Source organism: Archocentrus centrarchus, chromosome 13, assembly GCF_007364275.1.
Source record: "Archocentrus centrarchus isolate MPI-CPG fArcCen1 chromosome 13, fArcCen1, whole genome shotgun sequence".
In the NCBI taxonomy this organism is placed as follows: domain Eukaryota; kingdom Metazoa; phylum Chordata; class Actinopteri; order Cichliformes; family Cichlidae; genus Archocentrus; species Archocentrus centrarchus.
The window spans coordinates 35,602,706-35,666,798 of record NC_044358.1 but is presented as its reverse complement, the minus strand read 5'-3'; the positions used below and the strand labels follow the sequence as shown (position 1 = coordinate 35,666,798).

The 64,093-nt window shown below is 40.1% G+C and overlaps 2 protein-coding genes across 2 annotated transcripts; one reads left to right on the top strand and one right to left on the bottom strand.

The window, feature by feature from the left end:
* Positions 1-22,506: 22,506 nt before the first annotated feature.
* On the bottom strand, positions 22,507-50,808 carry kcnj5 (potassium inwardly rectifying channel subfamily J member 5). Its single transcript, XM_030744982.1, has 4 exons — positions 50,668-50,808; positions 40,494-40,573; positions 37,639-38,512; positions 22,507-24,079 (listed from the first exon to the last, which is right to left on the bottom strand). The coding sequence occupies exons 2-4, from the start codon at positions 40,554-40,556 to the stop codon at positions 23,694-23,696; spliced, it is 1,323 nt and encodes a 440-aa protein (XP_030600842.1). The 5' UTR covers positions 40,557-40,573; positions 50,668-50,808; the 3' UTR covers positions 22,507-23,693.
* An 8,319-nt stretch (positions 50,809-59,127) lies between these two features.
* kcnj1a.1 (potassium inwardly rectifying channel subfamily J member 1a, tandem duplicate 1) lies at positions 59,128-62,265 on the top strand. Its single transcript, XM_030744937.1, has 2 exons — positions 59,128-59,229; positions 60,925-62,265. The coding sequence occupies exon 2, from the start codon at positions 60,965-60,967 to the stop codon at positions 62,102-62,104; it is 1,140 nt and encodes a 379-aa protein (XP_030600797.1). The 5' UTR covers positions 59,128-59,229; positions 60,925-60,964; the 3' UTR covers positions 62,105-62,265.
* The last annotated feature ends 1,828 nt before the right edge of the window (positions 62,266-64,093 follow it).

Genomic DNA, 64,093 nt, shown 5'->3' with positions numbered 1-64,093 from the left:
AGTAAAAGTTTAACATCACAGCCACTTGGAGAACATCTGACACATTGTCACCTCGCTTCAAAAAAAGAAAGATAGAGCAAGAGAGTGATGGATGCACAGTTTGATTTGCACTCATAATTAATCTATCATATCTAGTTGAATACAGTACCTCATTACAGCTCATCAGATTTGACAGCAGAACAGCTATTTTAAAAGAGCTGAGAGTTTTTAGGGATTATCCACCTTCCTTCACCCCATTCCCTAATGTATTATTTTACTACTGAATACCTCTGTAATATAATTGCATGCAAAATTATTACGTTTTAAATGCGATGATAATAGCAGGATAAGCGGAGACAATTATTTATGCTTTTGTGTTCCTTTATGCCACACTAAGAGTATTTGTTATTGAATAAAATTGTTTGCGGACACATGGAAGCATTTCCCTCATCAGTTCTTGTTGACTGTAAATCAAGACGAATGGCTGCTCATGAGATCTGTCACGGAGCGTCTGATCTTACTGTTATTGTTATATACAGATAAATAAAAGTCTGCATATGTACAAATATTGTTTTCTTGAGGAAAACATTTTTTTTTTTTAACTTTTCTGTCTCCATGTTTAACTAGAGTCAGAGCTGCTATTTATAATTGCACCGCCAGTTGCGCTTTTACGGGGAAATATTTTTTTTTTGTCTTGTAATATGCTCTTACATAAGAATGTAATGTCGCTTTTTCAATATTCAACAGACTTTTTTGGAGTAAGCTGAAGCCTTTTTGTGCCTGTCAACCACCTCTCGGTGGCGGTAATGCCCACCCACGATATCAAGAGGTCATTCTCTCTTTCTCCTCTCCGTGTCTGTTTGAATAATGACCAATGTAAAAATACTACCAGAAGTGGAGGTGTTTCATAATGCCTCAAATTATCCCCCCCCCCCCCCCCCCCCCCCCCCCCCCCCCCCCCCCCCCCCGTCTAAATGATATTCATAAGCAAATACACTGATTGCCTTAAAAGAGGTATTTTGCAGAAGCCACTCGTCTGTTACAGTCATGGGTGTGGGTCTATTTTTTAAATGGGTTTTCCGCTGTTTTGAAGTGCAAATGGAAAATCTCACAAGAAGACTTTTCCTGTGCTTATTTTAACTGATGTGACATTAAAAAGGAGTAATCACGGGAGTCCTCAGGATGCATGTATTGAATCATTTGTAATACCAACATACGGTAAGCTTTCCACTTTTGAGCAACCAAGATTTCATTAATTTTCCATATTCCTGTCTCTTTTTTTTTTGCCCTATATACACATAAGAACAAGACTCTGACTGTACAGTGAGCCCAGTTTCTGCCATCTGGGGCTAACTTGAGAGGGATTCAAGCCTTTTTCCTCCACGAGCTTTCAAATGACAGTGACAAATGATTCTGTCAATAGAAGCTGTGGAGCTCATCTACTGACCCTATTTGCTGATTTCTGTTAACCCCTTTTTCACCCTGCTCATAAAAGGTGTAATAATTTGTAAAAAAAAAAAACTGCTCCAGCTTTCTTTTGTTTTATTGCAACACAGCATCACAATCTGAATTTATGTTTATTTTATAAAAAAACAACAAAATCACAGGAGGTGTTGAAGTTCTTAGCCTCTTAGCTAGACATAAAATAAGAGTAAGGGTAACAACCAAGTAGGTAACAACCAAGCTGCAAACCACAGGACTGAGATAATGAAGCCACGCAGAAGCCACAGGCTGACTACAAAAGCGAGTAAATTTCCATAGAAACCCATATTAAAATGCCCAACTTTACAGCAAAAATAAATATGTGTACAGCACGGTACAAGGGTTGGTGGGTAAACAGAACTCTCTGATTTCACTGCATTTAAGGTGCCGCTTGACTTGAAAATAAAATCAAAACAAGATGTTTGTTTAAAATGCAAACCCAGAATCCTGTGGATGGTGTCATGATGGCTATGTCCAAGCATGCTGGTTATCCTCAGCATGCTCGAAAGAGTGAGAGCCACAGACATTAAGCTTAACAAGCAATTCTTTGCGTTTTAAGTACCTCATTTTACTTTTGTACATACTATTAATAGGGAGATCATATCTGACACACCTCATTTTATTTAATCCTGTTCACTGCAGAGAGAAAGTACCGTGCTAAGCAGAGGAGACGAACTTTGAGTAGCTGGCTCTATGCTAAAAGTTGCTCACAGCTTTCAAAAGGACCCCCCCCCCCCCCCCCCCCCCCCCCCCCCACACACACACACACACACACACACACACATATACACACACCACTACTGATTTTTTTAATTGGAAGCTACCTACATGAGAGGGAGAGGAAGCGCAGCAAACTGAGGGATCTATATATTTTATATTAAGGCAGCAAATAGCAAATTGAATGATTTTTTATGCCGGTGGGCTTCTAACAGAAACCTCACTAAGTTAATAAGATCTGAAAGCTCTCTTATGCAATGCCGTGTCTCGCGTTACTGCAAATGGAAGCAAGGAAACAACAAATCATGGTGTGTTTACTGACTAAATATCTTTTGCTTACAGTGTGTTTCTGGGTCATGTCATGATGCACACAAGGGATGACTTTCTCTCGTCAGTGGACGCGTCTTTGTGTTTTGACCTAACACTCAACTGTGTTGTTCTAGACGGGTCTAAATAAATATTTTACAGTTTGGGGAATTAATAAAACATTGATAGCCTGTCTCAATTTCCATGTCTTTCCCTCTTAATAGTTCAGACATACACGAGAGTGTATAACAACAGTGGGTGTCGTTGCATTGTCATATATTTCTTCCTCCTGAATGAGAAAGAAAATGATAAACTGAGATTGTGCAGACTTGCATGTTTAACCACTTTAAAGGCAAGAAAACACACTCGCCTGGACTGAATTAAGTTTATGTCCAATTGCCAGAAAATGGCTTCAGGTGTCATCTGCTAGCCCAGCCATGATCACTGTAATATCAGTTTCAAATGACATTTTCAAAGCAACAAAACAGTGGCCCAAATTTTAAAGAGTCTCTGTGCAGGAAGTGGGTTTATGCAAATTACAGTGTGTGTGGCAGCTGTAGGTATTTATCCGTTTTCTGAAATAGATTTCAATATATAAATATATAAAAATATAAAACTTTCAAACAATACTTGATGTATCCTGTGAGCACCTTGCAACAGAAGACAAGGAAGTGGAGGGATCTGGAGTAGAGAGAAGAAAAAGTTTTTCAGTCGTAAGCTTTTACATATCAGGACATAATAAGAAACCATCTGGTCCTCTGGTCATCTGGCAAATTCACCCCAAGTTCAGACTGTGCAACGCTCAGAGCAACTGCAGAAAATCCAAGAGCTACATCTCAGATTCTGCGAGCCTCAGTTAGCATGTTAAATGTTAAGGTTCATGACAATACAATTAGAAAAAGACTGAACAAGTATGGCTTGTTTGGAAGTGTTGCAAAGAGAAAGCGTCTTGTTTATAAAAAGCAGATGGCAGCACAGCTTAGGTTTGCAAAGTTGCATCTGAACAAACCCCAAAATGTCTGGAACAATGTCCTCTGGACAGATGAGACTAAAGAGGTGATGTTTGGCCATAATACATGGCACCACATTTGGAGAAAACCCAACACAGCATATCAGCACACACATGTCATACCAACTGTCAAACACGGTGTTAGATGGGTGATGATTTGGACTTGGGCCCGGGCACCTTGCAGTCAGTGAGTTGACCATGAACTCCTCTGTATACCAAAATATTCTAGGGTTAGATGTGAGGCCATCTGAATGACAGCTGAAGCTCGGCCAAAACTGGATCATGCAGCGGTACAAGAAGGTCTGCTTAAGAAACCACAAAAGATTAGAAAAAATGTATTAACCAGTCTGCCAGAAAACATCTCTAAGTCTGATCTGCAGTGTAATATAAAGTATTTAGAGAATTACAGTTTCATAACAAAGTGATGTGCCATTCTGTACATCCCACAATCTCAGTAACACAAACAAGGAAGAACAGGCACACTTTTTTTTTTTTTAATTAAACGACAATAACAGCAACAAAAACTGTGACCCTCTTTAAGTTAATGAGATCTGAAACATTTCTATGCGTGTATGTATTTCTGTGTATCAACACTTTATACCGTGTTTTCTGCTACCATGACTGGAAGGAAGGAAACAATAAATCATGGTGTGTTTGTCAACAAAATAGCTTTTGCTTACAGTGTGATTCTGGGTCACGTCATGATGCACACGAAGGGTGACTTTCTCTTGTCATTGGACATGTCTTTGTATTTTGACCTAACATCCTAGATGGGTCTACATAAATATTTTACAATTTGGGGGCTTCATAGCCTGCCTCAAAAAGATGCTTTTCTCAATTACGCTATCAAATATTTTTTTTTGATTAATCGTCGCGCTCTATCTGCGTTACCGTTTTCCCTCACAGTTTTGACTTAAATGCAAAACCTTATGCATCAATCATTTGAAAGCCAAATCCAGAGCGCCTCGTGTCAGATATCTGTCGGAGGAGGTTTCTGTGTGAGAACTGTCAGTTTTACAGTTCAGCTGTCAGCAGTCAGTAAAAAATGTTCGCACAAAAGTGTCAGGCCTGCCACTGTTAACGTCAGTTGTAAAGTTATCATCAGTGTCAGAGCTGACAGTTTTACAGTTCTTTTACCACAAGGTCCTGTGTCCTGTCTGTGCATTCGAAATCAGCAGAAAAGAAGCTCAGCTTCAGCATGCTGCTATAAACCTGAGCCGGGCCATTTACTTCATGATAAACACAGGTTGCTTTAGCTTTTAGTTTTGCAGTTGCAATAGCAGTAATTTGGATGCCACTTCTTGCATTGTACTTTTTTTTGCATGCTTAAATATAAAGATATATTTTTGTGGTCCATGTGGTTAGTGGTAAAGTTTAATGCAGCTTGGCAGCTGATTAGATAGTGGCCCTGAGGGCTCAGTGCAGTCTAATGTAGAAAAAAAAAATGCTGCAAAATAAGAAAACACAACATACTCAATGTGCATTTATTGATTTGTTCAAGACAAGATGTGTATTCATGTCTGGTTCTGTGTTACTGTCTCTTGTGACACTAATAAAACCCTGATGTTACTGTTTAAAATAAGATTCATCATGTCATATTATCCATATAAGCGCTCTGTCACATTTTTTTCTGCATACTTTGATATAAATATTCTGTTGAATTAATGCAAAAGCAGGCACCACGATGACACCATAGTGGTTTCTTTTGTTTTCACATGGGGGAGAAAGAAGGCACGCATAAAGTGCATTTTTACCTCACTGTCTTATTTCTGTTGACAATAATCAAATAAAACAACCAAGCAAGGAATCTGTTACAGTCTTTTTGACTGCCATCATTTGCAGGTAGTTAGTAGTTTATAAGGTTTACAAGAGGCTCTGAAGTGAAAGTGACTTGATCCCTGTGCAAATCAGGTGTGCAAGAACAGAGTAGCACATATTGTGTACTAACTATGTCACCACAGTAGAACTTCAAGTGCTGTTTTACAGAAGATTGTCCAGTGGCAAATTCTCTTTTAAACTCTCATCTAGGCTCCACCAAACTCCTCTTGATTTCTTCTTATGTCTGCTTTCCTCTGGCACTTTCTTTTTTTCTCACATAAGATCTTGTGTGAGTGTGACTAGTGTGTGCATGTGTATGTACTGCTCTCAAAGGAGTGAGTCAGCCCAGGGGCACCGAGGTGGTGAGGAGCAGCTGGAGATACTCTCTCCCTTGGTCCCTGCCCCAATTAATTAGCATGGATTTAGATGTATTCACACACAGGTATGTGGGGGTATAACAGCATACTTTATGTTCTGACTCCAGGAATACAGCTTAAGTTGCAACCTTGGACTGTCTGATAAAAGATAGATTTTATTTGTCGTTTCCCATTTTCAATCACTAGCTACTTTGGCTGTAGCTATTTGATTTATTTCAAGCCAGATGTTATTATAGCTTCTTCTTTTTTTTGGCTGCTCCCTTTAGGGCGTCACTACAACGGATCATCTGCCTCCATCTCACCCTATCCCTACCATCCTCCTCTGGTTCTCTAACCCTCTGCATATCCTCCTTCACTACATCAATGAATCTTCTCTGTGGTCTTCTTCTTTTCCTCCTGCTTGGCAGCTTGATCTTCAAAATCCTTTCCCCAATATATTCACTGTCTTTTCTCTGCACATCTCCAAACCATCTCAGCCTCTCTTTGTCTCCAAACTGTTCAAACTGAGCTGTCTGATATACTCATCTATCCTCATACATGTCCTGAACATGCATCACATACTTCTCTGCCACTTCATCATGCAGTTTCATAGTTCCTCTCTTGGCACCCTATCATATACTTTCTCTAGATCTACAAAGACACAAACTTCTCCATCAACACTCTCAAAGCAAACATCTGCAGTGCTCTTTCTCAGCATGAAGCCATGCTGCTGCTCAGTGAATGTCACCTCTCTTCTTAACCCAGCTTCAACAACTCTTTCCCATAGCTTCATGGTATTGCTCATCAACTCTATTCCACTGTAGTTGCTGCAGCTCTGCACATCACAGCAGCTCTGTTCTTGAAAATCAGCACCAGTGAACTTCTCCATTCCTCAGGCATCGTCTCCCTATCCAAGATTGTATTAAACAATCTGGTCAAAAAGTTCACTACCCTCTCTCCTAGACATCTCCATACCTCCACAGGTATGTCATCTGGACCAACTGCCTTTCCACTCTTCATAGCTGCCCTTACTTCCTCCTTACTAATCCTCTACACTTCCTGATTCACTAACTGTCCTCCATCCTCTCTCTCATTTTCTACATTCATGAGCTCCTCAGACTGCTCTTTCTATCTTTTCAACACGCTCTCTTCACTTGTTAGTACACTTCTATATCTATCCTTAACCACCATAACCTGCTGCACCTCCTTTCCAGCTCAATCCCTCTGTCTAGCCAATCGAAACAAGTCCTTTTCTCCTTCCTTGATGTCTATCTCACATACAACTCACTATGAGCCTTTGCCACCTCTCTCTTTGCTGTACACCTAGCCTCCTACTAATCCTACGTTCTTCATCTCCCTGACTATCCCAGTTTTTCTTTGCAAACCTCTTCCTTTGAATACTGGATGTGAAAAGCAAGGAATTAAAATGACTAAGAAACCAAGGACACTGAAGTTCATACTGCCTGTCAGTCACAAAGTAGTCACACCCTAAAGCGTACTCTGCTTTACAAAACAGTATATATAATAAAGCAGATGAACAGATGATTTTAAATGCAGATTATATAACTATCATTTATAAAATAAGCATCAGCCTATATTAAAAATATATATAGTCTTCACTGAGGTCTAAGTTAACTGGGAAAAAGAGTAAATTTCTATAGACTTTTTTTTTAAAGCCAGACTTCCTTTGCAACCAGAGGAGGCATGCTGTGTATGACTGATAGTGTCAGTTTTGTGTGCCCAACTTGTTTTTACTGAATCTAAATGGCTCTAAAACTAAAGAAAAAAAGAAAGAATAAAAGAATGAAAGATAGCAACCTCTGCAGTTTTAAAAGTTCCCCGAGCATTCGAGAATAGCACTGTAGCGCAGCAACTACTCTGTGTACTGTGTTGAACTCGTACAACCCCAGGCTTGTCAAAATGTGAAAACATGCTATGAAATATTCGAAAGGCACTGATTTATGTGAAGTCTAATGTGCAGAAAATTGCATAAATGTAAACTGTCAATGAACTATCTGGTAACTAGGTAAATACAAAATTGCTTGCAGAGCTCTAAATAGCTCTTTTGAAATAACAGAGAATGCGTTACAAGTATCCTCTTGAAACAACATTACAAATCCATTTCCAAAATACTCCACAAAGGACGACAGGCTGTCATTAGTAATGGTAACCCTGTACCAGTTCTACAGCCTGGCTCATTAAGGGAGCAGTGCTGGAAGTATTGACCACACTGGCACATGCTATCTGCATCCATGCTTCTTCTCTGCCTTTAGTTTTGTACTATTTCTTTCCTTTTCATCTAGAAAGCTGTCTAAGATGTCTGCCAGCCTGTATTACACCAGTGTCCTTACTTTACTTTTTCCACAGCATTCTAACCTTGTCCACACTCAGTGCTGTAAAAAACAGACACCGTATACAAAGCAGAAAGGATCAGTGAGGTATTTTTCTAGACAGTCCTCCAGCAGGTAGGCCTAATCAAGCTTTGCTTGGCAGTGAGAAATGATTACCGCAGAAAGCAAACATGAATTTCAATTTTACGCTTGGTTACGACTAAATATTACAAACACGTTCGCTTGAAGTTTTTAGATGAGAAAGATTTTTTAAAATCTATTATCTTAACACAGCATGTTTGATCATCTTATACTTTGTAGTAAATAACCGGGGATTAGTGCGCAATATTCAGGCTTAATATTGGTGTTGCATATATTTGCAGCTGCGTTAAGACTGACAGAAAAAAAAAGAGTTCTTCTTTCTAAGAGACTTCAAATGCATTTTCTTTTCACCGTCTCATCTGCACAACCTAAACCTGCAATTACTTTCCAGTTTTATATAGCTATAGGACACACTCAGAGGAAACCGAGTGTAACTGATGGGAAGAATTGGCAGTGATGCACAATTTCAGTCTCATATTTCTGGCTCAGTATAAAATACCATCTGTTTGCATGTGACTGACAGCTGTCGCAGAAAGAACAAACTGCTGAGAGAGAGAGAGAGAGAGAGAAGGGCTCAGTGTGTATGTAATATGACATAGGAAAACTGAGCAGTTGATAAAAATGGCAAAAATATATATTGACTACCAGCTGGAGAGGCGCGTGAGATTTGGATGGAGTGAAGGGTGCGATTAGACAAGCTCCCTGCAGAGACGCAGGGCCAAAGAAGCCCCTTAACCTGAGCTCAGCTCACTATATGAAAACCCTGGCTAATAAATACTCAGCCACAGGGCCATATTTTATTCTGTTAGCCCTACATCAATAGGTGGCTGTCAGCTGTAGCTGGTTTATCCATTAATTATCGCACGGATGAATGGGCCACTATTAAAAAAATCAGATAGGCTGTCATTTTCTTTGGCCAATTGACTTTGTTAGAAGGTGGTTGGTGTCAAAAGAATCTCCAAGTATAAAAAGTGAATGAGTTAAAGCTGCAGTCCAAATAATGATGGTGTCACAGAGAGTTAGGCTTTTCAGTACTACAGCTCAACTTTGGTAGCAGCTTTGTAATTTATCTGCACACGCACACACGCGTATACACACACACACACACACACACACACACACACACACACACACACACACACACACACACACACACACACACACACACACACACACACACACACACACACACAGAAAACAGGTATTCTCAGCTATCAAATTTATTGTTCAAACATTTGGACACTTCTCAAACGCAGCTGTCAGGCTGGGTAAAGGAAAGAGACTGACAGTTACTGTGAAATAGCAGAGGGCCATACTGTCCACAGGGAGCCACACAAAGCTCACTATGATTGGCAGTAGACAGTTTATACAATAGTTCCTTCTGAAATGTCTCTCGCCTTCGCTTTTACCTGACGTTTAAGAGAATTTGCATTTTAGTGCATTCTCTCAACTACACAAGGGGGATAAAGGTTACCTTCCTTTATGGAAAAGTATATTCAGGTTTTTATGTTTCTGTTTTAAAAGTTTGAAAAAAAAAGAAGAAGAAAGAAAACTGCAATACTGCAAGCACTGACCACATCCTCATCTCAAACACCACAGGTTCACCAGAAAAAAATAAACAAAAAAGAAAATTTAAGATGAGTGTATGAAACTTTTAACACTGAGCCAACATAACACTCCCTTTGTCACCTCTTAGTCAAGCTGAGGCCTCAGCATGTGTAACAATAGCGTGGAGGAAGACTCAAGGCTGAAGCAGCAGAGTCGGCACTGCAGGCCAGTCATCACAGATTATGGACATGGGGACGTTTTCTAAATTAGGCTTCTCATACGCACCCATTCCACAGCCCACCCTCCCTTAACTCTCATACCAACATGGGAAATTCAGTTTTCAAATTATATTGTGACAGCTATATTTTACCTTTAAACAAAACAGGAGAGGAAAAAAATAAAGGAGTGAAAAAAAAGCCCCTAAAGCATAATAAAACATTAATCTGAAGTACTGCAAAGCAGTAAATCTGATATCAAATCCTGAGTGAGGAAATGCATTTACTTTTCATCAAATTCAGCCTTGATGACTACATTAATCAAAGTTTGTGTCAGCATTAATTAAAGGCTGTGTTGCATGTAGTTCCTCGTCTTTGCTATATTACTTTGCCTGTCATACCTGCTGCTTCACATATTTTTAATGTGGTAGTCCCCCCCCCCCCCCCCCCCCCCCCCCCGTGATACTTTCATTTTCATTGCTTTCTTCTTTCTGGTCTTATGAGTTATCACAGTAACTGCCGGAGGTAGGATGCAAGATGACAAGATGAAATTGCTTTATATGCATATATGTAAATGCATACGTCTGCATTGCATTGTCAGTTATATCAATAAGTGAAATCAATAAGTTGTTGCACTCAATTTGCAGCCTGTGGTGTTTATTTAATGTGTAAAGCTTCAGTAATATTAACTGCTGTTAGGTTATTATTCATTTGGTGCATGTAGCTGTCACATTTTTGCATTCAGTGAAAGAAACATCTGAAAAAACTGGCTGAGAATTTGCATCAATAGCGCAGCGGATCTGAGCCAACGCAGCTCACACAAGCGCCATAAGTGGGCATGAATTTCAGCCATTTAAAACTGGCATGCTGAGCAAAACAGAGCGCTCTGATGGAGAATATTACCTTTTCAGCTGGGAGGAGACAAGACAGTTATTTGGTGATTCTGTCTGTGCCAGCAGGAAAGTGTCTAGTCAAGTCTCTGATCAACTAAGAAACAGCTCACAAACACAAACCCACTGTCATAATACTGTGTACTTGTTTAAACTATTTATGAATGGGTTTCATGTTGATTGCAGTTGAAAGTCCCATGATTAAACGCCGCAGTCTGCAGCGATTTTAGTACAATACTTGAATAACAGCGTTTGTTGAGGGGAAAAATAAATAAAAAACACTAACAGACAAATAAATACAAGCATAAAAAAACCCAAAAACGAATAAAACCCCACTGTGATCTAAATAAAGGAAACACAGGAGGAAACATTTCATCTTCCTGTAGTTTATAGCAGCAGCTTTTCATGGTACAGCATTGCAAAGTAAGTGTCACCAGGGTCTCATATGAACTCATCAAGTCATATGACATTGTCCCGATTACTCTGTCATACTGCAGATGGCTGACATCTCCTTCACCCGTAACATCTACCCAGTGGGAACGTGTGGATTTAGAATGACATTAACAGAAGCCATCAAAAGGCATCTGTCAGATGGCACATTAGTGTTTTTCAAACTAGGAAATCATGTGAAGCGATTGTTGCTTTGTCATCACTCTGAATGCCACCGCCAAGGAGGGCAGAGGCTAAAGCAATTAAATGCATTTATTAGAGATTCATTTTTTAATCCAGTTTAAAATCTAAAGCATAGCCTGAGATCCACCACATACAGTATAGGGACAGAGGGAAATATGACATCCTTTGTCTTTGATGAATAAATGTAATGATTGCAAAAATATTGGCTAATTAAAAAAAAAAAACATCTCCATAATTCAGGAAACCTTTTCCCACTGGAAATCTGCTTCTGTAATAGCTGACGATACCCTCAATGCAAAAAGCCACCCAGTCCTAATTAAAGACCTTTTACAGCTGAGTCCTCACAAAAAAGAAAGAAAAAAAAAAAAACCACGCACAGACAAGCACAAGCACACACATGCAAACACCAGCAAGGACAGCGCTGGCAGCCGTGGGTGCCACACATCTACAATGGCTAAAAATGGAATTGTTGTGAGACTTTTCTGAATTTAGTATCTAAATGAATAGCTTGACACATTTGCTTTCAAGAGTTAGGTGAGAGCACTGATAACCACTTTCATGTCTGCACACTAAACAGCAGAAACAGTTCGCTAAGCATGACACAGAAACTGGAGCTGGAAAAAAGAGATGACCAGTTCTGCCAAAAGGTAACAAACCCTGCTTAATCAGCTCATGAATTTATCATTGCTCTCTTTTTTTATCCAAACAAAAATAAAGTCTTAAAAATAATACTAGCAAATTCCCATTTTAGGCCCTCTTCCCTTATCTAATGTACACTAACTTAGCTAATCAGCCGCTTCTTGTCACTCATAGACTGTTGTCTATATAGACCTTTGTACACTATATGGACAAAAGCTCTAGGCTGCTTATACATTACACCTACAGGAGCTGCTTGGCAATGGAAACCCATGCCGCGAAGCTCCTGATGTACAGTTTTTGTGCTGATGTTAATGCCAGAGGAGGAACCATTCTCTCACAAATGTTTGTAAAGGCGGACTTCATGGCTACGGGACTGAAAACCTGAATTATTCAACAAGGATTAAGCACTGTGGCCAATACTTTTGTCCATGTCGAGTGTGTGTGTATGTATATAGCTTTTTATTTGTTATTCTTTTCATGCCATTCCTCACTGTTTTCTAATGAAAATATTTCTTTAATGATTTCAGATCTATAGTTTATGATGCACGTGAAGATGCTGTGGATGAAATGGGGTCAACATCGATTAAAAAATGACCATGCACCAGCTTTACAGTTAAAATTGCTAATCTGTAGGAAAACATTGTTTAATTCAGACTGCACCTTGATTCATCACCAACATTATGGTATCACAAGAAGCTGATTTCACAGCCCATCACAATTCAGTTGCACGCTAATAAGAGGCTCATCAGTGGACTGAAGGATTTACTAAACATTATTCATCATCTCTAGAGGGTCATCACAAGTCTGCTATCATGGGATTTCTGCTTGATTAGGTGATGTAGAGTGTGTGCACGGGAGATTCAGCGGATGAGGTGTCATTATGCAAATGATGAAAACTTAGAGAGACACGTCTTGATGAGCCAACATACGCCTTAATCTGCTGAGCCACTGGGAAATGACCATTGAGGATTCCTAAGAGCTTCATAACATATTTTTTTCCATCTCAGTTAAGTTTCACGAATACAAACTGCACCGAGCCACCACGAAAATGTTTAAAGTTGTTGATTGTGACCATCAAGGATCAATGCTCAGACATCACTGTCAGTGACAAAGAGGAATCTCTAAAGCTTCCGAATTTCCAAAGGCATGTCGTGAAGGTGTATTTGCTAAGTGAATCAGTAAAATGCTTTGAATGAAAAGACACTTTTCAGAATTTGCAAATACAAAACATTTTCCTGTTCTCATGACTGGTCCAGCCTCTTTTTTTTAAAAAAAATATTCCAGATCTGGCAACCTGAAAGCTACCAGCAGGGTGCACTTTTAAAAAATGCATGCCACATGGTTTTGGAGTGGAGACCTCCAGGGTAGAAAGGGTTAACTCGTCACTGTAACACAGTAAAAGTGCCACCTTTCGTTTATATAGTCATCTTTGCATTTTTAATACTTTATACTTTCCAAGATTTGTCTCCTAATATCAGTGCAGATGCTTACGGAGAATCAATATAAGAGGTTTAAAAGCTTCCTGAAAATAACTTCCATTGATTTCAAGAAAACTGTGAGTGCTGCTTAATAAGAAGCCGTGAGCAGCTCTTCATCTCTTCCCTCAACCGACACTTCACATCGATATAAGATTTTAATGATACTGATGATGTTTGTCAGGCTGATGATTATCTTGGGTTCTCTGAATGTATCTGTTAGCCTAGATGGCAAAATTAGGCTGATTATTTATTTATTTTTTAATTAAACATGCACACACACACACACACACACACACAAAATCATTGTAGTTTGGTGAAAGTTGCGCCGTTAGTGAGACTGCTTTCTCCTGCTAGAGGATTACATGAAAGAGACATGACCTGACAGCCTGATCTGGATCGTAAAATTAATTTAAAAAGGTACACGAGTGCGAGTATGATTCACCAGGCCACTCAGCACTGTCCTGACAGGGGGCACAGTTCTAAGCGCTATGTGAGAAAGCAGAGTTACGCAAGAGTTTTCTTTCTCTGGAGGGGGGTCTGCTCACTGTCAAATTAAGATGCATTTCAGCAACCAATAAACATCCTACCAAACATGTGAATCTTATGTTATGCAACTGCATAAGCATTTTAACAATAGGATGAGTGAAGAGCAAAAATTAAAAAAAAAAGAAAAGAAAAAAGAAATAGGGATAAAGATTCTGGATTTGGCAGTGTGTGTGGTGGAGGCTGTCAGATATGCCTTCCAGAAACTAGGTGCTCATTAGCATACTTCATTGGGCTAAATATAGTCCTAATCCAATGCTGAAGGGCAAACAAACAAATCACAGCATGTGAGTGTGTGTTTGGTGGGTGGGGCATTTAAGTAATTCTTCACTCCTAAAATATTTTATTACGGCAATGCTTGCACAGTTTGTATAAAAAAAAAAAAAATCACCACTGATGGTTGACATACAGTTTATGACCCTTTTGGAAACGTTTACTATGCTGCTTGTGACAGTGGACACTGCAAATGACTGCAGGCTTGAGTGATGCCAAGGGAATCTGTTAAAAGGTCACAGGCAAAACAAGTAGCTTGGCTGGAGGGAGGACATGCAGTGACAAGGAAGCACGTGTCGAAGATGCATAAAGCTTCTGGGACTTCAAGAGTCTTTGAGACTCATCGACTTAGTTTGCACAAAAGAGCTAAGATGTGCGCAGCGCTTCCCTCAGCGGTGCACTCTGAGTGGCGTTCTGTCAGCGCGTGTGAAACAGGAGCAAAAGCATGTGTGGTGAGGTATAGGCTTGATGTGATTATAGTGTGACTCATAGAGGGTGGCTGGCTTATGCGTGAAGAGATATATTACAGAGCAGTTCACAGATGCATGTTAATGCCAGGACCCAAAGGAGACAATAGGCCTGGCTGAAAATGCTTTGGTTTAGTACGATTCAATGCAGCACGGTTTTGTCACATCTATAAATATTTGATGTTTCACTCCTAAACTGAAACTAGCCCACAGCTGAAGTGACTTTGCACTGTTCAAGTGATGTGATTTGGTATGAGTAATAAATGAGAATGTTTTTAAAGAGGCAAGGATTTGCCTGGCACACTCTCACACTGTCAGCTGGTTGGGCTGCATTTTGTAATCCAGACTTTAAGCAAAAGCAATAAATAGAAGTTTTTGGTGCTCGTCTGGTAATGGAAAATTTTACATCCTAAAGCATACAAACTATAGTACAGCAATTGCTTATGTATGATCTACTGCATCCATTTAGAATTAATTGTTGATTTCAGCAGTGAGGGCAGTCAGTTTTGAATTGTGTTCACTCTAATGTGTGTGCTTTGGTGATTTATCTGCCCTAATGCTGGCTGGTTAGTCATCCACAGGCAGGTAAGAACCGGATAGTGCTCTTTCCTCTTCTAGTATTGTTTTGCTGCGTGGGAGGGAGAGGAATCATGGAGGTTACCAACTCAATGAGCAAGAGAGATGGATAGAAAGAGAGGGAAAGAGGGAGTGAGAAGTGAAAAGATAAATATAGAATACAAAGTCATCTCTGCATGAGGTAATTTGGTTTCCCACAGTTGCTTCTGTCAGATGCAGCCAAACGGTGTTTCAGGATTTGCAGCGCTTGTTTTACACACAGCGCCATCTTTATTAAGTGCACATAAAAGTTCTTGCACTGGCTCTCTTGCAATTTTTAAGATTTTCTCAGATAAACTCAACATTTGTTTTGCCGCTGCATAACGCATGGGGTAATGAAAACATGAATAAGCTTGCTATAATTTAATTTGCATGATTCACAGAAGGAGGCTGTTTCACTGGCTTAGGAATTGATTCAAACACTGTTTGTTACTAAATCACCTGATTAAAGTAATTCACTTTATCTGTTTTTATTGTCTTCTCTTATTTGCCTTCACAACATACATGAAAGGTTTGATGTGAATGGCAGCCAGCATACTGCTTTAAAGCTGACTACTTGCAGTCAAGAAAGTTTTTTTTTTTTTGGAGGCTTTTGAAACAAAGAGCTTCTTGGTAACAGAGCTCTCAGACAAAGCTAACCCATGCATTCATTTGAGGCCATTGTGTGGAAGTATTGATGTTATCTCTTACTGTACCACTGACGTGGGATATCTCACAGACTTTCTCTCGCTTTCTCCTACACATTCAAAGCTCCTCATGTGGGCTTAAATCCACCATGAGTTCAAAAGCAAGTATCAGTTCCACCCTGTTTTTCCTGCACTTACCAGTGCAATATTTAGATAAGAGCTTGAAAGATGTGTTTTATGTCATAACTGGGTGGGAAATATTTTAGAAAGTTAGAAGTGGTAAAAAAAAAAAAAAAATTGTCTGAAGTCTGCTAGACTGCGCTGTGGAAAAGTTTTAAGACAACCCAGTTCCTTTATATTTCCAAGGATCCACTTTTTCTTGCAATTTTTAAAGTGGTCTTAAGGAACAAACATATAGACCCTCAGAAAGCCTCAAGCCTTTCTCAGACACGAGAGATGCATCTGGCTTATCTGTTGATCCTTGAACCGTTCACCGAAGCCTCATCAGAAATGATCGCAGTGGAAGGGCTTCAAGAAGCCATTCTCTAGGAAGCGAAACAATAACGAAAGGCTGAGGTATGCCAAATGACAAGAAGTGGACAGTGATAAACCCATCCATCCATCCACTTCAGGGTCACAAGGGTCATAGGGCAAGAGGCAGGGTACACCCTGTACAGTTCACCAGCCTGTCTCAGGGCTAACACAGAGAGACAGACACCCAACCCCAGTAAGTGCATGTCTTTGGACTGTGGGAGGAAACTGGAGCACCCGGAGAAAACCCATGCAAACATGGAGAGGTGGATTCGAACCCAGACCTTCCTTTTTTTTTTTAAGCCTGTCTTGTCTGGCAGATTTTGCAAGCAGGATTGTGATCTGAATGCACTGTTGTGCCAAACATATGTGCTCTTTCAAGATGAGCTCTATAGATTCTCTATAGGCTCCTCTTGTTAATGTTTGTGTCCTTTTATTTTATTTATTTATTTGTGTTATTTTTCACATACATATACCCGTGCCAGAGTTGATAGGCTGAGGAATAAAAAAAAGAAAGAAAAGCATAAGAAAGAGAGAAGAAAAAAAAAGAGAGAGAATGGGAGGAAAATAGAAAAAGGGGATAGAGCACAAGTAAATAAACCAGAATGGTTCATCAACTGCTGTACTTGTAAGAGAGGGAAAAAACAACATACAAAAAACAAACAATACTTGGAAGAATAAATTTACATGGGAAAAACAAAACAAAGAAAGCATGGCTACACAAACCAACAATTTTGTTGTGCTGTGATTGCGTGAGTGCTTGTGTCCGTCATGAAATGTACTTACTAATGAGGGCGGAAAGCCGCAGCTCCACCCATCAGAAGCCAGAGGCATATAGAGAAAGACCCAGGAAACCCGGGCCACCCGCAGCCCATCAAGAGCCATGAAGACCCGCGGCCACACATTCCAATGACAACCGCACACCTGTCCCACCCGAAGGGAGAGGGAGGTCCCAGACGAAGCCCCCCCAGCTGAGGACCAAGGGCCCCAGAGAACCCAAGGCAACAGGAAGCCAGCTCTCTCCAGAGGCCAGGGGGCTGGTCTCTGGGGAGGCCAGAGGGCTGCAGGGTGTTGGGGGGTTCTTGGGTACTGATGCAGAGCCCCTCCCATGCCGAAGAAGCCAAAGCCGCCCCAGACCACAACCCCCAGGGAACCCAGACCATCTTGCTGTGTGACAACAGTGCTAACCACTGCTGCCCAGGTGTTAAACCCAAATGTGAAAATTTTGGTTCAAATTGTTGTCAGTATGTACAGAGGAGGTGAGTGAGTGTCTACAGCCATATGTAAAACACAGTGGAGGCTCTGTCATTGTTTGGGGCTGCATTTCAGCCAGTGGTGTTGGGGAACTTGTCAAAATTATGAACACAGAAAAGTACAGTAAGATTTTGATCCACCATGCAAAACCTCTGGACAGTACAGAAGAGGATTAGGGCCAATGGAAAAAAAGAAAGGGCATCCAGAATTCTATTTTTTTCCCTCAGAATTCTGATTTTCTGACTTTTGGCTTTTTTTCTGAGATCAAAGTCAAAATTCTGAGAAAAAATCTAAACCTGTATGGACCATTGGCTTGTACAGCTTAAAACAAAGCCTCGGTTGACAGAATTGGCTCACAGACCATTGCTAAAACAAAAGCTCCAGTTTCCAAAGTTTCCAAAATGAGGCAAATCTTTGAATTTTTCTTTCAGAGTTGATTTTTGGGCGAGCTTTGTACCTGTCAAAACAACAGTTCTACATTTTGCAAAAACTAGTGCAGTGCCCACTGTCACAGGCATGCTGGCATCAACAGATGTACATGTCACATTTATGAACTATGTGATCAGAACTAGTGACATCTTTATGAGGTCCCAATCCCTCTCATGATGTTGCTTAGCAACAGGGAGATGACCCCAAAAATGAGACAACTGCTCAGGCAAAAAAAAAAAAACAAGCAGACAAACAGACAGAAATTGAGATGCACTGACTTATGATTGAGATATAAGAACAATGCTGCTGTCACAGGTCAATTTCCCCCTTGACCTGTCCCCTCTGAGACAAAATACTGAGTTTTCCAGCAGGACACCCACCAAGTTTGAAGCAGTTTGAGTTAGTTTATTTGTCTTTGGTTTATTGTTGAGAATTAAATGGAATTACAGGTGATTTCAATGTCACAATGTGAGCTATGAGCTAAAACCAGTAGCTCACCATAAGAAAACAATATTTCTCATTTTTCACAGTAAACAAAGCCAGCTGCTGGCTATTGCTTCATATTTACCATACCACACAATATCAGTATCATCATCAATTTCTCAATGTTAAAGTGCTAATGCTTTATTAACTTTAACACTGACTAGTCCCTTAAATGTTCTCCCTCTTCTTCTTAGCAAGTAAAGTTGAGCCAGCTCAATCCGAACCCACGGCCACTCTACAGCCACAGAAATCCTCATCAAAGGCTGCCATCCACATCAAAGGGTGGACCTCTGTCATACCGGCAGGAAAAGGCAAAGGTTTCCGTCTCTATCCGTCTGCCTGTTCCATTCCAAAGTCAGGAAAGAGAACATTCATCAGCCTTCTTTTACACACAGCCCTGCACAGTTGCCTCACAGTGCTACTTATTTTCTCTTTTCATGCATCTTTAAAATTTTTGTGTTCACTGTGGTGATAATGCTGTGCTTAACATAAGGGTTGCAGCATATTTCTGCTCTGGGAACGACATAGCTTCATGAAGTTCAGAAAATATGCACCCCCCCCCTCCTGTGGTTCTGCAACTACTTCAGACTGTATAACTGACCTGCATCAAACAAATTTTCACCATGAATAAACAGCAGACTGAAATACGTCACCTCACAGCTTGTGATTGGTTCATTTCCTCTGTGTGAAGCTGTATTACATAACGTTTTGTAACATGTTCACTGCTGGATTCAGAGGAATTTCAGCTTCTGTTCTGACTAACACTGCAGGGAAAGATTCCCAGGAAACCCAGCAGACCATGTGCAGAGCTGCATATGAAGATGCATGTGTAAGAATGGCTTCAGCCCATGTGCACCACATGCAAGCAAAGGAGTTAAATTGCAACCTTTCACAAAAGTGTAAATGAGAGAGAAAGAGAGAGAAGAAGAAATAAATGAAACAAACCTTCTTTTACCAGCGGGAGCTGTAAGGGAATGAAGCGAGGGGAGTCATTACAGTATCATGTAAGAGGAGATTTGAATACTTAATAAGATATAATTGCAGCAGGGAGGCACAATTGCTAAAAATGTGACAATGAGGTTTAGGATCTTGCCTTTTAGTCTTTGGAAGGGTTCTGAAAGAAAGAAACATCTCAAAGCGGCACAGGGAAAAAGTAATTGTTCATTTTATCCGGCTCCATCAGTTTTTCAGTGTGTTTGTTCTCAGTGGGAGATGTTCGACAGGGTCAGCTTGTTTGCAAAGCAAAATAAGATGGATGGAGAAAGAATATGGAAAAAGCTCACACGAGTGTGTTTTACCACAGCAGAAGTCGTCCTCATTTGCTTCCTTTCTGCATTTATGATTCCCTCCCTCATGCAGGATGCTTTATTCTGACTACGAAGATGTTAATCGCCAGTGTGCTTCCTTCTTCATTCAAAACATGCATTATTTAACAGAAGGGGGAGACTATTATCTAGCCATGTTAAGCAGAAGAACAATAGTTAGTGTCTTGGTGTGGTGCCGTTTATCTTTATCGTCAGAAATTTGTTTTTTTCCGCTGCCTTCCATGATTTCCTCTTAGTAAAAATAGCATGCCTAACTTGGCAAAAGACTAAAAGGAAAATTTTTTGTGTTCTGTTTACGCGTATTATTGTTGGCTTGAGGTTGTCATGACTGTGCGATCTTGTCCGTCTCCTCTCTCTTTCTCTCTCTCTCTCACACACACACACACACACATATACACATGCTCACCCACACGTACCTGCCTTGCATATCTATTTCAATGTACCATTGAATGGATGCATTATATTCATCATCGTACATTATTCAGTTTTGAATCAGGGTCTGTCAGCTTGCTGGCAATTCAACTTCCAGATTTAATAGCTTGGACAAGAATAGCCTTGACAGCACATTGCTGTGATTCAGTGAATTTCTTTGGCACACTGGCCACCAAATGTAACACCATGTTTCATTTTTTAAACTGGTTGTACTCTTTCAAATGTCATTACCCCTGTGACTTCGGCAGTGTTTTCGCTGTTGGTAGTTAATAGCTGTGGCACCTTTCTTAATCAGGCCGTGAGCTGTTGTGCATGTAAATGCAATTGCAGTCACCGAATGCACAAGGCCAACTCAGGGAAACTATTTAAGTCCTGAAGCTTCTAGCAGCCACAGTCATGTTATTCCATCACTTGAAATTCAGACAAAGAAGGAGAGCAACAAAGTTGCTCTAATCTTTCCATATTTGTTTCCCTTGCCTCAAGCTTTAGTGCACGACAAGATTGTTCTGCACTCATAATTGCAGGTTGTTAAAGTTCCCTTTTCATGATTTGATGCACAGCTAATACAGTTTTCAGGTAGCATGTGTACAAGACGCAGTTGTTTCACCCAGGGCCACTTGAGATAAATGTGCCATTTTATCACACAGCAGCTGATAGAGTGCAGTGTCACTCAAAATTAAGATACTTTTAAATCCTCAGTTGCAAACTCATGTGCAAAATGCCTATACATCCACAGTCTCTTTCATGCATGTGCAGATTATCTAAAAGGAACATGTTATTCTTTCTTCCATATTATGTTTATTCCCACAAGAATGCACAGACATTCCAGGAATGAAAAATTGTTTGTCTCTGAGGACAATTAAGTAAGGTGCCAAAATATCACAGTGAAAATTAACAAAAGGCATTGAATGAATAAGAAATGGTTAAAAAAAAAGTCAATGGGTGATTTAAGTGATTTGATAACTGCGCATCATATGATAGTATATTGTAGAAATTGTATAATTTGCATGACTAGAAAATAACCTGTATTTCTTACTGCATCATCCATGCAAGTGCTAAAGCAGCGGTCTCAAACTCCTGGCCCGCGGGCCACATCCAGCCCCGCCCCCAACTTCCGGTCCGCGATTTGATGTTAAAAAATTTAGACAATTTAGCCTTTTAAGGAACTTTTTTTACATTTCGCATTCCGCTCCAATTAAGAGGAGTTAGCGAAATGTCAAAAAAGTAACTTAAAGGGCCAAATTGTCTTCTTTTTTTACATCAAATCGCGGACCGGAAGTAGGGGGCGGGGCCGGATGCGGCCCGCGGGCCGGGAGTTAAAGCAACATTGTAGGCCATGTCCCTCATAGATCAAGTGCAGATTAAAAGTGTCTGCAAATTACTAGGCAGAAGCTGAAGGTAACCTTCCGAGTTTAAAAAAACAAACAAAAAAACCCCAAACAAACACAAAACTAAAGGGTGCCAGGCACAACAAACCCCGCCCCCGGGAGACGTTTTAGCTGATTTGAATGTTGTCCATCTCACAAATGTGTCACTCTCCAAACATTGAATCACCAAGATAACACATAAATCCTATTGCCCACGCCCATAACTTTTCTTTGACCTTTACCTTGAGGTCAAGGTTGCTGAGATTCAAGCTCGTCCAAGATTTTTAGTAGATACATCTATGGTATCAATTTGAAAACCTTAGGTGACATAGACTTCGAGTTATCGCATTCACAAGATTGTCAGAAAAACTTGACCTCTGACCTTGACCCAATTATGACAGAAATGTCATCAGGTGAGCTAGGGGTCACTGGCCATCTTTCTTGCAAATTTGGTATGAATCAGACTGGTAGTTTTCCTGTAATATTGTTAACAAACAAACAGACAGACAAACGTACCATAAATAAGACCCCATTTCCTCCTCCGGGGATTTGGTAAAAATCAGAAAAAAGGCAAGTGTTAGCTTTGCCAGATGCTAAAGTCATGAAATAAGACATCCTGTTTGTATCTTTAGTACACTTAGCTTTAATGCAGCTGAAAATATCAAGGTTGATTATCCGTAAGTTTTTAAAACAAAAGCAAAACAAACATAAAAGGATACATGAAATATTACATTTTGCTTATGGACCATTTGAAATCTTCATATATAAAAATCAAGAGCATTTCAAATAGGACTTGAGCATGACCATTATAAGTGTTGAAATCTATATCTGGATGCTTCTTTTAACTAGGACTGACATGCATCAGCCTGTGGTGGTGGCTAGGTGGGTGGATAGGTCAGTGTGGAGTTCCCTTGTGAAAAAATTGTGCTTTTATTCCAGGGGATTGTAATCAATTCTTCAGTTGCTGCAGCATGAAGGTGAATTAAATCTTTAACCAACCATACCGTAGCACATTTATGCAGTTTTGCCAGCATTTGTCCTAGTTGTTATTGTTAATTTAAAAACCTGAAAATGAGTACAAAATGAGGTACTAGCTGGTTTCTTTTGGCCCAAGGCTCCCGGTGTGTCGAGGACAGAATTAGACAACCATGAATGAGAAGTTATGACACTACAAACGCGAGGAAAGGTGCGGTCAAAGAAAACAATAGTGAATTGTGGTTGCCAGTACAAATTGCCTTCATAAATTTCCCATCTGATTATGCATACTTGAAGAACTTTCCTCCAAGGTGAGTGGGATTTCTGAATCACAGATTAACAACAGTGACAGAGGAAGGAAATAATTATCTCCTATATTAAAAAAAAAAGAAAATCATCAATAGCAAGGTTCCATTACCACACAGAAGCTGTTGTCAGACACACGAGCTGAGTTATGAGATTCTGCTCTAATGAAGCTGAATTAACACACTCTAAAATGAGAATATTGGAGTATCCATAAGAAGCCCATGGTAAGCTGTCATGGCTACCAGTTTACGCTCAAGTTTACATTATACAACTTGAACTTCGGTGTTATAGCAGTAAGTGGTCATTATGATTATAAAAACACAATCGGAACCACCAACCTTTAAGTGTTGATATAGATACTGTACATGTGTGTCTGTGTATGTGGACTATTTGTCTACAAAACCAATCTATACTATAGATTGACACTCTAGTAGAGGAATATTGCATGAGTTGGTGGCTGGAGATATGTCTTTTATCTCTGAGTGCTGCAATGGACCAAGCTGGCCATTGACTAAATGAAGCCATATAATGTCACATGATTTTATCCAGAGTTTTCTGGGTCCAGTCAGTCAGACAGTCCATCAGCAAGTGGCAGCTCCTCTAATGCAGCAGCTGAGCCATTGTTCTCTCCTCTGTCACCCCCCGAATCCCTCTCTTCATTCTCCTCATCTTGGTTTAGCAGATCCTGGTTTGATAGCTGGTTTAGGGGGTCAAAAGTATGCATTTTGGGCTCAGGGCTGAGGAGTGAAAGCTGGGGCAATAACGGCTCCTCGCGAAGCTTAGCCGCCAGCTCCTTGGCGCTGCAAGTGGGGGTGTTGGTCTCATAGACATCATGGAAGTTGTTGTAATCTACCTCGTAGAAGCCCTTCTCCAACGATAGCACTGGAGTGAAGCGGTACCCCCACAGGACCTCTGTGTCCAGGTAGGAACTTCGTGCCTGACACGTCATCCCTGCCAAAGGCAAAGGTAGGCATATGTGTCCACACGCGCACACATACCCACACACAACCACACACAACCACACAGACATTCACACAATATGAAAGTGCACATATTCATGACAGTCAGACAGTTCATACATGACCAGAGAGCCAAACACACATGATCAGAGTGGATAGGTAAGCACACACAGAGACAGGAAGAGGCACAGGGACAAAGAGGATCAGTTATTCACGGTTATACAAGGAGGGCAAAGACCGGCACAATGTTTTCTCTACACCTATCATCAAACTCCAATAATTTAATTCCAATAGTTGTGTTTTCCCAGTGAGCATATCTGAATAAAAATAGCACACTTGACAGCCCAGTCTCGCAACTACACTTGTTTTGGTAGTGGAAAGGGAAAAAAACGTCTTGGCCTTCAGTGATTTAAATGCTAAAGGCACAACTTAACTGCATGTTTTTTCTTTTTTTCTTTTAGCTTTTTCTCAGTAACCCTACCGATTGAGTTTGATATGAACTCTGAAATGAACTTTGTCATGGTAAACAATGATGTAACTTGGGGGGGGGGGGGGGGGCAGTGTTAATATGTAGGTGCCACACAAGTGTGACATGTTGAATTAACAGCAGCAAATCAAAGGTGTTACTTAAATAGGATTAATAGTAGCTCAGTGCAGGAGTTAGATTTGTGAGGCAGCGTGCTCGATTTTACTTTTTAACAACAGTTTTGCTTGTAGTAGCAGAGAAAACACCAGCATAACTGGTGACACTGACAAAAACAAATAGCATGGTCCTATTATCACATCTGCCGAATGTTTAGGACAATTACAGGAACAGGTTCACTTGTGTTTGTCCTGCAGTGACAAAGTAGCTGGTGTGAAATGGCCTTTAAAATTGAGATGCAAAAAGTTAGCTAATGGTTCCTTATTAAAAAATGAAATGAACTGAAGTAATAAATAGCAATAAATAGCAACATCACAAACCACTGCATTTTTATTATATATAGTACCAGTAAAAAGTGTGTCCAAACGTTTGACTGGTACTGTATTTCTAATCTATTTGTAATTGCTGTAACCAATAAATTTACACTGAGAATAAATTAATCAAAAGGAAATTTTGAAATGGAATGCTTTAATCAAATACACTTGTGGCTTATATACACTGCATGGGCATGAGTGTAATAGTCATTTTGGGCTTTTAATGATTTCTTCAAACTGTTCTTTTTCCATCTTCAATGGCTTTAAAGAACAAGAATTGGGTGCACAAGTTTTAAATTATTTTGGATTTCCTCTAATCCAAGGGCCAAAAATGTTCATACATATGTATGTGCATTCCCAATAATATTTGGTTAAATGTCCTTTAGCAAGTTGCACATTGACCAGATGCCACTGGTATCCATCAGTAAGCTTCTGGCATAATTCTGGCTGGATATTTGACTACTCTTCCTGGCAGAAATGGTGGAGCTCATTTAAGTTTTCAGTAAGGTTGAGGTTGGAGCTTTGGGAAAGCCATTCCAGAAGGTTAATGTTAGCCTGATTTATTCAGTCCAAAACCAGTTTTGATATGAGTTTGGGATCATTGTCCTGTTGGAACACCCAACTGTCTCCAGTTTTCAAACATCAAACTTTGATTTGGGGTGAAGTTGAAGAGTTTGGAGGTAGTCCTCTTCCTTCATTCCTTCAAAGTGCATGGAAATGCACTTTGTGCAATGTACCAATACAACTGGCAGCAAAACAGCCCCAGAGCATGATGTTACCACCACAGCACTTGACAGCTGGTGCAAACTACCAGTTGTAGGTTTGAAAACCTCACCTGTATGCCTCCAAACATACCTCTTGTCAGTGCAGCAAAATAGCTGAATCTTTGTCTCATCTGACTATAAAGCTTTTCTCCAGAAGCCATCAGGCAGGCAGCTGCAAATATGAGTTGAGCTTGAAGATGTCAATTTTAGAGCAGGGGCTTCTTTCTTGGTCAACACCCTCTCAGTCCATTGTGATGTAATACTGGTTTCATTCTGAACAGTGATGCTGGTGTTCCAACAGTTTCCACTTCATGGCAGGCTTGAGCCTCGGTGGTTCCTCAGTTGTTCCTGACCATCCTAACCAATTTCCTCTCATCGGAGAGTGACAGTTTATGTCTTCTTTGAGACCTTGTCAAAGTGGTGGCACATCCAAATAATTTGTACTTGTGTACAGTTGTTTGAAGTGATGATCTTGGAATAGGCAGTTGTTTAGAAATGGCTCCAAGAGACTTTTCCATCTTGTGCTTAAATCTACAATTCTCCCTCTTAGATGTTCACTGAGTTCCTTGGATTTTCCCATCGATCTGAGTATTGGTCAGTTCAACGACCGCTGCCAAGCAAATTCTTTTTTATGCTGGCAAAGAGAAACTACCAGTTGTAGTCAGCCATGATCACTAAAGGGAAGTTAATAGGTCTTGGCCAAGTTAAGACATTATACAACCTTCAGCACCATTTATTAAAAGATTTAGGTGAATGCATGTATTGTATACATTTGATTGCATATATACTTTTGACTATGTGGATTAGAGAAAATCCAGAAGTTCAATTAAATTAAATTCAAACTTGTGCACCCAATTTTTAAGTCATTAAAGATGTATGCTGTACAATCATTCCACCCTGGAAGAAGAACAGTTCAAAGAAATCAATAAAAGCCCCAAATTACCATGATATTCATGCCCATGATAAGTGTATGTAAACCTCTCACCACAACTGTCTATGATAGTTTTCCCATTTCTCACTATTCTCTCTGTTTTCATATCAGCAGCTCAGAGCTCAGGTCCGTGGCATTGAGCTAATAAGACTTAGAGCTATTAAAAATGCTCGCACGATAATCACTGCCACAACTTTTCCAGCTAGAGCAACATTTTAAATGTTTGATTTATGATTGTATATCACTTGAAACTGCAGACATCTGACTTTCTATAATTAACTTTTGAATTGCATAATCTGCATGTACATAACATCCCAAAACATCAAGCATGGGATGAAAAAGATATGGTATCTAGTGTGAAAGGAGAGGCTTTTTCACATTTTCTTCAGCTTTCCCTCTGGATATGAGTGGCCTAGTTTCCACATTTAACTTGTGAAATGTTTGTTATTTCTGTGTCCACCTCATCAAAGACAATATAGCATCTTTCACTTCCAAATGACAAGGGATTCTATAGTGTATTTTAAGGTTGTTGACATAGCATTTGAAGTATTGGTTTTAAAGTCCTAGCTTAGCAGTCCAAATCCATTTTCTGCTCAGTGGAGATCTATAGTACTTTGTCCTTTTGGTCTTCAAAAATGCTGCAGTTTTTGTCACAAGTGAAAAACCTTTTGGTCTTGTGGAAGGCAGAGACCTCACAGACATAACCACAGAATTTTGCTAATGGATTGGTGTAGTCCTTATTGTTTTGATTGTGAGGCATTTAGTTGTTTCCTTGAAGAAACAGATCATATTTTTAAGCCAAAGCAAATATATCATGATAATGGCTCTTTGCCTTGGGCCCAAAACAGTGAAGGGATTCTCCCTTCTGCATAAAAAATAATATTTTAAAAACCCTATAGCCTGTATTTGGTTTAAATGTTTGCTGGCTTCTATGTGGTAAGGAGACATACGTGCTTTGATAAATTCATGCGTTTCAAGGCAGCTGAGAGATGAGAATAAGCCATTTTAATAAATACACGTTAAAGAATTCAAATAACTTTCTGCTGACAGCCATGCGTAGATTTTCATTTTAACTTTCATTATGACACATAATGAAATGCCAAAAAAAAAAAAAAAAAAAAAAAGGATGGCTTTTTGGGATAATTTGGTTACTGTACTGCAGTACAGAAGCTGTAGCTGGGAATTTCCACACCTTGTAAAGAGCACGCAGATTTGTTTCACCATAACAGTGAGAGCAACAAGGGGATTTACTCCAAAACACTGTTGCACAAATGTGTTAACCAGGGTGAAGTTAACAAAAGTATTGGCATACTCTTTGAATACATACAAGCCTTGACAACTCTGTAAGTAACAGACATCTCACATAACAGACAATTTTATTTGTCAAACACGGGTGTGTTGAATAATTGGTTTTCACATTTAAGTATTGGTTATTGGTTTGAAGGTGTCCATTTCAGGATTGTTGTATCATATGTACTGGAATACTGACACACAAAATGGAAAAAGGCTATCACGGAAAAGGGCTATCATGGAAAAAGGCTATCACCTGTGTGTATAACATGACTTGAAGTCCAAGTGGAAAGGTTATGCTGAACTTGACATATCCTTACAGTAAGTGATCCCATGTAGAATATCATCTACACATACAGTGCAATGATGTTAGAGTCTGTTCTAGACTCACTGACTAAATTGCTGTTAATAATAACCAACGTGTCCATCATGCAATAAAAATATCTTTGTTAATCATGTTAACAGAAACACCGTCACCATTAAAATTAAATAAAGTTAAATTGCCAAGGTCAAGTTAGAGGTTGTAACTTGACCATATGTCTTCTTGTCCCCAAGGTCTCTGTCAGTGCTCATGTCTTGAGGTGAAAAAGCTTAGAATTTGCGCATAGAGTGGCAGTTCAAAATCTATATAAATCAGATACATGTTGTAGGCCTTGTATTATAAATCATAAATTGCTCTCCATTTAGGTACAGGAAATTCTCACCAAACAAACAAAAAAAGAAAGGCAAACAAAAATGATGCTCTAAACAAGCAAATAAATAAATAATGACTTCTGAAATTTTTGTATAAACGTATTCACTATTAATGCTGAAACTGAAATTTTCCATATCAATTTTTGAAAAGGGTTGTCCGAATTGTACTTCATCTGGCCCCCTCACCCAAGACCAATTTGCCATGGCACACCCTACCAGGGGGCAAAACCCCCCAGACACCATAGCTCCTGGAATCCCTGGGACACACAAATCCCTCCACCATAAGAAGGTGGTGTTTCATGGTTACAACCCTTATAAGAGGAAGCTCTAGGGACCACTGGTAGGATTACTGGTGCCCCACCCTGGAGCCAGACCTTCGGAGGGTGGTCAAGGCAGAGCACCTGGTGGCCGGGCCTTAGCCCATGGGGCCTGCCTGGGTGCAGCCTGAAGAAGAGACATGGACCAACCCTCCTGTAGGCCCACCAACAACAGGTGCAGTGTGTGCTGGGTGGGAGCCAAAGGCAGAGGCCCTGGTGGACAGAACCTCAGCTATTGAGGCTGGTGATTGGGACATGGAACTGGACTCCCTAGTGGGGAAGGAGCCTGAGGTAGTGTGTGAGGTTGAGAGATACTGGCCAGATATAGTTAGCTCACTTCAACTCATGGCCTGTGCTCTGGAACCAGTCTCCTGGAGAGGAAATGAGCTCTGTTCCAATCTAGAGTTGCCCTTGGTGAGAGGTGCTGAGCTGGGATGGTTATACTTGTATCCCTTCAGCTACATAATTTTGCAACTTAATATTTGGTTACTGTACTGCAGTACAGACGCTGTAACTTGGGGATTTACTGAGCTTGTAAATAGCACATGGGCTTGTTTCACCTAAACAGTGAGAGCAACAAGGCAATTGTTCTACAAAACACTGTTGCACAAATTTGATAATCAGGGGGAATTTAACTTAAGTATCGGTATACTCTTTGAATACATATGAACCTTGACAACTCTAACATACTAACAGACATTTCACATAAGAGACAATTTTATTTGTCAAACACATGTGTATTATTGGTTTTCACATTTAATTATTGGTTATTGGTTTGAAGGTGTCCATTTCAGGATCATGGTAGCGTGGCTGCCGGAACACTGGAACACAAAATGGAAAAAGGCTATCACTGAAAAAGGCTATCATGGAAAAAAGGCTTTCACCTGTGTGTACACATGACTTGAAATCCAAGCAGAAAAGGTTATGCTGAACTTGACATGTCCCTACAGTAAGTGACCCCAATGGAATCTAGAGTATCATCCATGCATCATGCATAGACTCTGTTTCAGGTGAGCTAGCTGTCTACATTACTGTTAATAATTACCAATGTGTCCATCATACAGTTAAAACCATCTAGTAATTGTTAACAGAAACATTGTACAGTATCATAGTTACAATTAAATACATTTAAATTGCCAAGTTCAAGTTAAAGGTTGCAACTTGACCATGTGTCTTGTGGAGTCTTTTCTTTTTCCCCCTAAGGGTTCTGTCATTGCTCACATATCTGGTGCTGGCAAAGCTCATATTTTGCATGAAATCTGGAAGCTCAAAATCACCAGCTTAAGTACACGAAACAAAGATGCTGAGGGCTTGTCTTGTGACTTTTTCTAGCTTGTTTTGTGAACTGAAATAAAGGCCTGACGATGAAAAACCATCCTACCTTGCCTTCAAGGACAGTGTGGGAGGACAAAGGTCCACAGTGACGCTAAGAAATGTGTACACTTCTGAAAAAATAGTTGAAAATATGCTCCCAAAACCTGGATGTGTGGAACTAGGCACCATGGGGCACCCAGTGCACTAACATAATCAAACCTGAAGAAGCTCGTGAGGGCCCCAGGGAGAGTTTTATTTTCTTTGTGAAGGGCAGGGTGCCCTGGAATGGGAGTGCCCCAAGATAGAGGCCCATGTTCCAGAAAGTGTCATAGTTCTGGCATTGTCCAGTGAGCTCTCACGGGCCCTTGTAAATCTGCCAGACCATACATACATATATCTGTGTCAGGTCTCCAAAGTGAACAGCCTTGGGCATGTTAGAACACGGCAGCTAAGTGAAGTCAGCAAGTCGGCTCGAGCCTGTGCCACCTGCGCTGCAATGCGGTGGATGTATGTGGTCGCTGGCTTTAACCACTAAGCCACCCAGGCACCCAAAGCTTATTCACTATTAAAGCTGAAACTTAATATTTCCATATCAGTGTTTGAAAAGGGTTGTCTAAATCACTTTTCATTTGGCCCCTCATACAGGATCAACTTGCCTTGGGAGACAATCAGGGGGCAAAAGCTCTCAGACACCAAAGCTCCTGGTATCCCTGGGACATATAAACCACTCCACCACAAGAAGGTGGCGAATCACAGAGACGACCCTTTTGGAAGAAGACCCAGGAACAGTTTACCCTGCCCGGGATAGGGTTACTGGGTCCCCACCCTGGACCTTGGGAGGGTGGTCGAGACAGTGCACCTGGTGGTCAGGCTTAGCCAGTGGGGCCCAGCTGTGCACAGTCTGAAGAGGAGAAATGGACCTGCCCTCCTGTAGGCCCACCACCCACAGGAGGTGCCATAGGTGTCATTTGAAGTGTGTATCAGGCAGCAGCCAAAGGCAGAGGCCCTGGTGGACTGATCCAAGGTTGAGAGATACTGGCTAGATATTGTAAGGTCACCTCTACGCACAGCCTGGGCTCTGAAAGCAGTCTCCTAGAGAGGACCTAAGTTCTGTTCCAATCTGGAGTTGCCCTTCATTAAAGGTGATGAGCTGGGGTGGGTATCCTTGCCTGTGCTTTGCAGTTTCACCGGTGGACAAAAGGGTTGTTTGTCTGTGCTTTTGGGTTGGGGAATGGGTCCTGACTGCTGTTTGCCCTTATGCACCAAACGGCAGTCCAGAGTACCCAGTCTTCTTGGAGTTGCTGGGGAGGCTGCTCGAGGGTGCTCCATCTGGTAACTTCTTTGTTCTAGGAGCGTGACTGGGAGGAATGGCCTCTCTGATTTGAACCTGATGGTGTTCTGTTATTGGACTTCTGTGCAAACTGCAGTTTGTCCATGATGAACACCATGTTCAAACATAAGAATGTCCATAAGTACACAGTGCACCAGGACACCCTAGGTCATAGATAAGTGATCAATTTTGTAATCATATCATCAGATCCGCAGCTATACATTCTGGACACTTGGGTGAAGAGAGGAGCTGAGCTGTCATCTGATCACCACCTGGTTATGAGTTGGATCAGGTGGCAGGGGAGGATGCTGGACAGACTTTGCACACCTAAATGTATAGTAAGGGTGCACTGTCTACGAGAGCTTCAGCTCACCTCCAGCAGAACTTCTGAGGGGGAGGCTGAGGTCACTGAGTCTGAATGGACCATGTTCTGCACTTCCGTTGTTGAGGCTGCTGCTTAGTGCTGCAGCTGCAAGGTGGTTGGTGCCTGTCGTGGTGGTAATCCACAAACCAGATGGATGGAAGCTGGAGGTGAAGAGAGCCATCAAGTGTAAGCGTACGCCTATCCAGTCTACATGTGTTTTGTGGACTTGGACTCGAAAGACACTTACAGTATGGGGTGTCTGTAACAACTGGTTACGTTGCTGTGAATCACCACTGTACATAACAACTGTTACGAGAGCAATCGTTGAATTGCCGACAATAAGTCAAACTCGTTCCAGGTGGGTGTTGGTTCTGCGGACACGCTTTGTCACTGATGCTGTTCATAATTTTTATGAACAGTAGTTCAGGGTGTAGTCAAATAGGGCCTTGTTCATGAGTGAGGGGAGTGGGGAGCAGGATATTGAGGCTGTCGCTGCAGTGATGTGGATACTGCACCGGGCTATTGAGGTGAAGAGAAAGCTGTGAGTAAAAGCAAAGCTGTTGATTTACTGGTCAATCTACATCCCTACTCTCACCTATGGTCGCAAGCACTCGGTAGTGACAGAAAGAACTAGATTGTGGGTACAAGTGTCAGAAATTAGCTTTTTCTGAAGGTTGGCTGGCCTCTCCCTTAGAGATAGGGTGAAGAGTGCAGTCATCCGAGAGTGGCTCAGAGTAGAGCCACTATTCCTCCACACTGAAAGGAGCCACTTGAGACGGTTTGGATGTCTGACTTGGATGTCTCCTGGGTGGCTCCTGGGTGAGAGGCAAGTTCTACTGGGAAAAGGCCCAGGGGCAGAACCAGGACACACAGGAGAGTGTGCCCCAGTATAAGCTGGAGGAGGTGGCTGGGGACAGGGAGGGCTAGATTTCTCAGCTTAGGCTGCTGACCCCACAACCCGGACCCGGATAAGTGGACAAAAGTGGATAGTTGGATGGAATGTTTGAAAATATTCTCTGCTTTATGATCCACTATTCTCTCAGGACAGCTAGTAACCATATCTAAAGCATATTTTTGGGTTCTGCAGCAGTTTTGTGAATTCAGGTTTGTGAATTTTCTTGGAAAATATAGAACAAAAAACACCACTGCAGACAGTTATTTTCACAGAAACAAGGATGATGCAAGATGCTTTCTGTATTCTGAGAACTGGCATAAAACAGGGCTTATTTTATATATAAATAGTTTACTGTGAAGGGCACAGGGGACAAACCCACTATGTTCAGCTCAGTTTAGAAAAGCTTCCCATAATATAAACAAGGTTTGTTGTTAGCAACGTAGAGTTTATGACTAGGCCTCCATCATAGCAGGTACTAAATACAACGAATCGTGATCATGCACAGTGTTAGTTCCCTAATATAAACCATCTTCTAAAAAACAGCTTCTGCTGTGTATTGCTGACAACAAACCTTGTTTTCATTATGGGAAGTACTGTAAAAATTTACATGCTCAACATATAATGTACAGTCACAGTACAAAGAAAGTACACTCTTTAAGGTTTTAGGTATCAGGACATAATTTTAAAAAAATTATTTCATTCTCACCAGGTCTTAAAATTTCATGAACACAACTTGAGATGAACATGTGACACATTATACTGTGTCATTATTTATTTAACATTTAACTAAGCCAAAATGCAGAAGCAACATATGAAAAACTAAGTACAACCCATAATTTAATCACTTGTAGAACCACTTTTAGCAGCAATAAGTTGAAGTAACTTAAAGTAATTGTTTTCTGCATGACTTTATCAGTCTCTCACATTGTTGTGAGATGGATCATTTTGGCCCACTGTTCTTTACAAAGTAGCTTTAGTTCATTGAAGTTTGCACACATTCATTTATGCACAGCTCTCTTGAGGTCCCATCACAGCATTTCAGTGGACTTTGACTGGGCCATTTCACACCTTGATTCTTTTCTGTTAAAATCATTCTATTGAATTCCTGCTGTGTTTGGGATCATTGTCTTGTTCCATGACACAATATGGGCCAAGCTTTAGCTGCTGAACAGGCTCACATTTGACTCCAGAATACTTTAGTACATAGAGGAGTTGATGGTCGACTCAATGCTGCAAAGTGCCTGGGTCCCGTTGCCTTGTAACCTTTCCCAAATTCATGGAATTTAAGATCACTGCTGATGTTTCTCCTCCTTGGCATTGTGTTAACATGCACCTGAATGTTTCAGACCATCAAACTGGAAAAACCTCTGTTGTTTTTAGAGGTGCTCACACTTATTGATGATCAGTTAATACATTTGATTAGCAGCACCTGGCTGCTACTTATTCCTTTATTTCCTATTGAACCAGCAAGGGTGTACTTAGTTTTCACACACTATTTCTGAATTTTGGCTTAATTTTTTTTAACTAAATATTTACACAGTATAATATATCATGCTTTATAGTTCATCAAAGGCAGTATTTACCTAATTACTATTATTATTATTTTTTATGTCCCATTATGTAAAACCTTAGAATTTAAAGAGGACATACTTTCTTTTTTTAATTAATGAATTAATTTTTTAATACCATGACTGAAATCTTAAAACTAGAGTCCCACTGCTGTGATAGAAGTCATAGCCTGGGAGCAGCCAATGAGGAAATTACAAGAAAGGCACATTTTGCTAAACTGAGTACACAAGAGGTAGTGCACGCATATGTAATACAATTTACTTCCATGTTTTTCATGCACATGGAATGGGCACAAAAGCAAGCACAAAAAGATCAGCCTTTGAATCATGGAGTGCACTATATCTTCTTGTATACATATTCAGACTTTCCAGCTCAATAACCTACATGCAAAATAGTGAAATAATACTGCCCCCTTTTTGTCCACAGAATGATTGACAATGAACTAAAAGAGTAAAAATCATTCTGATCAAAGAAGCCATCCTCAGAGTGGGACAATTGACATTGCACTGGTCAACTGAGAAGGGATAAGAGTACAACTCGGTAAAGCAATATTTAATAGCTTCACTCATGCACCAAAATCAATCAAGATATCAATAGTTTTCTGTTGGTTACACCACAACACGTAGTTTGAAAAAAAAAAATGTTTTTGGATAATTATGGCATCATAATTATAATTGGAGAAGATCCTCAAAAACTCCTTTACAGTGGAGGGTCAGCAAAATCTGTTCACACTCAAGCATTTAATTATTATTTGTAATCATTGATTTACTTCTCTCTCTAACATTGTAGCACTCTAAAAACTCAACCCAGCCACCAAGGGTCTCGTGTTATGTGCTTCTTTTGAGGAAGATTGATGGAGATTTGCTAATTGAGTAAATACAAAATGGGCTGCATGTTTGAGTCTGTATGCCAGTTCACTGAAGAAGCCTGAATCATTTATTTGCTGCTGGACTTTGCACACAATCTCTGTGTGCTCTTCTCACAGCTGGCTGCACACCAGTGTTGTTTGCTTACCTATGGCTTATTTTCATGAAAATTTTATTGTACCTCACTGTCTAACGTACTACAATTGGGAAGAGGTGTTTGTGTTACTGGCCTGGGCTGGGCTGGGAAGTCTGATTGTGTGATCTTTCCAGCTAAATAGCGGCCACAGTAATCTTATTTCTTTTTTCCTTATGTGGGAGAAAGGCTGCTCTGTTCTGCTGGGCTTCTCAATAAGCACTTATTAATTACATATGAATTAACAGGCGCTTTAGGATTGAGATTTATGGATAATTACCTAATTTTCTATCAAATCAATGCCTTGCCATTTTGGAATGTTTAAACAAGAGATGTAAAACTGATAAAAAAAAAAAAAATCTTTTTGTTTGTTTTATTATAGCACAAATTGTCACTGGCCATTCTTTGTAATTCATGTCTTTGTAACTGATTAACAATTATTACACTGATTTATAGAAAAAGTTGTCATATACCAGAGTTGGATTTAAAAAAGTGTAAAGATGATTTTTTTTAATTTTATGATTTTAGATTTCTCATACTTATCAAACTAATTTATTGTATCATGACATCTTATAACAATTTTAAGGTGACAAACTGTGAAGCGTGTTATAAGCTGCTTTTATTTCAGAGAAGTGCCTTGCGCAGTCACACTTGGAAAGCAAAATGCAGTTTAATATGTTATGCTCGTGTTTTTACAAATACTGTGGGAGCGCCTCTCCTTGCTGACTTCCAGAGCCTGACTCACCATCAGGCTGAACACCACAGGCTGGCCGTCAAAACAGCAAACAAGCAATGGCTGTGAGAGCACTAAGCCATTTTCACCACCCACATATATATATCACTTCCAAAATATATGTGACGACATCCATGTGAGGTGGTATGCAGGATATTTTGCTTATTAATGAGTCTTTTTTTTTTTTCTTTTATGACATTTAAAGCCTGGGCTGAGCTAGCTTTCTGTCTTTCTATCTTTCTTCTGGCTTAAATGTTGCTTCTCGCATACTGAATGGAAGTCTCACTTACAAAAAGGAAGTGGGGGATGGTCAGGTTAGTTTGTTGCCTAGCGGTCAAGGGCAGTGACGACATTATGCCTGCGTGATGCCGCGGTCTCTGCCGGTGAAGCGAAAGGTGATTTAATGCCTGAGTCAAGTATCAAACAGTGTGAGCAGGAAGCTAGATGACTGCTGGTGCTTTGCAGAAAAAAAAGTAAATAAATAAAGTGAAATAGAGCAGAAACGTTCACATGAATGCAAAGCCATGCCTGATCACATTAGGGAGGTTGATGGTTTGTATGAGTTTTTAAAAAGCCAACTGTGCGTTTATGAGTCTCCTAATCATTGTGTTTCTCATTTACGGATGTGAAGCATGATGATATCCAATAAAGTAAATTAGTAGCATGTATAATTAATTGAATTTAGAATGAGTATATTGTAATTAGTCCTTCAACAACGGCCATTAAACAATGCGGCTTAGGCATATAAACAATGCCTGATTTAGCCAACACCACACAGAAACAAATTAGATCTGCGAGTTAACAGCTATCCGTGGGCTGTGTTCTTGAAAATCCCTTCAGTGCCACATGAACATGATAATCTTTGATACTCCTTTTTTTTTTTTAATGTTGAACTTGGTTTTTGCCTTGACTGCAGTCTTAAGCTGGGAAACACAAACTTTGTGAATCTTTACAGAAACACTTAGTCATGTGATGTAACCAGCCCGGAGTTCTTTTCAGGACGGCTTGGCCTTTACCAAAAACACACACCAGCATTGTGGGTAGGCACACTTCATTGGACTGAAAATAAACAGTATCAAAGGCATCATTTTGAAGTAGCAACAGCGGAGATGCTGGTACAGATAAACATTTGAAAAGAGGTTTTGGAGTTAATTTGTTCGAGTCGGTTGAAGGAAGAAATATTTAGTATTGCAGTTTTAGGTTTTAATCAAAGAACATTTCACTAATCCATCCCAGCTCACTACTTCCAGCATTTCCTCATCTCTTTCTATCAATTTATCCACATTCATATAGCTAGATAGATTCTTTATTGATCCAGCAAGGGAAATTATTATGCGCCCTCCCATACTTTTTTTTTTTTTTTATACCTTCCTGATAATCTTACCCCCTTCGTACCTGTGGCCTCCACCATTCCCTCAAGAATAACCACAATCTCGAACTCCTCCTTTTCCATTTGCGCCAGTGACATTTCCCAGAAGGGGCTCTTCTCGTTTATTTCATGAGAGATGATGAGTGGTGAGACCAAGAACAGCCGGTCATCTCCTGTGTCAAAGCCGATGTTGATGTCAGTCTGGTTGAGCGGGATGAACTCCCCCTCTTTGGTCTGTTGCGAGCGGATCAGCTTTGCTCGAATTGATGCCTCGACAATGTGAGAGTTCCTCAGGTCCCCCACCCGAAACATCAGGCACATCTTGTTATCTCGCACCGATATGACAGCATTGTGTGAGAACATGAGGGTCTCGGCACGGTTCTTTGGCTGTGAAATCTTGACAAACATGCAGCCCACCATCATGGCATTAACAATGGAACCCAAGATGGCCTGCACCAAAAGCAGTATAATACCTTCAGGGCATTTTTCTGTGATTACACGATAACCATACCCAATGGTGGTCTCCGTTTCAATGGAGAAGAGGAAGGCTGAGACAAAACTATTGAGGTTCTCCACGCAGGGGGTCCAGCCCTCCTCATCAGCATGCACTAGATCCCCACGGATGAGCGCAATCAGCCACCACAGAAACCCAAAAAAGAGCCAGTTGACTACATAGACCAATGTGAAAATAAAGAAACTAAGACGCCAGCGTAGGTCCACCAATGTAGTGAACAAGTCACTGAGGTAACGGTAGGTCTCTTGCACGTTTCCGTGATGAACGTTGCATTTGCCATCCTTTTGCACGTATCGCTGACGTGGCTTCTTTGCTGGGTCAGATATCAGGTGGGTTCGCTCTGTTGAGATCTGAGGCTCCCTCAAATGTTTGGGAAGCTTCTTCACCTATGTTGAGGAAAAAGAGAGACAGAGAGTGCCAAAGTAAGGAAAAGAAAGACAGTCAAAGAAAGTAGGCATGCAAAGACTGAGTGAAAAGAGCATTATATCCACACTGAATATGTTAGGTATCATGTCCTGGATGATGTATGTATTAACCTTTACTGGAGCATGTGATTTACTATCAGCCTTTGCTAAAGCACACTAGAGGTAAGGGAGCGAAGGTAATGGAGGTAAATTAAATTAAGCGCAGTTATAAAGTCACTTTGTAGATGTCAGTGTACACACAGAGGGCAAAAAAGAAACAGAGAGTAAGGACACAACAAGAACACAAGGACATCCAGGTCTTTGTCTATGTTGGCCCGGCTCCAACAAGGCAGTCTGGCTCCACAACTGTGCCTTGCCTTCCTCCATGTCCCCTGTGTTCTTTTGCACTCTATGGAACAGTTGCAACCTCAGACAGGAACGGATCTTCCATCCCTCTTTAAAAAGATTCTTTAAGAGTGGCGTGTGCCTAAAAAAACACTCTACACTTATAGGCCTTATTGCAACGTTGCATGTTTTAGTTCATTTGTGGTTTGAAAATGCCACAATCTAGCTATAAATTCAAGCAGATTGCAAAGAAACAACTGATTTTAGGCCTCCCTCTTAGACAAACAAATACAGAAAGACCAACATAGGCCAAACACAAAGGTTTAAGGCACCTTTCAGAAAGCATAAGGACACTGTCAGATCGCAGGTGATATTTGAAATGCATTGTATTGAGACAAACGTCTCCTGTGCCCTCACCAGGAAAGTTACATCCTATTGTGCTTACAGTGGCTTCTCCTCTTTTTTATCATAGGATGATCACTCTCGTAGTTTAGCAGGAGATCAACACAGTCTGAGCCACAACAATATCCTTGTAGTGCCTTTGATTGTAATCACTGCAAAATAAATTCTGCCAGATTTATTTTTCCAAATAATTTTACTGTGTCAGCAGCTTTTTAACTGCTGTCCTGTTTATATGGACATTAGGTCACATCTACAAAGTACTGATTTTCTAGATATAGATTTGAAGTAATCAATTTTTAAGGAACATTCTGACAGAGAAGAACTGAAAGACTATTCTTATTGATCTGCATGGCAATTAGTGGCTTGATGACAGTGCATTCACTAAATGTCAATGGGCTCCCTTATTACAAACCACGCTCAGGGAAAGCAAATCAAATATTTATCCAGAATGCAGTCAGCCCACGACTTTTAAGGGTAATCCTTTAAACTTTTTCTTGCCACTCACTAGAAGACTTAAAGTATGACCTTGTTTTTTTTTTGAAATGTTAAATGCTACTACACAGCTCTTGAATGAAAGACAGCCAAAAAAGGCATATTCATTTCCACACTCTGGACTGGGTTAATTGAGTGATAGATGAAGCCATCACAGGCAGTTCTGCCCAATCTTTGGCCTTTGTAATCAATACTGTCCCTGGGGGTGACAGTCCTTAGGAAAAATTCATTAGCTGTCTCTACATGTTACTAGTAAGTACTGGGGGTTTTCTCTCAGTGAGCCCTTCTGGACAAGCTTGAGTAATCTGCACACATTTCTATCAGCTTGGGAATTCAGGATGGATGACAATTCCACTAGTTATTGGGAATCGCTGTTTTTTTGCTCATTATCTTCACTGCCATAGTCCATAGTATTTATTTAATCTCTTAAATTAGTCAGCACATCTACTTTTTTATAGTATATAACAGCTTTATACCTTACACATTCAAATAATTCTCTCAAGAGATAAGAATGATTAGTAGGGACAGATATGCTGTTGAAAACAAAGCAGACTGATCTCTTCATATATCCTCCAACTACTTTCTTTCCCGTTTTCCCACAATGAGGCCACAGACCCACACACTCTCATGTTGTCCACATAGTCTCTCAAATTTAGTCTTTCCCAGTTATTTAAAGTAAGTAATAAAGATTGGGCAAAATACAGTGGGTGTATTGTGCAAATACCTGTGCAGGGGTGACTCCTATCTCCATGTTGTGGTCCATTAGGACTCGAGAATCTCCTGCCATCCTCAGCTGGAGCTCACCTGTAAAAAATACATCATGATTTGTAATATACTGAATGAATTTCACTGATATTTGAAATACAAGCATGGTCTTTTTGTGTACTGCTCACCAACATTAAAATAAACCAATACAAAAAACAATAAAGGTCATAGCTTTGTTATTGACAGGGTACATATTGTATTGTATAAAGGTTTATCCATCAGGGTTTTCACATTTCAACCACTAGCTTTAAATTACACATATGCTTTGAAAAGCACATGCACTGTGCGCAAGTAGTGTGTTAACAAATAGCATTGAGTTGTATCTGTTATTGAAGCTGATTGGGTTCCTGTACAACTGTAGCAAGAGTTGCAGTAAGATTAATTCCCTGTGGGCTCTGGACTCTGCCAGGGATGATCTTTGTCGCTGATTTTGTTCATAACTTTTGTGGACATGATTTCTAGGCACAGGCACCTGGTGGAGGCTTTCTGGTTTGGTGTTCTCAGGATCTCGTCTCTGCTTTTCGTGGAAGATGTGGTCCTGTTGACCTCACAAGAGCGATAAAACTGAAGGTTGAGATCAACAGACAGATTGGTGCGGTGTGTGCAGTGATGAAGATACTGCACTGTTCCCTTGTTTTAAAGACAGAGGTGAAAATTTTGATTTATTGGTTGATCTACATTTCTATCTTTACCCAGGGCCACAAAGTGTGGGTAGTGTACTGTTTCAGAAAAAAAAGACTTGAAGGGTTTCTAGGTTCACCCTTGGAGCTCATTCATTCAGCAGGTACTCAGAGTAGAGATGCCACATTGAAAGGAGCCAGTTTGGGCATCTGACTAGGATACCTCCTGGATCCGTCTTAAGGTGAGGCATTTTGAGTACTCAAAACATCTCACCTTAAGAGCACACACTTAGGAGATCCTATGTCTCAGCTCGCTTGGGAGGCAGTGGCTGCATAGAAGATCAGGCCACATCTGATCAGACTGTTTTGAAATTACATGATTTTGTCAATATGTCACTGTTTGCCGGATGCCTTAATAAGAAGTCACAGGAAGGTATAAGGTTAAAAAGGTCAAATGATTGCAACTGGAATTGTTGCAATATATTTTTTAAAATGACTGTACAAAGATTTTTTTTTCATGTAAGCAATTCCAGGGATGTAGATGTGTGTGGGTTATATGTTAATGATGACTGTAAAGCAAAAGTAATCTAAATTTTGAAAATTGCAATCACAAAATTGCTTCCTTTTTAAAAACTGTTCAAATGCTTAAAAACACAAATATCTAATCAGCCAATCAAAAAGCCGAAGCTCAGTGCATTTAGGCATGTGGACATGGTAAAGATGACCTGCTGAAGTTCAGAGTATCAGAATGAGGAAAAAAGGTGCTTCAAGTGACTTTGAACAGAGCATGGTTGTTGGTGCCAGACTGGCTGGTTTGAGTATTTCACAAACGGCTGATCTACTGGGATTTTTCCACACAACCATCTCTAGATGTTGGACAATGGTCCAAAAACAGCGAAAATATCCAGCGAGCTTCGTTTCTCTGGGAGGTATGCAGAAGAGCATCTCTGAATGCACAACATGTTCAACCTTGAAGTAGATGGTCTACAGCAGAAGACACACAGGCCCCACTCATGCCATCTGAGAGCAAGAAACAGGAGATTCACATTATGATTGTTCAGCTGACGGAGAAAAGCAGCAACTGTTTGATGCTAACATGTCAATATGAGCTAAAATCTCTGAGCAGTTTTTCCAGCACCCTGTCTATGCCGTGAACAATTAAGGCAGCTCTGAAGGCAAAAGGAAGTCCAAACTGCTACTTGTTAGGTGGACTTAATAAAGTGGCCGTGAGTGTATCTTTGTTAGCCTTTATCATTGAGAACATATCCATATGTCGTCATTGTCGTCATGTTTAGCTCAGAACACTGCTGTACTGTATTACAGCCAAACAGAGCTAGCACGATGGGTGAACTCTGCTAGTTTTTCTAATGCGCAAAGCATGTTGCCAAATTAAAACACTGAAAATGTCAAAATGTTCTCTGACACTGTAGTGTCAGCGAACATTGTTTTACCAATAACTGTACCAGCAATGCAGCATCTGCATGTAGCAAGTCAAGCATAGCTATTTTTCATGGTTATGTTTTGGTACACACAGGACAGGGAACATTTAAGGTCAAGACTGAATCACAAAACAGGATGTGAGCATTTGTTACATAAACCTAACCACACGTGGGACTGAGGATGTCAACGTTGAGGTACTGAAAAGAGCATTTCCATGAATTACATTTCCTTTATAATGTGTTAAACAAAGCAAATCCATGGAAGATCAGTGATTTTGTTTCCAGCTCAGACTCATACTGAAGCAAATATTAAACATTTAACTATGACCACCCTGCCAAACAAGACCTAAGCAAGGGATTAGCTGACCACATCACATGGGCGCTGGGAGATGACCCAGTGCCCAGTGCTGATAAATTTGCCTGGACGATGAGGCTCAGCTGCACATTTTATTTTAATGTCATTTTCCCAAAGAGCAGGGTCCTCATCATCATCGTTGCCAGTTCTTCTGACTGCATGTGCCCACTTGCACACATATCTCTCTCTGTAAAACACACACACACACAGACAGCTTTCACTCGATTCATCATCCTTCCCATTAAAGGTAGTGATTATTTTATTAATCAGTTAGTGGAAGAGAAGTAAATGCACTCAGTTGTTTCCTTTACATTCAATCTAATATAAAATGAGTGTACATGTTACCTTTGTGGTTGTTTTTAGCTCATTTGGAGCCAGTTGGTGATGATGTGCTGTGACAGTCTCCACTAGGGTGTGATGTGATTTTAAAGCATTTTTCTGTGCTCTTGAGTTGTATGACAAAACAGGTATTTTTAAACATCTGTTATGTGAGGTCCAAAGTGACAGGAAAAGTAGAAAGAGAGCACTTTTAATGTCTCCTGAATGATGTGGGATTTAATTACTGCCACTACTATAATTTTAGAGGAAAGTGGTGTGTGTGTGTGTGTGTGTGTGTGTGTGTGTGTGTGTGTGTGTGTGTGTGTGTGTGTGTGTGTGTGTGTGTGTGTGTGTGTGTTAGGGGTTTCAGATAAAGGCCTAATTTTGGAAGCAATCTTACTACCCCTTCGGAACACCGCAAGAGGCAATTAATTTATAGAACCCCTGGGTGTTGTTTGAAAATCAGATACTTTTAATTTGCTAAAAGAACAAGGGATGCACAGGGCCTTGAAACAAACCAAGCAAAAGAACAGTAAATTATGTTTGTGGCTTGTTCCTGACCTTAACAACACCTGACATTTCTTTGTCATCTGTCTTTGATGTTACTCTATTTGATCACTGACAAACGAGGGGAGGGAATACAAAAGCGAGCACGGGGAAGTGAGAGGACCACGTCACAAACCATATCCACACAGGAATGTAGTGTTGACAATGATCGTCCAAAGCAAAGGGCAGAGCGACGTGACAGGCATCTGAGTGGAGAAAACGCAGATAGACGGGCAGACAGACGGGCAGACAGACAGACAGACAGACAGACAGACAGCTGAGGCATGCACAAAGTTTCCAGCAAAACTGGCTGAATACATTGCAGGGGTTGCAAGGTCTCACATTCTGACTCATTTTAGGTTCTGTCATGAATTAAACATGATTCCCTGGAGATTTGTGAACTCCAGACCTGTGTGTGCTTTCAGCAAGGCTGTAATTGCAGTGTCTGTTCGCAGTTGCAGATTCAACGAGCCCGAATGAGAAGTGTTCGAAATGGATACCAGCTGGGGCGTTTTATCTCAGCGTTTTAAGAGGGTAACAAGCATTTATCTTGTTACCAGGAGAGTGACAGGATGCTTTGGCTGAATTGTGTTTGTGTCCTGATAACAAGAGCACTCATCTGTTGTGTTTAAAGCCAAGAGGTACTAGTAAACCAGGGAACTTGCTTCCTAAGGGATATCTACACTACATATATTTCCCTTATTTGCTGACACGGCACGCTATAAACAATTATCCGTACGGAGCACAGCAAAATGTGCTTTGTTCTGTGTCTAACCTGTGGCAAGTGCTGTAATTTTCCCTCAGGGGCTGAATGGTACTGAATAGCACTTGCTTTGTCATTTAATTTTCTACATTCTTGAACTTCAGAAACTTGTATTGTCAGCTTTGTGAAGAAAGAGTGGGTTTGTGATTGAGCCAAGAGAGTTTTTTTTTTTTTTTTTAATTTTTTTATCAGTACTAATCACTGCCACACAAATAAAGCCCTTGAATCAGATCCATTTTCTGAATTATAATTCTTACTTGATTAACATAATTGTAAACTGTTTGGTTCATTAAATTACCATCATTTTTTTTTTATTTCCCATTATGTGGACATTATCAACTTTGTTTTTATTGGCTGTATTGAAACCTTATTTCCTGTCAGAAAGCTTCTCTGATGTGTTTGTTTTGCAAATTCTGATGGTGCTGCTTGCCACAATCATGAATAACCTTTCAGGACCCAAAATGAAAAAAAAAAAAAAAAAAAAATCAGCAGTATTTTTAATACAAATAAAAAATGGATTTTTAGTGACTGCAGACGAGACTTTCAGCTGACATTGGTGCTTGTTTTCACCATTCCTCGTTGACCCTTCTGTTAAGCATGGCGGGGTTATAAATGGAAGCAAGATGCAGCAAACACAGCAGTATCCTTTGGTTTACAGCAAAAATTTGACTACCAGTGGGCACTCATCCATAGATTTTTTAGTTCATGGTTGGCTGTTTTCTGTTGTATCATCAAAAAAAAAAATGGTGCTGATACTGACGAAACAGAACAAAAAACTAGGCTGAAGATAAAGAATGAGAGAAAAGAGAAAATTAAAAGAGAAAAGGAAGGCAGATGTGGTAAATTTTGTGAAAATGAATTTTAGGATTATTTTCAGGATTATTAAGACATCAACTAGATTTGCCAATCCCTCTATGTGATAGATATCCACACAGGTAGAGTCATTGCAGCTTATCTTGTTTTACGATGGCCATAGAAGCACAACTTTCTATTTCCTTGATTGTCCATGCTTCCCCACTCCTCCCCTTCAGTCATGGTTACTGGGCCTGTCATGATTATCCAAGGCTGGCTAAGACTGGCCCATAAAATAACATGGCTTCATCCCTATCTCTGCTCACTTATGACACTTTGAGGTCGGGCAGGTCAAATGACTAAAAATGTCCCCAGCTAGTTTTGCTCCCGGGCCTGCAAACACACACACTCATTCAGACGCACACACAGATTTTCCCACTACGCCCTATAGTGAGCTGAGTGTATCCAGTTGTGTCCTTACTGTGAATGACCTTCTCTGGAGTGACACTGTTGCAATAAGACATTCACACTGGAGAAGCAATTTTCCTAATGATAGGTCCTCTCTCTCACATACATCCCTCATTCAGTCTTTTCTTTACAGTACATTTTACACAAATTCTTTTTTTTTTTCTAAGTATAGCTGGTTAAGCCAAAAATGCCTTTCAGGATGTCAGTCTTCAACTAATATGAACATGTTTTAAAAAAAGAGAGATGGCCATTTCACATTGCTGCTGAAGTGGAAGTCAATGGGATTAAAACCCAACACCTACTGGAGCCAAATAGCACCCTCTTCAACCATGCTGGCCTGAAGTGTGAGAGACGGGATGGAAAGAGAAGTGAGATGTGTGAGGCTGAGAGGTGGATATGCTCCCTAACACCCCATTTCTTCTTCTGAAGAATCTATAAATGAAACCTACTGATACAAATTGTCCACATCAGACTTAACCCTACTATACTGCATTATAGATTAATGAGCATGAGCGTGTTGATCATTAATCTTCTGCCTCACCGAACTGTAGAGGACAGAAAAGCAGGGCAAGATGAGGGGAAGGAAGGCCGTGAACGTGGTAGGGTGGGGCTGCAGAGCCAGGCAGTGCATGGAGAATGGTGGAGGAGCCAAAGGTCATGATCTTGATTAGAATTCATGGCATGCTTCACTGTGTCCCCGTGCTTGTCCCTTTGAGGATGCTCCTTCTCTATAGTCAGCACATACTAAGTCAGAATGAAATGAGATTATGATCCATCAGCTACATGATAAAAAAAAAAAAACAACTAAAAAAATAACCATATCCCAGCATTGCTCTGCTCAATGCAGAGTAACGCAGCCTCTGCTCACTTCAATTTTAGCTGAGGTGCCCTTCAGTGAAAAGCTCAAATCTCTGTTTCAAACCTCTGTTACTGGCAGTAGATGACATGTTGTGAGTAAGTCCAATGATGGATGTACACATCCTATGCATAAAACCTGATTAAAACCACAATGATCTGATAGAGTGGTTTACATTTTCATCCTTTTTCTTTTTTTTGAATGCTCAAAATTACATATGAGCAGTATGTCTTCTGTTGTGTATAAAGCTATATTTATCATGATGCTAATTAATGTGTATTGTTCTTGAACAAAAGCGAAAGAAAAAAAGTGCTTACACAATATGTATCAGTGTGCACTGTGAATTTAGTCAAGCTGTCATTTTGTCTGCAAATAATATTCATGGGCATTTGTTATACTGGCCAAACAAAATAGCAGAATGGTGTGTTTCAAACTAAACAATAACCAAATCTGCTAGCATGTCTGAACAGGGGTATTTACAAGTACTGTACATGCACTGTATAAATGTCCCACAATGCAATTGCCCTTGTGTGATTTAGTTAACTGGCCTGACCTGAACTGTTATCAGCTGGATATGAGACATCAATGCACATCTCCCACTGTCTGCAATGCTTAACAAAGGTGGCCTTGTGCACAGTGCAAGCATCCTCCCTTATTAAAATCATTCACTAGGCCAAAAAAGGCCAAGTTAGAAGTAAGAGACACTGCAAAAATAACCTGCTGCTGACAGAAAGGAGCACGACCCCTTATGAACATGTCCATTTAATCTGAAAATATGACAAATTTCCACATTTGTCAAAATGCAGTCTCTGATAGATTACACTTTGTACTCCTACTGCTAAAGTGCTAGCTTTACACCATGAATTTTTAATCCTCCCAAACCACCTGGACAGAATATGTTGCTGGTAAGCACACTGATAAATGTTTAATTCAGTTCAGTTCAATTTTATTTATATAGCGCCAAATCACAAGAAACAGTTGCCTCAAGATGCTTTTTTAATTGTAAGGTAAAGACCCTACAATAGAAAAGAAACACTCAGTGCATCACCCCCCAAGCAGCCTAGGCCTACTGCAGCATAACTAAGGGATGGTTCAGGGTCACCTGATCCAGCCCTAACTATAAGCCTTATCAAAAAGGAAAGTTTTAAGCCTAATCTTAAAAATAGAGAGGGTGTCTGTCTCTTGCATTGAAGGACATATCCTTCTTAAAAATGACTCCAAGATTTCTGGAGGCCAAGGCAATGCCATCCAGAGTAAGTATCTGGTTAGACACCATGTTTCCAAGATTTGTGGGGCTGAGTACAAGAACTTCAGTTTTATCTGAATTTAGAAGCAAGAAATTAGAGGTCATCAAAGCATTTATGGCTTTAAGACATCCCTGCAGGATAACTAATTGATGTGTGTCATCTGGCTTCATGGATAGATAAAGCTGAGTATCATCTGCATAACAATGAAAAATGATGCAACATTTTCTAATAATACTGCCTAAGGGAAAGCAAAAGTCAGAGCAAAGTGTCCTTAGACAACCAACCATTTTTATCTTGTTGGCAATTTTAAATGTACAGAACACAGCTGCACAAGACCTACAAGATCCAAAAAGCTGTTTTTTTGGGGTTTTTTTTCCTATTCATAATATAATAGTGTACATATACTTTCATGTTCTTTTGTGTTAGTATAGGTGTGCTGGACAAACAGACAACCACAGAACAAACCGGTGATCCCTGGAGCAGTCATCTCATTACCAAACACAAGGTGAAGGTTTATTTGTGTTGTGTGTAGGCTGGAGCAGCAGCAGCAGCCTCGTGCACTCTATCAACTTTATGTGTGACAAGACTACAGAGGAAATACATGCACTGTGAAGTTGCAGCTGAAGCAGAGAGTGTGCCATGCTATAAATCTGCTACATAAACATTGTAGGTGCCACAGTGGACAAGCATCAATTTCCATTGGCTACAGATTTATGAGGGCATGAACAGAGTGGAGGCTTTTCCTCAGTGAAAAACTAGATTATTTAAGAAATCGTATTCACCACATCTGTTTCATGCAAGTAACGCAAGGATTGGATTGCTTTCGCTTACACCTCACAAAGTGGCAAAGCTATGAATTATACACATTAGCTTTTCAAGTGTGCAAACTGGAACTGAAGGAGAATTTATAGATGGCAGCTAGTTCAGCAGGGCTGCATAAATAAGGGATCTTTATGTAGAGCTATCAAAAATAAGACACTGTAATTCTGAGCTGCGCTCGGAGATGGATGCACATTTTCCAGGGCTCTTGATACCAAGAAAAGACGCAAAAAAGGAAAAGACAGACAGACAAAATCTTGACGGCTCGCTAATCTCTTGACACATATGTGCCACTGTGGTATTAGAGAATTGAGGATGTGGTTTTCTCCACATCCCCCTGAGACATACAGTCTTAACAAAATGAACACATCCAATTAATTATTCGCAGTGTCTTGTGTTTTGAGAGTCTCTTTAGATCCCGCCGAGCCTTCCATCTGCCCTTTGCCCTGTTTTGTTCACTTGTTAGGGAGATCGGAGCATGGACCTAACAGGGGGGAGAATGAGGTGCACAGCCATGATTTACAGCTGCGATGATAGTCCTATAAGGTCGAAAGGCTATCTATCAAAAAGCATTACATCACATCAGTTCACACTTTCCCTTTGCAGTCTTGAAATAACAAATCATGGTTCAACCAGCTGCGAGGAGGGTCACGGGGAATTACTGTGATTGAAAGTACCTTAATGTGTGGCAAATGAGCAGGTTTGTTTGCAAAGCCTGCATTAAGAAATCACTCTGGGCTTTCCCTTCTCTGGGTCTGAGTTTGAGTGATGTATAAAAATGTTGTTAATGATTAGAGCAGAGACAGCTTCCACTTTAGTATTCCTCCACATTAAAAAAATCATGATTGAGTCTGCACATTTCCTTGATAATGTCTTCGTGATACTCCTCGATGAGACAATACCAGACAGGAGCTTTTGAGATCAATTAATGAGGCTGTTAAGCCTCACTGCAATATCATCAAAGTTTTACAGCAGCAACTCTCTCACAGAGTCAACCTTAGAGTAGGGGAGGAAAAAAAAAAAGTGGGGTACACAAGACATTAAAGAAAGCAGACCAGAGAGAGAGTTTCAAGGGACTCAATAGAATTTTTTTTACCTTAATGCTTTTGATGCAGTCTACAATATTCATGCCAGCAGCCATCATGACCCTGTGTCCTTTGCTTCATCTCCAACTTTTATTGAATGTTTTATTGAAAAACACGCAGAGCCCAAACATGCTGCACTGTGTGTGAATGTACATGTACCCCCTCCACCCCACCCACACACCCACACCCACACGGTCACACTTACAGTAACACACAGATGCACATTCACTTTAGGTTTGCTGCTGCTGCTGCGCTTGTAAAACTCCTGCATTGTACTGAGAGAACTACAGCACGGTGCCCAAATAGGCACAAACAGCAGGAGTGTTGACAGGCTTTTCTCTGCCTGCGTCAGAGATTTTCAATGCCTTTTTGATTACCCTGCCCCCTGCAATGAGGAAATGCATAGTGATGATCTATGTATTGCTGCAGTGACATAAGATGAACGGGGCAAGATGTGGTGATGAAGGTTATTGCCGAAGTAGGAGGGTATTCCAGACTCTATCCACCAACACTTTCCTTTTCCTGCTCTCTTTCTCTTGAATTGGCTCACACCTTCTCTTTCTACCTGCCATTGTGTTTCTGTTTCTAAATCACTGATTCTCATAGTTTTGTATTTCTCTTTATACTGATGCAGACTTTTTAATTTGTGAATTCTCAAATCAATGCAGTGCCGGTCACAGTCAAACTGAGGCAAGGCAGCTTGGATGTGGTGCCACGGTCGTATCGTGCATCAGTGGCTTTAAAAGCCTCCCCTCTCCTCTTTTGCCATCCTCTCCCTGTCTCTTCCTCTGCTTTTTTTCTCCATCGGCGGTGAATGAGGCTTACCTTCAGGTCTCTGCAGGAGTAGCTGGCAGGCTCCCTCCGAGGCATTTCACAGCGGCTCTTCTCCCCAGGACTGCACACTCCTTTCCTGGCTTTGTTCAATAAACAACAGCCCTCCTGCCTCCCTCCTGCCACCCAGCTCCTTCTGCTCTTCACCACTCTCTATCTATTCCTGTGTGAGAGGGGGGTCTGTCGGTGCATGTGTGTGAGGGAAAGAGGGAGAGAGAGAGAGAGAGAGAGAGTGGATGCAAGAAGAGATGGGAAAGATATTAATGTGCGTGCGTTTTCTCTTGAATTTTCCCGTCTTCTCACTTCCACAGAGATTGTACTTCTTGTCTCTCAGGATTTGTCCTTTGTAAGAGTGTATGTGTTCATGTCTATTTGCGCAGAGCGTCGGTGTGTGTGTGTATGTGTTTGTATACGTATGTGTGAGTGTGAGTGTGTATATACATCTACCACATGGTACCGTTTTATCTGCTGCAAAAGGCAGAGAGAAATATACTCAGAAAAGTCAAGTACAGTGAGAGGGAGGCAAAGTCAGATGAGAGAGAGTGTATGTGTGTGTGTGTGTACTTGTGTGTGTGTGTGTGTTGGGGCTGCAGACAGGGAAAGAGCAGTGGTGTACAGAAGTGTGGTATAATCAATTGCTCTAAAACTGCAGTTGAAGAAACACCCTAAGGGGTTGAGAGAGATAAAAAGTGGAAACAGAGGAGACTGCATATAAAAAATAGCCAGAGCAAGATGGGAAAAAAAAGAGCTGAAGAGGAAGAAAGGAACAAACACATACAAGACAAAAGTGTTAAAAGGGTGAACAAGACCTTTTGACCAAGAATTTCAGTTCACAAGTTACATAACAAGTCCTAACGTAGAGTAAAAAATACCTCCTGCACATATAATGTAACCTGAAACTAGTTTAACCGCTCACGCAGTCACCTTTCACTGTGCTGGTGGGGCAGTGATCAATGTGCAGTTAATTCAAACACATCTATGTGCTTATTCATTAATCATGTTTTAAATTGTATTCACTTGGGCAATATGTGCACAAAAATGGATATACAGTAGACTGGTGGTAGAGACATGGATGCTTGACATTGAGATGTTATTAACATGACAGGGAAAATTGAATGTAGACTCCACTTAACAGAGGAGGAGTAATGAGAATGAGAGCGAAGAGAAAGAAAGGAGATGATGATAAGTAGGGGAGGAGCAACAGAAGCAGCTATTACCAGAAAGGCTCTTCGCGTACATCCCACACTGAGTTTGGGAGGAGATTTATGACTCTGCAGGCCCCCGTTTTTGTTCCTGCACGTCACCCCCCTGCCCACCACCAGGATAGACTTCTTTTTTTTCCAGCCTTCACTAACAGGGGAAGCGATGACAGCGGCTTATGGAACGTCAAGAAGCGAAGCTGCAATAATGAGGAGTTTGGGATTTGGCCGAGGGTTGAGTTCTGGACCGTGCTCAGACTGCTCCCGAGGTAGCAGTGCAAATCTCAGTGGTGATAATGAAATGTTGGTGATCTTAATTGTAATAATTCAGGTCTTTCGGCAACAGCTGCGTGGATCCCGGGTGTAGATGAGCCCCGTGTGGCTCAGAGTTGTTCAGATCTGGGGCATGTTTAATTATTTCCCCTCCTGAGGTTACACTGCTATTGATCAAAGCTGAACCCCCTACACCTTATTACCTCGCCACTTCATGCTGTGGAGAAATCCATTCAGTTGACTGTACACGTATCACATTAAGCACACATCATACATTAATAAAGCTTCCTGGCACATTTTGCTATTACAAGTGCTTGCAGGAAACCTTTGTATGTTGTACAACCATTTGCATACTGCTTAAGGGGTGCACGGCATAATAGGCTCTTTGTTATTCCTGTTATAGATAATCCATTAGAAGCATGAAATGCTATTATCCTGCTAAGGTGAACTGCAGGATAAAGAAGCATAACACAAATATTGTAAAGTGTTATGTATGCTCTGAGTCTGATTTAATATACATCAATGCAGAAATTTCCATATGAAATAAAGTGAGTGGTATCTCCTCTTGTCAATGCAGGCATGTGCTATTCCTGATATCCTTCCCATATATGAGCACTGCAAACACTGGATCACAGCTTAAACCTTTACAAATAGTAGAGGTTGCAAAAGGGAAATGCATGATGTACAAATGATAGAGATTTGCCTGCAATATAATGAGGTCAGTAAAATGCAGCCAACAGATGATGGTGCATGTCAGTACATAGATGTCCAGTGAAATAAGAATAATTCCAGAGGAAGTGAGGAAATAGGAAGGAATTTTTCCTTGCATATAGTGAGGTGGAGGGAAGTGCCATTTTTCTTAATATTCTCAGTAGCTCATTGGCACCCCCATCCCCCATCTCCATCCTCACTTTCCCACCAATTCTCCCTTCAGCTCCATCCCTCTCACACTTCTCCCACCTCCTTCCAGGGTTCATTAGCTCTGATTGATCCTCTTGTCAGAGCTTATGGCACAACGATGAAGTGCATTGTTACCATCAACCCAGAACACAGCAGGAATGAAAAATCAGAGGCCAGCCATGAAAAATGTAGCACTAGAAGGGCATAATACAGAGCACGGAATAGTTTAGTGGAAATTCTGAACTTTGAAGCTTGAAGCTGTGCTGAGGTTTACTGCTATATTGTCATATACTATATGGACAAAAGTACTGGGCCACCTGCAGGAGCTGCTCAGCCATGGAAACCTATGAAAGGTTGGTGTTGATGCCAGAAGAGGTATCGGAATGTTATTGAGTCAGCAGTGTTGGTGACTTTTACACACTATGTGACTCAGCACTCTGTAACCCCATTCTGTAAAACTACATCTGCCACTTCATTGGCTGATAAGCTCTTCCACTTTGCAATAGTACTGCTTACAATTGATTGATCTAGGAGTGGTTGCATTGCAGCAATAGTATCCTGTTACAGTACTGCGCTCAAATTCAGCGAGCTCCTTAGAACGACCCATTCTTTCACAAATGTTTGTAAAGGCAGAGTGCATGGCCAGGTGTGTGGTTTTCTACACCTGTGGCAATGGGACTGAAAACAACTGAGTTCAAAAATTAACATGGCCCAAAACTTTCATCCATATAGTGTACCTAAAACACCTCAACCAAGCTTTGCATTGCACAAAGAGCAAAGCTGTAGGCCAGAATTTAATATCATGGGAAATGCATGGAGAAGAAAGATAGGCTTGGAATGAAAAATGTGTAAATTATTAATTAATTGGTGCTGATAAAGCTTACACTTAAATTAATTCACCATGCGCAACATTCTCAGTATACTGGCTCACATCATATAGAAAAATAGCAGTAACCATTCTATAATAGTCAGTTTTTTTGTTTTTTGTTTGTTATAGAATATTTTAAAAACAGAAGCTAACTTTATGGAATACAGACATCTTTCAGCATTTAAGTTATGAATAATATGAATGTGAAATCCAAATCAGTACACTGTGCTTTTGGTGTGTGAATCATTTAGAAATAGCTAACTTATTTTTATCATAATCCTGTCCTGGCATGAATCAGTCACAAAGCTTGGACTGCTTCCCACTGGCACATGAATGTATTATTTTTGTTGACAATATGATAGCAATGGCTGGCTGCAAAGAATTACAACCCCAGTTGCAGAAAAGTTGGGATGCTGTGTAAAATGTATGCAAATACAAATCTAATAAACCCATATTTTATGTGCAATAGAATACATTTCAATTGCCTAAATTGAGAAAATGAGCCATTTTTAGAACAAAAACAAGATCATTTTGAATTTGATGGCAGCATTATGAAGTTTAACGCTGTTGTGATCAAATAGTCACAGGCTTCCCTGAAACAGGCGTCTTCTGTCAGTCTAAAACATATATGCTTTAACCTGCATCTGTGGACGGCACCGTGAACTGTGTTCACAGACAGCGATTTCTGGAGGTGTTCTTGAGCCATTGCAGTGATTTCCATGACATGCCTGTTTTAAAACAGTGCTGTTTAAGGGCCTGAAGATCACAGGCATCCGGTATTGATTTTTGGCCCTGCCCCTTGTGCAGTGAGCTCCCTCCAGATTCTCTGAATGTTTTGATGATATTATGCACTGTAGATTGTGAGATATTCACAGTCTTTGCAATTTTACACTGAAAAGCATTATTCTGAAATAGTTCCACAAGCTGCAGATTGCTAAACCTCTGCTCAGCTTTACTTGTGAGAAACTCCGCCTCTCTAAGATGCTCTTTTTATATATTATGTTCCTGACCTGTTGCCAGTTAACCTGATTAGTTGCAAAATGTTCCTCAAGCTTTTTCTTTTTCAGACTACTTGCTTTTGCAGCTTTTTCTTGCCCCCTTCCCAACTTTTTGAACATTTCATATGTTTTCTATGTTCTATTGTGAATATGAGATTGTCAAATTATTGCGTTCTGTTGTTATTTTGGAGTTGGGGTTGTGTATTTTACAATAGATGCAAAATTTTGTAATTGTATCACAGTGGGGGTGTATTAACATTGTAAGGGCAGTCTTGAAATACACTCCACTGTGTCCATGCTTGTTAAAATTATAAATTCTCATTTGCTCTATTACACTTGAACTAGCTGAACAGAAAGAGAATGATCCTTGTCTCGACATGAATGTATACTTGTATATTGTCTTATAGTTTTTATACTTATTTGTTTTTTTCTGTAAGCACGAAGTACCGCAGCAATTTCCTAATGCTGTGAACCTGTTCACCCATATGGCAATAAAAACCTTCTGATTCTGATTCTGATTCTGAATGCTTTGCCCAGACACAGCGACACTGTGTGGTGGTAAGGGGGTATAGCAGGCAATGATTGTCTCAAGGCTCTGTGAGAAGATCAGTGTGCAAGCAGGGGGCTCTTTAAAGCCTGACTGTTATGGCCTCGGAGCTCTGAAAAATTTGCTGTTGCGAAAATATAACAAATATTTTTTGTGCTATTTAGTCTCAGATTGAAGCTGCATTTCAGTGTTTATTTGTTACTCCCTGTGTTACATGTACCAGTGGATGTAACAAAACTATCCAATTAGTTTTGGTCTTCCAGCAACTTGCTTCCTTCCATAAAATCAAAAACTAAGAATCAAAAGGCATAAAATGACAGAAGATGTTCATTTTAAGGTCAAAGAGAAATCTTGTACATTTCTTTCAGTCTGTTATGCCCTGCTGACTGACTAAGAAACTACAAACAGCATATTTTTTGTTATGATGAAAATAAAGAAGAAATGTTTATGATGAGGGAATGTTCAGTTGAATTTGATGTCTATGGCTATTGCCGGAAGAGATTTGAAGACTAAGCCACCGAGCGCTGCAGCGGCCCAGTATTTTTGTCTTTTTGAACATTTCAAGTTGTAGCATAGAGCACGAAAATCAGTCAGATACGTGGAAAAAAACAACAAAAAAAAACGAAGTTTGGAACAGATAGCAAGACATTCAGATGTTATGCACTGGTTATAATTTTGTTTTTGCAGAGCCATGTTCAGGAGTAAATATGAAGAGTTTTATACCTGCAGATTATTCAATTGATTTATACAGTAAAATGTACCAACTGTCCCCATTTGATAACATGATACTTTCTCTTCAAAGAAAAGGCTCAGTTCTTATTCTCAGCAGGTCTCAGTAATCCTGTAGCTAAGAAATGTGTACAGAATCAAAGCTCAGGTCTTAGGTAAGGTATGACATCAGTGATGTGTTCACAGAGATCAGATAGCCTACTTAATATTCTCAGGTCGCATATATTCTTGCTTTCCTAGTAAACAAATGGCCCAAACAATTAACTCAGTGAAGAGGAAAGAAAATTCAACCCCCCTTTCTCTCAAGTTTTTTTTTTTTTTTAATCACTCTACTCCGCTGCTCTACTTTGAGGCTTGAACAAATTAAATATTATATAATCTGAAATGACACCAGGTGTCAAAATGCTAAAGTATTCTTCCACTCAAGTGATTATATTATGTTTCTCAGTGATGGATACTGTACAGCTGGTATATCACATTCACAGTTCTTTAGCCTTCCTTGATGACTACTTGATTTAATTTTGTATTTCAAAGGGTGATATTGTACAAATAAAAAGGTTTCCTGGGTTACCCAGGTTGTTTTCTGCTGTGCAGCTGTTAAACAACAACAGTACTTACCTATGTATCAAAGTATGGCACCACTACTAAACCTGCATAATAAACATTTCACTTGAATATCTTAAAAGGCACCAGAGAGTTCAAAATCCTTTTTGCCAGCAGGGATGTAAGAACCCGACCTGACATTTATTCCCTGCAGGCTATTTTTTTTTAACACGTAGCCATTAGAGAAGGAGGATGAGGCCAACGTTATTTGACACTGATAGCCTTGGACTGACACACACCAATGTGCAAGGGAAAATCAGCCAGTGGGCAATCAGCTGAAATAGTCAGATGGACATTAGATTTTTTTTCCCCTCCATTTCTAATTTTTTCCTTTAGGAGGTTTCACGATTTTTTCTTAGTTAAATAAATAAATAAAATTGAAAAAAAAAAAATGTTAAATGTCCATGTACATTATTGTGCAAAACACTCAAGCCACGTCTCATGTTCTTCATATTTTTATGTACAGTATATGTGTGTGTTTACAAAATGAGCAGCATGGCGGTGCAGTGGTTAACACTGTCATCTCACAGCACAAGGGTCCAGGGTTCAAATCCAATTAAAAAAAATTTTTTTTTTTTTTACCGTTTATACATTTGTCTTCGTTTATGCCTTATTTAAAAATACAAACAAACAAAATCATTCACACAAACACTATTGCAGCATGGCATTAAATAACTCAAAGAAAGGAACAAATAAAGTCAAAGGTTATGCCCTGCAGCCCTTTATAATACATCCAAATTGACTGTATTTTATGTTCATACAATGCTGTTAATCTTACACTTCATTGTTAACATACTGCAGTCACATCCCAACCATCTGCTGGAGAAGAAATAGCTTATCTTACTCTTCAAGAGCAACTGTGACCTAAGAAATCCCAAAGTTAAAAGACGCACAAAGTGAACAATGATTCCAAAAGTCTTGTAGGGGAAAATTCCCGCAAGTCTTGCAAGTCAGTCTCCAGACCTGCAAGAGACCTGATAGAGAACTCGCACTCTATTGACATACAAGCTGTGCCCAGTAGCTTCAAAGCTGGATCTTTTGTCCTTCTACATTTTGACATCTTTGAAACTTCCAGGAAAAAAAAACAAAAAAAACATGGTCATACAAAAATGTGTCCTGTAGCTTTTATTTGTATTAGGAACGTGATTGACAAGCACAATGCAATGCTCGGCATTTAGCACTTTGCCATTTTCTCAGAATGATGGATATGAATGCACAGTGACATAATGACCCAGCAAAATAGCTTCCCTTTTTGCTCTCTCACACATACATACAGCCACCCAACGTTTAGACCTGTTCAGTTTAACCCAGACAGATAATATAAATCCTTTTTGAGTGTTGCTAAATCTCGCCTAGCTCTGATTCCGTTCTCCCATTTCCACTGATCTGTTACCAACAGCCTATCATGCACTTGTAGATTTATTTCAAATTTTATTTCCAGACACAACTTTGCTGGAGCTGGTGGAAACCAAAGCATAAATATTAAATTCTGGATAAAATATCTTTCTCAGGGAAAAGTTGCCTATTGCCACTTTAGTTACGTTTGTTTTACAGCTACCATCTTTATATTTAGCATAAAACTGACTGAATGTTTCAAACTTGTCCGAGAAATTGATGGAAAGATTCTTATACAGAAACCAGCATTGCTCATTTAAATGTTTTAGTTAAGCTGGATGATCCGAAAAAATAAATGCCGCAAATTCGTCCTGTGAAATGATGTGGTTGGTGTGAAAGGCTGCAATAAGAACAGGTGAGTCCGAAACATATTTTTAACGCACGAAACATTCGCATGGAATTATGGAATTTACGCCGGTTTGTAAAGACCTTTAAGGTCAAAAGGTCAGAAAATGAAAAATGTCCGCACAGTCTTCATAGATGACAAAAAAAAAACAAAAAAGGTCTTCTCCCAAACTGTCAGTAAAATTTTCTGTTCATATACAGTTTACAGTAAATAATGTCACACTGTCTGTTTAGTCATCAGCATCCAGAAAACAGGAAACGTGTGGTGTCAACATTCACTTGGCTAATTCTCCTAGTGTGAGGGCAACTGCATAAAAGCTGCAATTTAAAGAGGAAACAACAAACTGTAAATTCAGAGCAACTCCTAGACCACAAGAGACAGGGAGTGTGATATATAGAGGTCAGCTTGGCTCTTGGTGCCAGGCATCTGTGGAGTAAACGCAATTTATTTTAACTGAAACTCGTGTGTGTGTGTGTGTGTGTGTGTGAGTATGTGTGCGTACGTATATTCTGAGTGGGGGTGGGGACACTTGATGTGTCTTTGGGCGTGGACTGGACAATATAAAGCCACACAGGTGTGCAGCAGCAGGCATGAGAGAAGGACACACCTGAACTGCCTCAATCAGCTGCAAGCAAGACACACTCAGAGACTCAGAAGACTGTAATTCATCTACTTTTGGATGTGAACTTTCCACCTGGGTAAGTTTGAACTGAATAAGTCTTTTATTTAAAAAATGTTCATTTTCACGCATACATTATTACAGTATTGCAAGAAATTTTAACAATGTTACTTCACTTATCACCTATTTTTGGTTTGTTTCCACTGCAGGAATGTACACATTAGACAGAAAACATACCTAAGATACCAACTGTGAATTTTACATGTTTAGCTTTAAGAAAAAGGCGAATGTCTATTTTAGCTGTAGCATTTTAATCACAGCACCAACGTATCAATCAAAAACAATTCTTAAAGTAACAATAAAAAATGTAGAAAATATATAGTAATTACTCTGCAAAATGAATTATTTTAATGTTGAATGTACTAAACTTTAAATATACTTGTTATTATAGCTTAAATGTTAAACATTAAGCCATCTTAATATACATTTAAAGCTATGTGGATGTGTCTCGAGAGTCTCTTCCTACATCACATTTTCAGCTGTGAATCTAGTCGTTTTTTGTTTGGTTTTTTTCACTGAATTCAGGCTTACTTATCAGACATGCAATTGCAAGACCTAAATAACTTGAAATTACTTCGGTGTGTATCTTGTTACAGCATGAAAACATGCTGACCTAATGATTAGGTGTGAAATGACTAGGTTTGCTTAAAAGGATTAAAGCTTGCCAACAAGGAGTGCAGTGCAATTATCAGATTTCTTTTGGCAAAATGACATGATTTGAGATTTGAGGGCTGCAAACAAAAACATAAACTCCCTGCACTGACTTTTTTGTCCTACTTCACACTTGCTAACAAGCACAGCACGATCTAAATGACTGTTTGCATGGCTTGGCAAGAACAGAGGCCATACTTACTTGGAAACCTCTGTACAGGCAATACTGCCAGTTGCCATCCATCAAGCACCAGAGTTATGAAAGAACTGAAAGTCTGAATAAACTTATAGATTGTTATGCCTGTGAGCTGCTGCCTTTCTGGCCAGGTTGGTTCAAATTATTTTAATGCCACGTTAGGTTATGCTACACTGAAACTCGGCAAACAAAGATGATCCTTGTGTTAAGACACTCGTGTAGGACCAAAGTTCCCAAATTATTTGGTTTATTTGGAGCACTTACAACTTATGCTTCAGTGGAATCTTTTGTTTCTCATTAATGGCTCCACTGCAGCGCTGCATTCACCCAGGATTACAGGCTCTCAGTGATGATTAAATCTACCGTGGGACAGGGAAGCTTGGAACATGTGAGGCTGTGCATAGGGAGTTTACAGTGAGACTCAGCTATGTGACCCTGGGCAGAGGAGTAAAATATTTCAAGCAGGAAAACAGAAACAACATTGTATCCAGAAGTAGGACATGTCCTGAAAATACAAGATGTGCTATTTTATACTGAAATGCTTCTTTGTGTTTGAAACATTGTTGCCTTTTTGTTTCCAGTTCAGCACCTAGCATACAGTTATTTCTTTCTTCTTTTTTTTTTAAATCAGGAGGTTTTAAAAATGAATGAATATGGAACTGAAATTACATACATGGAGCTAGGTAGTTTGCATTAATGTAATGGTTGATTTTCTAGGATATGTCAACAATACGTTAATGTACTCTTCATTATATGTAGTGTAAAGCCATTTTTTTGTGATTATCACAGCTTTGTTTAATAATTTATTATTATGTACTGACATGTGCATATTCACATTGTAACATTTCCTATTTTATTGTCTTTTAGGTTCCTGTTCGTCTGGTAAAAAATAATTGCATTAAAAAAAATGTTTGGATCCCTGAACAACAGAATCCGGGAGTACTTGGACAAAAGAAGAAATCGCAGCACCAGGCTAGTAACCAAAAATGGTCGCTGCAACATTGAATATGGAAACATCAAGTACAGCAAACACTTTGCCTTCCTGGCCGACTTCTGGACCACCTTGGTGGAGCTGCGGTGGCGTTATGTCCTCTTCATTTTCACTGCCTCTTTCACGCTTAGCTGGTTCATTTTTGGTTTGGTGTGGTATTGGATTGGACGCAATAATGGAGACATGACGTGGCAAAACCCCCCTCCAAATCACATTCCATGTGTTATCAATGTTGTTGGACTCACCTCAGCATACCTCTACTCACTTGAAACCCAGACCACAGTTGGGTATGGAGTGCGAGCGCTCACAGATCTCTGCCCAGGTGCTGTTGCCGTTGTCACTATCCAGTCAGTCCTTGGAGCAATTATTAATTGCTTAATGTGTGGCGTTGTAATAGCCAAAATATCTTTGCCTAAAAAGAGGGCTAAAACCATCACATTTAGTTCAATGGCTGTGATTAGCCCCAAAAACAATTGTCTTTGTCTGTCAATCAGAGTGGCCAACCTGCGTAGGAGTCTGATGATTGGAAGCCAGATCTACGGTAAACTCTTGAGAACAACAACCACACAAGATGGAGAGACCATCATCCTGGATCAGGTGAACGTTGATTTTACGTTGGATGCTGGGAAGGACAACCTCTTCTTTATATGTCCTCTCACTCTCTATCACAAAATCGACAAGACAAGCCCCTTCTTCGAGATAGCAGTGGACACACTCCACAAGCAAAACTTTGAGCTGGTTGTCTTCCTAGATGGCACGGCTGAGTCTACAAGCTCCTCTTGTCAAGTGCGGACTTCCTATATTCCTCAGGAAATTATGTGGGGTTACAATTTTTTGCCCATCATCTCAAGAAGCAAGGAAGGCAAGTACAGAGTGGATTTCTCCAACTTCTCCAAAGTGGTACCAGTGGCCACTGCACACTGTTCCTACTGTTTCCACAACATAAAGGGTCATCATCACTATTCCAGAGAAGGGCATGACAATCCCGGCTTTGAGGTGATAGAAATCATCGATTCCCAAAATCTCAGTGTAGATATTCCGAGCAACAGAAATTGAGACTTTATTGAAGGTTGTACCTCTCAATGATGATCTCTCCCTCCTCTCACCCCCAGCTGGTTGTGGCAGATGACTGCCCCCTCCCTGAGCCTGGTTCTGCAGGCGGTTCCTTTCTGTTAAAAGGACATTTTTCCTTCAGGCTGTCGCCAAGTGTTTGCTCACAGGGGGTTGTTTTCTCTGTAATTATTGTATGGTCTTTACCTTACAATATAAAGTGCCTTGAGGCAACTGTTTGTTGTGATTTGGCGCTATATAAATAAAATTGAATTGAATTGAATTCAATGATGAAGGATGAATGGGTGTTAAAGGCAGCATTGTGTGGCATTTAAATATGAAGTAAAGAAATCTATTTTCTTTTTTTATGTTTATGACAGATTTTTTTTAAAAGTTATTGTACAGTTGCAGTTATTGTAAATTGTGTGTACACAAAACCACACCCACCACTGTCTGCTGATAAGTTTGTTTTCAAAAGGGAGGTCTGGTTATACAAGATGCTTCAATATAGGAACAAAATGCTTTCACAGTGAGTCGCACAAAATATGCTGGTGCCTTAAATGAAGACATGTTTTTTCTGTTATACCACTTATCTTGATTCAGGTTCATCGTGCATGGGCACGAGGAAAAAGAAAGCACATGTAATAATCTGTATATAACTCTGACAGTTACTTGAAGAGCCATTGTTGGGGTCCAAAAAAGTGTCTTTGATAAGAAAACCATAACGTGGCTGTTAAGTTATCCTACATACCAGCTGACACCAGGGCTTGAACCATTAGTTTATGCTTAACTTTTCAAATACTGAAGCACTGGCACTCTTTTCAACACTGGTTTATGTAGTATTGTGTGTGTGTGTGTGTGCTTTTTTCCTTTGTGTGAAAACATTGTAAAAGAAAATCTCAGGAAATGTAGTCAGCACTGACTACAGTATGAAATTTAAATTATGATTGTGATGTCTTTTTCTATTCTGCCAAATAAAAATTATTTTTTTGCACTAAAATACGGCGTTTGTGCCATTTTACTATTTCTACTGTCCGTCTGAAGGAATCAAAGCGTCATACAAGGACTTGTGATCAGAAAGGTTAAAGCAACACAATGACAGGTGCCAACCTCTATTGTAGCTCTTCAGCTGTACACAAAGTAAATTTATGACAGCAAACAGGGAGAAAAACATAAACTAGTGGAACTGTTTGAGTGGTGACAGCTGGGAGCTTGCAAGCCATCATTTAGCCTGCAGGTTCTGAACATGAACCCAAAATTCTCTGTTTGGAGAAATAGCACCACATACTGTCTGTTAGCATCAAACATATCAGTAAGGCAGACCTCCCAGTTCTGCTCTATTCCAATATATATGTTCTAATATATATGTAAGAGACTGCACTTGATGTTGCTATAGCAAGTGACACTCAAACCAACATGTGAAATTATTAGAAAAAAGATTAAGATGGTACATGCTTCAGAAGGATATTTCAAAAAAAGTTCTGTTAATGTGATTCACTTTGTGTATTTTAATTAAAGTCACTTCATTTTTATTTATATAGCACCAAATCACAATTGCAGCACCCTCAACAACTGTAGTGGACTTTTTAAACATAGACAGCATGTACAAGTACTATTCAATTGCCAAAACCATCATTTTTGGCTGCACACAGGAAGAGCATGAAGAGACAAAAGTGTAACGCTGATATGACCTAATCAAGCTAAGGACTATTACACCTACTGCTCTAAATGCACACATATATTAAAATGTTTCATCATTTTAAAAAAAATATGTAACTTTTCTGTTATAGGGACCAATGAAAAATAATATACTATGCTGTCACAAGCTGAGAGGGATTCATTTTCAGCACTAGCTCGAAAGAGGGAAGCATTGTGCAAATATGCAAACAACTGTCAAAGTTGTACTATTGCACTTTTGATCTGGTTTCTTTGTTCCTTGTTTTTTTGTCTTGTGTGTTTAATCAGTGCCAACATTGTGGTGAAATCCCAGAAAGG

Bases quoted from the DNA above. Each gene is read 5' to 3' on its own strand.
- kcnj5 (XM_030744982.1), bottom strand. From the start codon at position 40,556: ATGGCAGGAGATTCTCGAGTCCTAATGGACCACAACATGGAGATAGGA. The intron at 38,513-40,493 runs GTATTTGCACAA...TCCTCAACATAG, and splicing joins TAGGAGTCACCCCTGCACAG to GTGAAGAAGCTTCCCAAACA. The intron at 24,080-37,638 runs GTACGAAGGGGG...TGCCTTTGGCAG, and splicing joins GGGAATGGTGGAGGCCACAG to GGATGACGTGTCAGGCACGA.
- kcnj1a.1 (XM_030744937.1), top strand. From the start codon at position 60,965: ATGTTTGGATCCCTGAACAACAGAATCCGGGAGTACTTGGACAAAAGA.